We start from the raw sequence: 72,089 nt of genomic DNA, 5'->3' as shown, positions 1-72,089 counted from the left end.
ATATTCATGCCACACAAGTGCCAGGCAGTGATCATCTCCAACAAGATAGAATCCAACCATCTTCCCTTGAAGATGGTTCACTGGCATTACAGTTGCTGAATCCCCTGCTATCAACAGCCTGGGAGTTACCATTGACAGGAACCTGAACTGGACCAGCCATAACAATAGTGGCTACAAGAGCAGGTCAGCGGCTGGGAATTCTGCAGTAATTAACTCCTGACTCCCCAAACCTTGCCCACCATCTACAAGGCACAAGTCAGGAGTGTGATGGAATACTCTTCGTTTTCCTGGATGAATGCAGCTCCAACAACACCTTGAAGCTTGACACTATCCAGAACAAAGCAATCTGTTTGACTGGCACCCTATCCACCACCTTTTAACATTCAATTCCTCCACCACTGATGCATAATGGTAGCAGTGTGTACCATTTACAAGATGCATTGCAACAACTTAACAAGGCTCCTTTGACAGCACCTTCCAAAACTGTGACCTCTACCACCTAGAAGGGCAGCAGATGCATGGGAACACTACCACCTTCAAGTTCCCCTTCAAGTCGCACACCATCCTGACTTGAAACTATATCCCCAATCCTTCGCTTTTGCTCGTCAAAATCCTGGACCTCCCTCCCTAACAGCACTATGGGTGTGCCTACACCACATGGATTGTAGTGGTTCAAGAGTGTGGCTCACCACCTCTTCTCAAGTGCAATTAAGGTGGGCAATCGCCCACATCCCATGAAAGAATAAAACAAAAATACGGATTCACTTGTTTCCCTTAAATAGACACTGACTTAAAATATGGTTGGGTTAGGAGGTGCATGCTTGTAATGTGTGAATGTGGAGAAGAGTGTATAAAGGTTAGCTCCTGTTGTATCCTGTACCAAAACAAAAACAAAATTACCTGGAAAAACTCAGCAGGTCTGGCAGCATCGGCGGAGAAGAAAAGAGTTGACGTTTCGAGTCCTCATGACCCTTCAACAGAACTGGGTGAATCCAAAGAGAGGGGTGAAATATAAGCAGGTTTAAGGTGGGTGGGGGGAGAGAAGTGGAGGGGGTGGTGTGGTTATAGGGACAAGCAAATAGTGATAGGAGCAGATAATCAAAAGATGTCACAGACAAAAGAACACAGGTGTTGAAGTATTCAACACCTCTGTGTTCTTTTGAGTGACATCTTTTGATTATTTGCTCCTATCACTGCTTGCTTGTCCCTATAACCACACCACCCCCCACCCCCACCTTAAACCATCTTATATTTCACCCCTCTCCTTGGATTCACCCAGCTCTGTTGAAGAGTCATGAGGACTCGAAACGTCAACTCTTCACCGCCGATGCTGCCAGACCTGCTGAGTTTTTCCAGGTAATTCTGTTTTTGTTTTGGATTTCCAGCATCCGCAGTTTTTTTGTTTTTTTTGTATCCTGTACCAACTGGCTTTCTGGAAGAGAACAGTCAGTGCCAGATCGGTAATGACCACTGCACATTTCTTATGGAGACGAAGTCCCGTCAACATATTGTGTGACACTACCACCATGCTAAATGAAATGTATTACTAGATCTGTTTGAAATTTAAGACTGGGAAACTATGAGGCTGTGGGCCATCAGCAGCAGCAGCAGCAGAATGTACACAATCTGTAACCTCACTCGAGCTCCGGCATATCCCAACTCTACCATTACACCCAAGCCAGGGGATCAACCCAGCTTGGGCTGGCAAGTGGCAAGTAAAATTCGCGCCTCAAGTGCCAGACAATTACCATCTCCAACAACAGAGAATCTATCGCCCCTTGACATTCAATGGAATTACCATCGCTGGATCCCCCACTATCAATATCCTGGAGTTACCATTGACCAGAAACTGAACTGGACTAGCCATATAAATACTGTGGCTACAACAGCAGTTCAGAGGCTAGGAATCCTGCTACGAGTAACTTACCTCCTGACTCCCCAAAACCTATCCACCATTTACAAGGCACAAGTCAGGAGTGTGATGGAATAATCCCCACTTGCCTGGATGAGTGCAGCTCCAACAACACTCAAGCAGCTTGATGCTGTCCAGGACGAAGTAGCCCATTTGATTGGCACCCCTTCCATAAACATTCACTCCCTCCACCATCGATGAACATTGACAGCAGTGTGTACCATCCACAAGATGCATTGCAGAAACTCTGCAAGGCTCCTGAGGCAGCTCCTTACAAATACATGACTGCTACCATCTAGAAGGACAAGGGCAGCAGATACATGGGATTACCACCACCTGAAAGTTCCCCTCCAAACCACTCACCATCCTGACTTGGAAATATATTGCTGTTCCTTCACTGTCACTGAGTCAAAATCCCTAACAGCATTGTGGGTGTACCTACACCACAGGGACTGCAGCATTTCAAGAAGGCAGCTCACTAATACCTTCTCCAAGGACAATTAGGGATGGGCAATAAATGCTAGCCCAGCCAGTGATGCCCACATTCTGTAAATGAATTTAAAAAAAAAAAAATTTGGAGAAATATCTGCTGATCCTGCTGCCTGGGTCCGAGAATAGAGAGAGTGAGAGTGTGTGAATGAGCCTGAAAAAGAGATTAAGTTGCTTTGCTGCTGAATCCCCATGTTGAGAGGGAGAGAGACAACAGCCAGAATTATCAGTATCTGCTTCAGTGGAGAGAGAGGAAGAAAGAGAGAGGCCAATTCTTTCAGGAAGAGGTGGATGCTTGATGCATTTTTTAATTGAAGACTGTTATTTTTAGGTGAAGGGAGGAAAGAAGATGGTGACTAGAAGATTGTGAGGAATGTTGGTCTGTGCACCTGAAAATTATCTAGGCTTCTAGGCTGTGCACACATAAACCTCTCTCTCTCAGTGCCAAGCCCAGGACAACTGGAGCTGCCTAGTGAAGTTTTCTGTCATGCCATCAATAAGGTCTGTGGAGGAGTATCCAGGCTGAACACTCTCTCTACCAGGAAGATCATTAGCAGAGACTTTGATAATCCCCAGAAGATGCAGCCTGCAGCACACATCCACTGAGCCTGACTTTTAAGTGGCAATCCTATCCTAAAATCTTCCTCCTTTCCTTCTCTTGTCTCTTTCCTTAAGAGGCAATTGACTTGACCTTTTAGTCTCTCTATTGATTATTGTTGTTTCTTTTGGCTTCCTCCATCTGTGCAATTCGATCTGCCATCCCAATTTAAGGCAGGGGTGGTTTGTCTTTTTCTGTGCATATGAAGATTGTTATCAGGCCTGAGACTTGGGAAGGATGTAACTCATGAAGCTTCAGTAGTGACTCCATCTTTGCCGATGGTGGGGTCTGCAAGGAGCTGCGCAGAAGTGGCTGCCTCTGCTGTGCCCACTGCTCCTGCAGCCCTTCACCATTCACTTTAATCACCAAAAGATGCAGGATAAAGAGCTACATGAAATCCAATATGACAGTCAAGGCATGCCTTGAAGCCATGGTTACAGTTGTCGGCCCTTTGGCCATTGTAGCCAACTTGAAAATGTACAGGAAGGCCATGTTCTTTTGAAGATAGAGCATGCGGTGTACCTGCCCCTTGGGGGTGGTGGGGGGTGGGGGGGGGGGGGGGGGGGGGGGCGCGGTTATTGTGTGTGGGACCCTCTTGAGGCCACTGCATAGTGATTAGTAATTTTAAAACATTCCCCCCCCCCCCGAGTTCCTTCTCCCTCATCTTGGTCAACTGGGAGAGGGGAGGTTGGGGATAGTGTTGTTTCTGCTTGGCTTCTGGGAGATTAACCTTGCAGTTTTTCTGAAGTTAGTGTGGGAGGAAGACGTGGAGAGCGTGTTCACTGTTCAGCACCAGGGGGCTGTCTTCTGGACGTTGGACAGTATATAGTTCCTCACCTGTAAGGAGGTGGGGTACATATGAGAAAACTGCTCCCTTCCCAGAGCACCAAAACCTCCCAGGCACATGAGGCTGGGGCTGCTGCCCCTTCCTCTATTTCCACATCTGAACCCTTGGGGGTGCAGTCAGCATTGGCAGCCAATGTCAGTGTGGATGGAGGAGGATGTCCTTGGTGGAAGGAAGGCATGGTAAGTGCCTCGAGAAATGAAGCGACCCTCCTGGATTGTGTGAGCCAGCTGTTAGTAACCCTGCGTGCGTCCCTGTGCCTGCATGCAATCCATTTGCAATTGCGCAGCTATACCCGAGCTTGAAACCATGCCCGCTTTGGTGGAACATATATTTTCTAAGGCTGGGCTTAACTGAGGGAGCGAGGAGAAAGAGTATGGAGCCTGAGGCCTTGACAAACATGGATGTCTTCCCTCCACTTCTCTCCAAGAAAAGGAGGAGTCGTTACTCCTCAAAAGCTGGGGAGAGCCCTGAAAAGGATTGTCTATCCATGAAAAAAGTGTTGCGACTTGGGAGACTGAGGTAGGTGATGAGGCTGAGCCTGCACAAGCACATGGTGATATCACTCAGGATCTGCTTGAGCTTGTAGAGGTTTCAAATAGAAAGGCTCCACATGCTGGGTCATTGTGTGGTAGGTGAGTCAGTTGCTGATGGTGACAACCAGTGGCTCGGTGGAGGATGCCAGGGATGATTTTGAGTCCATCGCCAGTGAGGAGGTAGAAACCCTTGTCCCCCCTACCAAGTCTCCCTTGTGGAAATCTGGGAATTCCTCGCCGACTGCTTGGGTCACCATGACATTGCCTAGCTGACCCTTGACTGATGATCGGAGCTGGCGCTGTTTGCCAGTCCGTTGGCTCTGGTGTCAAGAATGCGGGCATGGGCAAGGACGTGAGCTGACTTGAGCTGTGCCAGGTCAAGATGTTTCTAACCGGACTGAAGGATCATGAGCGACTCCACTCCCTCCCCAAAGTAATCCATCCGTGGTAGTTGCACCACACTCTTGTCATGAAGACAACCATAGCCAGCCTGAACGTAATGGCAGCATAGAGACACACCAACTTGCTCCTTAAGGAAGGGTGTATATGGTGCTTCCCACAGGAAGCCCACATCATTCTGGGACACCAAGCTTTGTGGCTCCTGGAGTGGCAAGGAATGGTCTGCATGAGCCAGTTTGCCTCCAATTCAGGCAGGCTGGCTATCATGCTGGGCCCCCATTTTCAGCTGGAGATCTTGGGGGGGGTCAAGAGCTTTCGCCAGGCTGCTTGTATCATCTCACTGCCCAGCTGGGGGATATGTCGCCGCACTTAGTGAATGTGTGCGCTCCCAGGCTAGCATGCAGCAAGCACGTTTCTTTGAAGAAGTGTCAGCTCACCTCGGCTGTATTGATGCTAGTGCCTACACATACTCAGTTGGGTGGGAGGATTTCAACGGCATCCCCGAGGTGAGGGTGCAGACTGGTGAAATTTCCACCTAGTGTCCAGCTTTTTCACTATTTGTGAGGTCTGGAGGAGGTCAGTCTAGAATTGACTGCCTTTCCATTTCTCAAGCGTACATCTCCAGCATTCTGCTGGTTTTGGTGAAGCCGGTGTTGTTCTCAGATCACTGCCTGATGTGGGCAGAGCTGGTTGAGCACCATGCATGAGCCGGGCCCACATATTGGCAGTTTCAAACCCTGCTGTTGCACGATGACCAGTTTTGGGACTTGTTCTGTTTGTTCTAGGCTGACTGGAGAAAGAAGCTGGGAGGGGCATCCATTTCTTGAGCCAAAGATGGGATGTGAGTATGGCTTATATCTGAATCATCCGTCAGAAATAAGCGAGGGAGTCGACAAGGTGGCTGAAGGCCAGTGGTTGGAGCTAGAGTCCCCTCTTATTCAGGCTGTCAAATACCCAGCCCAAGATACGTTTGTGAGGTCACAGATCTGGTTCCTCCAGGAACTGGATGGTGGCTCCCCCTTCCTCTACTCACTGGAAGAATGGCATGGGGTGTGTTAACAGCTCTTGGGGTTGCGGACCAGTGATGGATCCTTGCCTTCTGGTCCGGAAGCCGTCAGTGCCCAGGTAATTAAAGTGATCTGTTCTCTCTGGATCTGGCCAGCAAGGATATTTAGGGTTTTGTGGGAGGACCTGCTGAAGGTTGGCCCAGAGGACACTGAATAACACGATAGTTTTTACTCAACCTGGCAGAACTGACCAGTGCTCTTGACTGGCTGTGGAGGTGGGGGGTAAGTCCCTGAGGCTGGAGAGGCTGGAAAGGCTGACTGTGGAGTTCCACAGGGTTTTCTGGAATGTCCTGGGGGCAAATATGCACAACTTCTGGGGAAAGTCTGTTGATCGGGGACATGCCCCGCTCGGAGCGCAGGGCTGATATTGTCCTAGTGCCCAAGAGGGGCAATTTCCACCTGCTTAAGAACTAGTGTCCTGTCTCCCTCCTCAGCACAGACTAATAGATCTTTGCCAGGGCCATGTCTGCTTGCCTTGGCACTGTGCTGGCCCACATGGTCCACTCTTGACCAGTCCTACATGGTCCTGGACTGAACAGTCAGGTTTGGAACATGTTTCAGCATCCAGATCGACTTCTGTAGGTCATTGTGATGTCTCATTAAGGTTAACAGGTCCTTTATGGTGCCCCTTTGCTTTGCATAGGAAGTGTGTCAGGGGTCCCTTATGTCATGCCAGTTACATGTTATTTACATGGAGTTTTTCCTGTGCCTCTTATGGAGGAGGTTGACAGGCTCTGTGTGGGCCAGGCTTGGAGGTTGTTCACTTGGCTTGTACCAATGACGTCCTCTCATGGTCATGGATCCCATAGACTTGCAGAGGATGTGTGAATATCAGAAGCTCTACTTCATGGCATTCCTCGCCAAGATCAGTTGGGAGAAATGTTCTGGACTCCTGGTAGGTCATTCATGGCTGGACTTCTTGCTGGAGAAGCTTTGTATTTTTTCCCTGGCACACCATTCACCTCCTCTGCCAGGAACATCATCTTAGCCCTGCTGAGGAAGCCTAGCCAGCAAACGGGCAAGAGGCCAAGGTTACCATTTGCCTAGGGTGCTAAAGAGGCCCACTCTGAGTGCTATCCTACAGGGGTTAAGTGCTGGTCATGAACCAACTGGTGGCTGTTCTGCTGTGGTACTGGTTGGTCACTTTGATCTCTCCTCTGGAGTTTGTTGCCAAGATACTAAAGAAGCTCCTAACTACTTCTGGGACAAAAGGACATACTCCGGTCTCTGCAAAGCAGAAGCTCCTGTTTAGGGAGAGTGGTCAGGTGCTGGTGTGCTTTCATACTAGGTGACTTTCCACCTTCAGACCCTGCCGAGATACCTAATATGTCAGTCCTCCTCCTAAATGGTATAGCTTAGTGACATATTTCTTCTGGCTGTATGGCCTCAATTACGACAAGCAACTCCAGTTTATAAACCTGGGATGTTTCCGTGCCTTCTTATGGGAGCTGCCTGTCCTTTACTAGGAAATAATTAGTGTCTGGAACATGGTGGCCTCCAGCTGGTGCTCTCTCCTATCAGGAGTGGCAGCTATCATCCAGAAGCCACTGCTCAGAAATCCATACCTCCATCAGTACAGATTCATGCCGCTGAAGGAGAAGGTGCTAAGGTGACTAGAGTCAGGGATGTACTGCATGGTAGAGGACCAGGTTTGATGTCGCTCTAAGAGCTGGTACGATGCACTTCCTTAGTTGGCATCAACTTATGATTGACGCCTTTGAAAATCTTTTTAAAAAGTGGTGCTCAGCTCTGACTGCATTTGAGGTGTCAAGGTGGCTCAGGCAAATGGAGCACGCTCATCCAAGCTGATCCCTATTTGGACAGAATTTTTCATTAGTGCCAAGCCCCAAAACCTCTCTCAGGACCTTCGGCCCCACAACCTTTAGCTGTCTCAGCATGGAGGGGTTTCCTCTAGGGACTGCTCGTGCATACCATTCACTTCTTTGCCCCTATCAATCATCTGGACATGCCATAGTATTCCATCCTGGAGGAGACAGGGATCCCTAGTGGGAGGCTATCTATGCAGAAGTCCTCCCTTTGTTCATCAGGGATTTGGTGTGGAGGATGTTGCATTTGGCAGTCCTGCATCAATTATAAAGTTGACTTACAGACTCCCCGGCCACCTGCAATTGTGTCTTGGAACAGTCTGTGTTTCACATCTATGTAAATATGAGTTGCAGATCAGAGAATCTCCTTATGGGACTGCTTTTAGGCCTGGCCAAGATGGCCAACATCAGATCCAGGCTGTGGGCGGTCGAGGGGTTTGTTCTGTCTGACTGCCTGTCTGTCTCTATTCTGGGGCTACATGTGGCCCTGACTGAGTCAAAACAGCAGGTTTTCTTCCCTAAAGGATGTTAGTGACCTAACTGGTAGTTTCACTGTCACCTGTATTGATACTAGCTTTTTATTCTAGATTTATTTAATTAGCAGAATTTAAATTCACCAGCTGCCGTGGTGGAATTTGAACTCATGTCTCTGAATCAGTAGTCTAGGTCTCTAGATTATCAGTCCAGTAACATTAACACTCTACTACTGTAGTGATCGCCACCTCAGTCAGAAACGGGTTGAGTTCTCTCTTGAAGGAATTTATTGTTTACTGCATATTCACTACTGGACCCTGTAGTGATTTTCAGGGCATTTGACTCATGAAGTGTGTGTCAGATTTCAGAAAGTGTAATCCAAAATCTAATCCTACTCTAGCTGCACTCTCCCCTTGCTTCAAATAGTCTCTTTTTAAAACGTTATTGTCTCCTACTTCGACCACTCATTGAACTGATGAAAGGCCATCACATGAAACATTTAGTTCTGTTTCTCTTTCCATAGATGCTGTCTGACTTACCGAGTATTTCCAACATTTTTTGGTTTTATTTCAGATTTTCAACATCTGCTGTATTTTGCTTTTTGTACATAGAGCAGGTTACTGCTTCATGCAGTGAACAATAAATCTTCTGTATTCCTTCAAGAGAGAACTCAACCTGTTTCTGACTGAGGTGGCGATCATTTCCTATAGGATGTAGGTACCCTGTCATATAAATCAGGGTCAAAGAGATCTGAAATGGTTTCAGTTGTCTGTACGAGAGTGTTTTCCAGGTTGCTTCCCTTAATTGAACTTGGTTTCAATCTGATGGTTCACCTTTTCCAAGAGGTTAAATGGCCTGCACGGGTTAGAGGGTGTCTGCATCACACTGTATTGGGCATCGCTTTGTGGGACAGACTAAATGAATCAAATCAAATCTAATTCCTTATTACTAAATCAAAATACTGCAGATGCTGGAAATCTGAAATGGAAACAGAAAATGCTGGAGATACTCCGATCCAGCAGCATCTGTGGAGAAAGAAACAGAGTTAACATTTCAGGTTAATGACCTTTTGTTAGAACAGGAAAAGTTTGGGATGTAACAGGTTTTAAGCAAGTGCAGAGGGAGGGAAAAGGGGAGGGGGGAAAGAACAAAAGGAAAAAGTCTATGATAGAATGGAAGGCATGAGAGATTAAATGCAATTTATCATCATCTCCAATGTGCCGGTTCAGCCTTGGGTCATTTGAGGAAAAGTATATTTGAGGCCCAAGATATCAAAATCAAGAACAAAGTCATGATTTACTGGGCAGCAGTGATCCTCACCCTCCTATATTCTTCGAAGAATTGGATAACATGCAGCAGTCACCTTAAAGCACTGGAGGAGTACCACTAGTGGTGTCTTTGCAAGATTTTCCAAATCCTGTGGTAAGAAAGGAGATGCAAAAGCAGCTCCTTTCCCAAACCAATATGTCCAACATATTGGGGGCTAATCACCCAAAACCGTCTCCGTTGGGCCAGACATGTTGTTTTTACGCTTGACACCAAATTCCTGAAACAACTACTCTACTCCGAACTGGGTCATGGCAGGAGACTCCCAGGATGACAGTCCTCAAAGAATACCTGAAGAAATCAAACATCCCTGCTGATTTCATGGGCTTGTGACTGACCAAAATGGAGAAACTTATTTGGAAAGGCAGCAAACTTGTGGAGAGGCTTAGTCAGGTGCATAGAGAGGTGCAGTCGACACCTCCAGAGAACGCACAACTTGCAAACAATTCATCTACCCAACCCTACAAGCACCACCTGCCAAGCATGTGGCAGAGTTTGCAGATCATGCATTGAACTGATCAGCAATCTCAGAAACCATCAAACTGGAACTGGAAGCAAGTCATCCTTGATCCTGAGCCTAAGAAGGAGCAGTGAACCTTGGTGTAACGTATGTTAATAACAGTACAGTTGAGGTAAACTCTGCTTCTGAGGTATTAAATGCACATGATAGTGTGCCAATGTCTATATTAGTTTTCAGATGGGGCATCTAAAATAGATTCCTGGAAACAATGTAATAATTTGAGATTCCAGATTTTTTTAAACACTCCAGTGATACAGGATGAAACCTGAACCTAGAAGATACTTATGGCAGATCCGAATTTATAACACTCTTTATATAAATTTAGAGTTACTTTTGCACAAGAGTGCTTCTAACTCTCCAATTTTGTTTTGAATGCTTTATGCTTCAACATAGATGCTACTTATTGCTGACTCCTTTGGTTTATTTTTAAAAAATTTTGTATTGAAAGGAAACAGCCAAGAGAGATGCCACTGAGGTATCTGTGATGATACAAAAACTAATGGATGTGATAAGACCATTCAACTTCACCCCTGGCTTGATTCTTTAGGCATCTCAATACATAGACTTTCCCCTCCACTTGCCACCTTTAAGCACGTGAACTCTTGGTAGAGGTGAAAATGCAGGTCACTAGGGGAGAAAATGTGGAAAATACATAAAACAAGAAAGAGCTTGTATTTACATGGCACTTTTCATACAGGATGTCCCAAAGCACTTCATAGCTAATGAAATGATTAATTGTATTCAATATTGAGATGTAGGCAAACACAGAAACAATTTATGCACAACATAGTTCTGCAAACAGGCACATGACCAGATATTCTGTTTCTTTTTAAGTGATATTGGCCAGGGCACCAGGAAGACTTCCCAGTTTCTCTTCAAATAGAACCTTGGAATCTTTTATGTTAGTGCTGCACAATAGAAATCACCTGCAGTCTTTCCGTTAATTAATCTCTTCTTCCTGAATCATCTCCTTTCTGTTGCATTCTTTTTCCTGCCAATTACACACATACAAATCCTCTATATTTTGTTAGTTACTGTCCATCTGTTTCCTGTCAGTTCCCAACTTGCACCTCCGCCTCCATTATGTTGCAATTTTACTCCTGTGTCAGCTGTACTCTGCTTTCTCCTGCTAGTTACATTTCTCATCTATCTGACAGTTGAACACTCCTGATGTTTACACTATGCTTCCTTCTTTGATGATTCTCTTGTTTACTGTCACTTACCCTTCATTCTGAGTTACGTTCTTCTTTCAAGCAGCTACACTCCCCGCTCCAGTCCCCCCACCCCATCAGTCAGACCCTGTGCCCCCCTCTCCCCCATCAGTCAGACTCTGTGCCCCCCCTCCCCCATCAGTCAGACTCTGTGCCCCCCCTCCCTCATCAGTCAGACTCTGTGCCCCCCCTCCCCCATCAGTCAGACTCTGTGCCCCCCCCCCTCCCCCATCAGTCAGACTCTGTGCCCCCCCCCCTCCCTCATCAGTCAGACTCTGTGCCCCCCCCCCTCCCTCATCAGTCAGACTCTGTGCCCCCCCTCCCCCATCAGTCAGACTCTGTGCCCCCCCTCCCCCATCAGTCAGACCCTGTGTGTGTCCCCCACCCATCCCTTGGACTCAAGCTCCTCCCACAGTCTGTTAGGCCCGCCTCCTTCTCAAGCCCCTCCCCCTATCGGTTGGTCAGGCCGCGCCCCTTTCATTTTCCCTCACTTTCTCACATTGCTGTTGACGATGGCGATAGAGTTGCCGGTTGCGGTGGTCACCATAGCGACTGCGGCCTTGGCTTTGGCAACCCGCAATTCGGCGTTTCAGCCCCGCTCTCGGCCCGGAGCTCTGTCCGGCCAGTGGGCCTCTGGACACACGGCACAATTTGATTATGAGACTCGGTATTTCCAGCAGAAGGTGAGTGGGATGTTCAAACCTAGTGTCCCTGAATTATCATAATTGAGCTAATGAATGTGCAGATGGCCAGAGCCGCCCGGGTTAAATTTAACTGGAAACCTCAGCACCGAGTTTGTATCAGAGAAACATTTCAGCAGAGCCGGACCGCAAACATCCTCATTACTGAAGAGTTGCACAAGCTTCTGGTTTCACGTGACAAGTTCCAACTCCGGACTGGAGTTTTAGCACAGAAATTAAGCGTGTTTGTGCCCCGGACTCGGGAAGCTGCCTTCCCATTTCATTGATCTCAAATTAATAATTGTTTCCTCTCGCCTGTGACCGAATCTAATTCTCTTTCTTTTTGTATAATATGCTCCTCCAGTTTATATTTGTACTGTGTAGCAACCTATTTCGTATGTACATATTAATTCGGAGCACGAGTAGGCGATTCGGCACCTCGAGCCTGCTCTGCCGCTTATTAAGATCCTGGCTGATCTGAATAAACCTCAACCCCGCATTAAAGTGTCCCGTTACTTCGTTGTTTAAAATGTAAAAGTGTGAATTTGCTTCAGTTAGGTTGTTTATAAAGGCTGCATGCAATAATCAACAAGTTGTAATTTACTCTAACTTCAGCTATTGTGAAAACTGAACTTCAAAAAGCCAGTATTAGTGTTAAAACGTTTATCAGATCATACACTTCCTGTAGTCACAAGGAAACAGATCACGGCAATGATGACGATTTATTCTTCCTCTTTTCTCCTAAGAGGCTTCTGCTTCTTCCCTCTTTAAAGTATCCAAAATTAGATTTGTGACTTTGGGAAAGATCAACCTGGTTCTCTTTGTCCAGTGGCATTTTATGCTATCGACACAGTGTGCCATGTTGTTATTTAAGCCTATTAATGAATAGACAGGGAAACAGGCATTTCTGAAACCGTAGATGTGACTCCAGGATGGTATGTTGCCTCCCTGGTGCCAGGGTCAAGGATATCACTGAGCAGCTGCAGGACATACTTCTGGGATAGTGTAAACAGCCAGTGGTCGTGGTCCGTGTTAGTACCAATGACTTAGTTAGGAAGGGGGATGTGGTCCTGCAGACAGAATGTAGGGAGCTAGGTAGAAACTTAGCAAGCAGGACCTCAAAAGCAGTAATCTCTGGATTAATCCCAGTGCCATGTGCAAGTGAGTACAAAAATAGGAGGATAGACAGATGAATATGTGGCTGGAAAGATGGCACAGGAGGGAGGGCTTTAGACTCCCGGGACACTGGGACTGACTGTAGGGGAAGATGGCACCTGTACAAGCCTAAACCTATAAACCTAAAAAGTTGTGGCAGCATATTAGACTTTGAATGACATTGCAATAGTAGGGTATGGGTTTGATCCTGTAAATTCTCCATCTAATGAGTTCCAAATTTACGATGTAATCACAGAATGTGACTTCATTTTCCAATTTGTGGTTTTAGAATTTTTTAAAATCATCATGCCGCTGCAGTATTACTCATCAGTATTCCAGAGCTATCGTACTTTAAGGACTCCAGTGTTTTGCTTAAGCTCTGGCTCCTGTTTAATAGAGAATTTCTTATGTGATGCCCTGAAAGAGTCTGTGGGGAAGACGTGGTGAGTTACAGACTAACAACATCATTGGTGTCTTTTCACCTATAGAAGATGATGGTAGTGCAGCAAATCAAATCCACTGGGATGGGCTAATTTTAACTGGTGCACTTTTGCTGATGGTTGAAGAGACCAATCCGTGAGAGGCAGGTAGTTACCAGATGTCCTTGTGGGTTGCTTTCGGTGTTGGTGCCTGTTGCCAAGCTGCTGTAGCCACTGATTGTCATGGTGGCACATACTGGCCCACAGGTGATGTCACCATTTCCCTCTGTTAGTGGCTAGTTTCTCCCAGATGTGATAATCAATGTTTGGAACCTTCATGCAGTGCTTGCAGGCTTCCTTGAGGTGGAACTTTGGTGTCTTACAGTCTACTGGCTCCAGCTACATTGTCTGCCATACAGAAAATCCTTGGGTATATGTCTGTCTTTGATCTTGCGAACATGCCTGAGCCAGCAAAGTCACCTCTGCTTATGAGTGTCAATTATACATGAGAGAATTGCCATATTCATGATTTTGTCCTTCCATGAGATGCCCAGAATGCACTGCAATCAGTGAAGATGGAAATTGTTAGGCTTACTTTTGCAACAGCTGTAAATCATCCATGTTACACAGCAATATAACGAGGTGCTGAGAATACAGTCCTCATAAACTTGCATCTTGGTCCCAGGAGTCAGCTTGATGTAATTCCATGCATATTTGTGAGTTGGCCAAAGGTGGTTGTTTCTTTCCCTATGAGCTGAATTTTTTGTTCCGCAGGTGGACACGCACCTGACCTGAATGGGAGTAAAATAGCATGTGATGATGTCATCACGCACTCTTGCGATCTTTCGGTCAGCAGGTGCAGAAGCCGTGCCCGCCATTAATTAATAGGCCACTTAAGGCCCTTAACAATGTAGTTGCCTGAAATTTTCCATTACCGTGTGAATTTCTGCTCATCGGGCAGGTAGCCAACTGACAATTCCTTAAACCTCATCCAAGGGAAAGATTAAAAAATGTCAGCAGCATTGCTAGTGTGAGTATTTCCCCAGCCGCCACAGCCTCATCAGGTGCCACAGTCACTGGCGGAGGGGCGGAGGAGCTGCTGCCATCATCCGGAGTGCCCTGAGAGGAGCCTGCAGAAACAACAGGCAGCATGTGCACCAACGTGAGTTCACTTGGACCTCCCTGTGCACCATTGATGGACGGGCACCTAGCTGGGATACCGGGTGCCTCATCCATCTCCCACACTGACCTGAGGTCATTGCCTGTGTGAGGGTTTGCAGGCCTGAGCACAACCCCAGGAACCTCTGATTCTGTTCTTGGAGCTGCACCTCCATTAGAGTCACCATTCTCAATGGAGGAGGCAATGTGCTTGCCTATGACGGTCAATGCAGTGGTCATGCTCCGCATGGACCCCTGCATCACAGAGACCATGGCATGCACCCTCTCATGGATCTCTGCCAGATGCATCCGCACATCTCGCCGGACATCCAGCATCTGCCACCTAATGGACGACTCCAGAGGCTCATCATCAACCTTTGACTGAGCATCGCCCTGGGCACACTCTCTGCCTTTGCCTGAACCTCAAGTGAGTGTGAAGTGCCCTCACCACTTTGCACCGAGATACTAGCCATCAATCTAACGGCCACTGAGGTGCTGGTATCTGCACTGGTGCCTCCTTCAGAGAGCGAGTGTGATGCAGGTGACAGTCACACTCGGTGGTCCTCTGGTGTCAGGAGTGGACCTTTTGAGGTCTGCAGAGCGAACGCCTGCTTGCAAACCTAAAAAGGAGAACAAAGGCATGTTGTTAGTTCAAGTCATCACACTGTCACTGTGCATGCCAGGCACTCTGGTGAGACAATGGAGATCTGCATTATGGTGCTGTCATCTTCCAATGATCAATGGGGACGCCAGGTACGAGGCTCACATCAGTGAGGAGACTGCACTAGAATGGTTGCACAATCCGAAAGTCTAACCTCTCTACTGCGCTCTTACCTTTGTCTGGCACCCCTGCCTCTCTTTGCCAGGATGCATGGGGAGTGCGCCGCCTCTCCAGCCCCAGGGTATCTTCCTTGAACAGGGAGAGTGGCAGAAGGCTGGGTGGGCCTTTGCTTGTACATGCTTGGCTATGGCTCCCCTTCTCCTGAAAGGACCGAGGAGCATTGATTAGTCCACTCTGCCTGCAGTGCCATTGCAGCCTGGCAAATCCCGCCTGAGGAACACCTTGCAGGGCACATCTGAGTGTGCACCTGGAGCTGCAAGGCACTCGTCCAAGAAGCCAGGACTCACCCCCTTTGGCCAGCTCCAGTGTGATTGACAGTTGGCACTTAGACTCTAGCACCGCTAAGGTCTACGGGGTGATGGCCACACCTTAACACCACTGCATACTGACCCATGCCAATACAGTACTCGCTCTCCCTGAGCCAGCAGGTCATTGAAGCACTCCCGGTACTGCACCCATGTGCGCTCACCCGGGCTGCCACCTCCTCCCATACCCTCCTTGGTGAGGTGTGATGGCCTCCTCCTCCTAATTCTGGGGACAAGAGTGCCCCTCCTGGCAGCTATCTCCTCCAGGAGGACAGCAAGGCACTCATCCAAAAAGTTGGGGGCCGAATGCCCACCCTGACCTGCCCTCCTGCCTAGCCTTTGCAGCCAGCCTTTGCAGCCGCACTGGAGTGCATCGTCAGATGTCCTTCCCTGGCAGCCTTTCTGGGCCGCCTTTATACTGGCTGGATCGTCATTGGACCCGGCGGCAAACAGGCCTCCTGCCCATGCTCGGCCCTTCCTGGCCAGTGACAAGTTGTGTTTGATGCTGGGTGGGGTTTAATTGACCTGCCAACGTGAAATCATGGTCGGGGCCTGATTGCAGATGGCGGTCAGTTTCGCTGCCACGTCTGCATGCCATGTGTTGGGTATGAGAGCAATATCCAGCCCCATGTGTGCATTGAGTTCTGCATCGAGAGAGACTGTCTGTTATCGTGGACCCGAGGTAGCAGAATTTGCTAAGCACTTACAACAGGGTGTTACTTCGAGTGATCAAGTGCAGAGAAAACCTGTCCCATAATTATAGTTTTCTTGATGCTTACAGGGAGGGCGAACAAGTTCCAGCATGGGAAAGACAATCCATGAGTTTTGTAGTTGAGTTTCTGTGTGAGCTACTAGTGTGGCATTATCATAAATACTAACTAATCAAGCTAATATTTTCCATTTAAAAGGCTGATTCGAGAGGCAACTGAATGTATTTCTTTGTAAATTATGTGGGCTGGGATAAATAAGCAAAACATAGAGACTTGTGCACCTCAGGAGTCCTCTCACACTCCTACAAATCTTAAGGCAGGTGTCTATAGCAGTGTCCAATCCACCTTGATAGTTTACTTTCTGTAGCCTCGTCAATAAACCAGTGTATTATACCCTTCATTTGTTGGATATGAGCAGATGGCAGTGGGTGGTGGTGTGGCTTTCCAGAATGCCCTTCTAATTTGAGTCTTACTCTGACCAGCCACGTCAAATGGTGCAAAGCAGTCACCAGACTGTTGCCCAACACCAAAATGGTGAAGTGGTTCTTCACTCCGGGCAACCTAAGACAGCATGAAACTGGCCAGGACAGGGCCAAGCTCCTGGGCCGAGGGAAAGAAGTTGAAGCTCCCAATCCCAGGTTTTGAATGGAAAGTAAACTTGGCTAGATTTGTTAAGACTTATGCGAGATGACCTGATTTTTGAAGTTAATTTCAGTGAAATTACTGTTAGTTTGCTGTGTAGGTTCTACAATCAGGCAATGGGTGGCATGCAGTATAAAAGTAGATTTGTGCTTCAACTTGAGTCTTTTGGTTCCCATTTCAAAAGAGCAGCCTCCTTGCACTTGTAAGGATCCTCCCACAGTATCGTCACACGTTTGTCTTTGTGTTGATCTGAAGACACAAAGTTCCATCTACAGAGGAACAGGACTTTCGAAAGGCACGTTTTGAATGTCTGTCAAAAATCCTGAGACTTTAGAGTCCTCTTGCGAGATCACGATTGGGGTTTAATTTTACTTGAAATTGTGAATCGCCTGATGAAGTTGAGAGATGTGGCATGTCTAATATAGGTGTGAACTGAAGAACCTAAAGCTGGTAGTGACTTTTCAAATTAGTGTTCCGTGTCTTAGCAGTAATCACTAGGTTGAAATTATATAACTTTGTAGGACAATGAGTGCCCTCATACTTTATTCAATGGATGCAGATGGAGTTTGGTTACAATAGCTTAAGTTTTGCTTTTGAGTTGATGCAGAGTTACTTCGGATGCATGTCTCCTAGAAACAGAACATATAACTTAAGTGGGACAAGTGGTCTGACTTCGGAATTTGGAGTTACTTTTGAAAACATTGTGGACTCGTCGGCCTGCTGGCGTTGGGCGTGCTCGGCTGCGTTTCCCGCTATCGGGCGTCGGGAACCTCATTGTAATACATCTGCATATCATTATAAGGTTAGCATGTCAGACTCATCCCGACCCCCCTGCTGGATTGTTCGCCCACAAATCACGCCGACATGTTTCACAACTGCACAGAAGTGACGTGCACCTGACGAGCTGCACTTCGCTTGGGACTTTGAGCTTTGTTTGCCTATCTTGCTTCGGGCAGCACTCAGTCATCAGTGCCAGGCTTTGCAGACAGCAGCACAGCACGTTTAGTGGGGGGGCTCACGGGCAGGACTCTACCTACCAGACCAGCCATAAGGCAGAGGTGGCTTTGCATGGCTGCAGGGCTAGGGCTTGCTTGGGGAAATGGGAGAAGTGGCCTGAGGCAAGGGAAGAGGCTGCACTGATGAAGTGGGGTATCCTAGAATTTGTTCGGGGACACAAGTTGATCTGTGCAAGTGGCCTCAAGATGGTGAGGGCTGAGGAGATGGTCTCCAGAGCAGATGAGGCCAGATGGAAGTGTGAGGGTGTGTGTGAAAGAGTGAGTGGTGATGCCCCTTGAGCTGGTAGTGAGTGAGATGCCAGTGATTATGTGATGGGCTTGAGAGTGTGAGTTTAGAGTGATGGGATGGTTGCCATACCCTGACTGCACAGATGAGATCATTCATCCTGTATCTGCATTGGATGGCCAACCTCTTCTTTGCAGCATTGACACTGATCACCACTGCCATCACCTGCCAAGCTGGAGTGGTAATGTTGCTGCCCTCAGGCCTCCACGGTGTCCAAAAGGCACTTGAAGGACGTGTCACTAAACCTGGGGGCTGCAGTCATCTTGCCTTCCAGGGCCATGTCTTATTTGCAGCAGTCCTGTATTGGAAGCACTGAGAGGTATGCGCATCGGTGCATTTTAAATGTGGCACCCGGTGTGATGATGCTGAGAGGTGACGGCCTGGTGGGCAAATCAGAGTCCATCCACCACGGAAAGGGCATGTTTCCTGGGAATGCATTATTAATACAGTGGGTTTGGGATGATACGGCATGAGAAGCTACCATTGTGGCCTGTGGGTAAAATGTTGCTTTACCTGCCCACTACAGCACTTGGTGCAAATCTGGGATGATTCCACCTATCGTTTATTTGAAAGCTGGAAGCTTTAAAATTAGTGTGTGTGAGGCAGTCTTGTTAACTCTTTTCTAGCCAGCCCATCCTTCCGAGAGGTTTGTCTGCGGAATGGTCCCAAACTTCTGTCCAAACACCCTGCGTGCTCAAGGCACCCTTTTTTATTCTCTTGCTACACAGCATTGCTATGGAGAACTGTTTAACCCAATCATTTTCTTCTTTATGACTTTAGCTGCCCGATTGGAAGACATATGATACACCAATCTGGCTTCCCAGGCTGGTGTCTCGAGATCCCTAAAGTCATTTGTTTTTCTTATTCTTCGACCCTTATCAGTATGTTGACATTTCAATGCTAGCAACTGCCTGAAGCAATTAAAACACAGCGGCCTTGATACCCAGATATCTTGTCTAGGATACATGGCACTATTGTTTTCTCCTATCTCTATTTAGGTCTCTGAAATTCTACCAAGATGTTATCTTTTGGTTCTCATGCACCCATACTCTGCCTGAATTTCTGCTGAAGTTTGCCTTTTTTTTCCATTGGAGTCTATAAGACAAACCACGGTGTCTCACCATGCCACCTCTCAACCCCTTCAACCAAGGCACATCACAAACAAGGTTACAAATATACTTCAATGTAATATCATATCAATACTAGTGAAAAAATTATCTGATTTATGATCAGACGTAGTGTCTTAAGTTTTATCTTGTTAATTAGCAAGAAAATCTGATGTATGGATTTCATGGGATTCCACAAGAAGTACCAAGTTGTGAATGTGATACCAAGCAATTAAATCCCTCTATTCTTTTCTAAGCCATCAATCATAAATCAGAAAGTACTACAACACAAACAACCAATCAAATCAGTAAGGGTTTCACTTTGTTAATGGGCATTTTCCTTTACTCTGGTGATATATGGAAGTAGAAATGGCATTTACAACATAAAACACACATGTGCACTGATTAAGCAATTCTGAAAAAAACTCACTACAATATCGTTACAAAATTGAACATTTAATGTTTGGAAGGTTTTCAGAAAGTTTCCCCAAAAGACCTGTGTTTTTTGTTTCGACCCTTAGCTTGACATGGTAATTTCGCTTGGGGATTTCCAGCTGCTGTGCACCAATTCTGTGAGAGTGCCAACAACCTGATTTTAAAGCAAAGGAAAATTGAGCAAGGTGTATGTATAATGGGCAGTCAGTTTGGTGCACAATGGATGATTAAGTTAAAGTTACGCCTGACTGGGAGGAGAATGCAATGTGGGAGTTTTTGTTTGGTGAGAATATAACACACATGATAATACCCTGAATAACTGGTAGCTTTTCATGTAATCACGCAATTATACTATTGTGGAGAACTTTGGGGATGTATGTGTGTTTACGCTGCATCATAGGAGTTCACAGGATAATAATTATGATAGCAAAGAGGCCATTTGGCCCACAAAGCTATGCTGATACCAGTTCTTCAACTGGAACAATTTAATCTTTATCTCTACATCTTTTTATACTTATTCTAATGACTTTGCCTTACTTACCTCAACAGTCACTTATAGTAAAGCGTTTCATGTTCTAATAATTATAAGAAAAATTCTGAAATTCTCCCCTTCCTTCTGGTAATAATCTTGAGTTTGTGCTAAAACATATGTGGCATATGCATTTTTTTTAACTTTGTGACATTCTTTTGATATATTCCTTTCATAGATTTGTTGTATTATAATGATGTTGCATTTAGGCTACAAAAGGACCAAATAAACCATCAAACTGCACTCCAGGTTTAAAACACCATGGGGAATCTATTAGTCCAAACAAATATTTAATGCCATTTATATACTGGATTAGTGTCAGAAAAATATAAAAAATATAGCTAGCTAAATTATAGCATTAACTAAATATGAAGATTATATTTTTCACAGGTTGATCACTTTGGTTTTGCTGAAGATGCTACATTCAAGCAAAGGTACTTGATAGCAGACAGATATTGGAATCACAATGGCGGCCCCATTCTTTTCTATACAGGGAATGAGGGCGACATCATATGGTTCTGTAACAATACGGTAAGACCAATTTACTTTGTAAGTTTTCTTTCTTTTTCTCTTTTGTCTCTGTCCTAAAATCATTGACTTTTGTTGCCATAGCTGTGTGTGTTGTTTCCCTTCCACCTCCATCCACGCCCGCCGCCCCCCACCCACTCCACCAAAACATACCCCAATATGGCCATTCTTCAGTTATGAACTTAGAAAGTGCTAACCGTAGAGGGGGAGCCTTGGCTGAGTTCAATTTTGTCCTCACCAGAAAATTATTTGTGTACTTCCCAGGAGAGATAGTGGATAGCAATCAGGAAACATAGCTACTTATTGTCACCCAGGTAATTTTATCTTACTATAGATTTGATACTCTTGTATAATTAAGTTGGAGCTATTAAAACGCTAAAGTGTGGCGGTATTGGCGGTGCTGAGTTTATTATTTAATTTTTCCAATCTAAAATAACTACATAATTTTATACATTGTTTGCTCATTTAATGAGCTGGAAGGGGTGATATGTTGGCAGCCAGCTGTACTGATAACATGAGTGCAGTGAATATGGGAAATTGGATGGGTTCTTTGATAGACATGCACATTGATTTTCTGATATTCACTGAGCTCAGATGATGCAGTTTTTAACTGATCCAGACCAGGGGAAGTTGACCCTATAAATGCTTTCGTGTATACAATGATACTGTGAATTGATTTTACCACTTTGTAAGTCTGCTAAAAAATTTCCATGTCATAGAATGTTAATTATGTGAAAAAAAAGCATACTGGGAAGATATGGCAGCTTCCAATTTCTTTTAATATACTATACAGAGTTACTAATTTACTATCGAGCTGTGTTTTAAAAAGAACATTCCATTTTATACAGTTGACTCTGCTGAACTTTTTTCAAAAAGTTTAAAATTTTTTGAGCAATAGTTTACAGAGACTGAATTTCCTGTGTACATAAATCTTTTTAGAATGTTTATAGCATGTATATTGAGTTTTAAAATTGGCGAACTTAGCTGTGATTTCTCTTTTCATGCTTTCAGTTTATAGCTTCCTGCAATTGTTCTCTTCTGCTTCCTCCTGGGCTTTTACTTCCTCATCTGGATTATGATCTTTTTTGCTATGTTAGTCATCTGATTTTATGATTATTCTGCTTTGTACTTTCACTGTTGTTTTTGTGTTTTATCAGTTTTTCACTTATTTTGCTAATTTTTCAGTGGTCAGGAAGGTTGCAGATCCATATTGGCACACATGAAGGACTGTGCAGATAAAGGATTATGCTTTGCTCAAAAGCTTTCAATATTGTCCCTGGTCCCAGTCATCAACCTATTCCAGCAACAGCAGTAAGACGCTGTGTTGTATTTCTAAATTCCAATTGTTCAACACTAATTAGAAATCCAAAGTAATATAGCCATACTCTTGTTATTTGTCCCACAATGTGTTCCTTTCACTTTTCTGTCTTCTAAATCTAACCTGAGATTCAACACCATTTCTAATACTCATTTTTAGTTACATGTAACCCCTCCCTGACAAGTATTGTCACTTGCCCCCCTCTCTCTTTCTCCATAAAGCACAGACAAGCTTTGTAGGTTCACTCTCCATTCCCCTCACTTCATTAGTCAAGCTTCTGGTTATTCCTATGAAGCTTATTTTCTCCCTACTTCTCAACACTTCTAAGTCGCCCATTCTGTTCATTGTATTGTTATAAACAGAAGTTAGGTTAAATTTTTGACATCCTTATTTTATCTTCATTAACTTTTTTTAGCTGGTGGTGCTGCATCCTCCTTTCCACTGTATTATTTAGTGTCAGCCTGATTTCTGCCTACTTCATTCATCCTCTTTACAATGAAACTCTAGGGCCAGAATTTTACATTGGTTGTGTAGGTGCCCAACCTGACGGTGCGTGAAATCGTGAGAGAAGTCGTCAGGTACACGTCCTGACATCATTGTACAGTCACGCGATATTTTGCTTGATGGGCGCGCATGCCAGTTGGAAGCACGCCCGCCAGCAATTAAGTGGACAATTAAGCCCATTAAGGAGGCACTTGAAATCACTTTTAGGTGGCCCGTCCATTTTTATGGTTGGTGGATGAGCCAATCGGCCTGTTTTTGCTGAAACCTCAATCCAGGGCAAGGTGATATGTCCAGGGTGAAATATAATTTAAAAAAAGATATATAGGGACTGAATTTTTTTGAGTTCTCCTGTCAGGTGCTTGAATGTGCTGCATAGACACAGTTTGGTATTTTTTTTTTTCTTGCCATTTAATCTGTCCAGGTTTGCAACTCTCTGAGGCTGCTCTGCAGCAGCTATCTGCCTTCAGGGAGCTCACTGGAAGCACCCACCTGCACCCTCACTTGTCAACGCCTGCCCCATCCCACCCCCGCTTCTGGCAGCACTGAGGCTTTCTCAGCTAGCGTTTCACACTGGCTGGCCGTTAATTGTCCAGCCAGCGTGAAATTGCATTCGGGGGCTGATAGGCGGAAGCGCATTTCATGTCTGCTTCCAGACCCGCTGATCACATGTGCCTGACGAACATGTGATTCGGGCCTAGGGATACTGTCTCTTCAAAACTTTTGTGATCTTATGCTGCCATTTTGTTGGATGAAATTGGATGATCTATCCCACTTCATTTTATCTAGGTTCTTTTTGAACAGTATTTTTCCTTCTGCTGTTGCCATGTGTCTTAGCTGGTGGAGACTTAAGTTTTTTTTATGGTTTAAGCATATACTTTACACTAAAAATTTCCGTAGTGATAAGCAGCTTTCTTAGAGACTCTTTAAAAATTTTGGTTTTTGAAAGCTGTTTGTCATTTTCAGCTAGGTTAGTTTCAAAAGTTTTCAACACCAATTTTTGGACAATAAGCACACCTTCAGATTTCTGTATTGATCCATTAAGTCTTTTTTTTAGGGGGTGGGGATTAATCATGTGTTTCTGTCCCTCCATGACCTTGCGCCCCCCTCTTTTTAAAGCCTGATTCACCTCCGTAACCACTCCCCCCTTGCTTTCTCTGTTTCTCTGACTCCAGACTTGTACATTTCCACTTGTTCCCCCTGGTCCCTCAGTCAATTGATAGCCATGCCTTGAGTCACCTAGGTCCCACACCTTGGAATTCTTTCCCTAAATCTTTCCACTCCTCCACCTCTCTCTCTCCCTTTAAGTCTCCATAAACACACTTATTTGGCTAAGATTAGCTCCTCCTGCTTTGGCTGGTGTCTGTTTTCCTTGTGCCTTGGTGAACTGCTGTGGGATGTTTTTCTATGTTAACTGTGCCTTATAATGCATGTTGTTGATCTTCCATTGAATGGGAGTATCACTTCGTAGATGTGTGCGGAGCTTTATCCTAGTTGTACAGAACTAATGATATTTATCAAATTAGACAGCTATGGGAACAAAGCCTTGGCAAACCCATTGCTGAATAGAGGCCATGGAAATTGGGTAATAGAATGTGTTGCTTTGGATTTTCCTTGTTGTGAGTGGAAATATCAGCGAAAGCTAGAAATAAAGGTGGATGATGCTGGAAATACACAACTTGTTATTTATTCTTTACAGAAGTTAATATTTCAGTTATATGCCGTCATCAGAACTTAAAAGGAAAAGATTCTTAAAAATTAATAAGGTTAAGACCAAAAGGAGGGGACAAAGGAGGGAGGAGAAACAACTGATACTCCCATCATGGGTTGAAGAATCTGCTAATTGCGTAATAGAAAACTGTTAAATGATATAAAAGTTTAGTAAGACAAGGCATTAAAGGATCAAAAGTGCATTTAATTTCTTAAAATGATAAAAAAATACAGGTCAACTGACCATTGATCACCTTGTGTTTGCAGAACCTTGCTGTGGTAAATTCGTTTCTACATTTTCTTATATAAAACAGTGAAAAGTTTTCAAAATTAATGCTGTATCTTGAATGCTTAGGCAAAGCTTTCCTTTCTTCCTCCTTTCATTTCTTTTCCACATTTTAGTTTTATTGTTGCCCCCACTTGCCTTATTTCTTTCTCTCCTTTATTCACTCCTGCTGTTTGGCTTAATTTTTAATGTATTTCCTTACATTTTTTGCTTTTCCTTTCTTTTTCTAATTTACTTCTCCGTTATTCCTTTGACTAGCTGGTTCAGTTAGATATGTTTTTATTGTCTTTGCTGTCTGCCATGGCTAAAGGACTAATGGTAGCTTACAGCAAATAAAGGGGCATTACCCAGACAAATTCTAGTGCAAGCACATGGCATCCTTAAAAGGATCAGTGCCTTAGATGGTGATCTTTCTTTTCTCCTCTAATCCCTGCCACCCACAACAACCCCCATCCCCACAAACCACCTCAAAAAACAAAGTAGTGCACGATGGCATATCCTAGTTCTATACGAACATTGAAATACTGAAGACCATACCCAAGGTAGGTAATTTCATTTTGTTCCTCCATATTCTCTTTAACTTTACCCTACTTGATCATAACATCTTTTTAAATTTCTTGATTTCTTTTTATATAATCAATGTTAAAAGCGTAGGTTTTAAATGTATGATTTTTTTCAGGGTTTTATGTGGGAGGTATCAAAGGAACTGGAAGCCATGTTAGTGTTTGCTGAACACCGTTATTATGGAGAGTCTATGCCTTTTGGGGAAAAATCATTCAGTGTAAGTTTGGAGAAAAAACATTACAAACTTAACCTTTTATCTGGTCAGTTTCAGAGACAAATGTTTTGCTCTCTGCAATACTCTGCTAGCACTGTCTTTTGTTCTTGCTACAATCCTGACCACAGAAAAATCATGCTATGTCAATGCAATAGAAATTTAGTGTTGACCACAATAGCATTACTGTTGTAATGCTCAATTAATGCCATTAAGTCGAGAATGTAGTATGATCTTCAGATAAGGAAATGTAAGCCGAGATTTTCCAATGGTCTTATTTTGATATGGACTGGGTAATGCATTTAAAATAAATACTATAAATAGTTTTTGAAAAATATTCCGTGGATTAACTATTTAGACAATCGGCTATTTCATAGAGTCGCATCCATACAGTCGGCTTGGCGACGTTCCTGAGCACAACAGGCTGAGGGAGCAGAATAGTCTGTAGTCATCACCTATTTGTGAAGTGCCTTGAGACGTTTCTTTACATTAATGGCACCATATGAGTGCAAGTTGTGATTGGTATTGAGCTCTGTTCTGAAATCTGGAATCACAATTGTTACGATCCCCATAGAGATTATTAAATATTAAAAGACAAATTTAAAATCTCCGTTGTTTACTGATAGTATGAAGCCACAAGATTCCATGATTTAAACAAATTAATTTTGCTATATAAGCATCAAACAGAGTAAACACAACTAAATAAACGTTGTAATAAAACAGAACTTGCTGGTAATCCATCTGTGGCGAGAGAAACAGTTAAAGTTTCGAGTCTGTATGACTTTTCAGAGCTGAAGCGTGATAGAAATATGGTGGGTTTTATTTGTTTTTTGGTCAGGGATAGGTAGGAACTCGGGAGAGATTTGACAAAGATGTCATGGACACAATACAAAGGCAGTGGTAATGCAGTGTTAAAGACTAAGGAAGGTGTTGATAGCCGCATAAAGTTAATTCAGCGGAAAGAGTTAATAGCAGATCAAGGGTAAACACCTTCTTAGGTGATTACATACACTTTACCTCAAAAAGCATATAGAACACAATTTCACAAACTTTAGACTCAAATTCTCAATCAATCTCCTCTTTTTCCTTATGACTTCCTCCAGAAAGTCTTTGGCTACTTATCAGGTTCTTGGGACTAACTCCAAACTTTTCCACAGCTCCCTTGTAAGGTCTGGGACCTTTCAGCTCGAGCCTGAACTTCACTCTTAATTCCTGCACAATGAATTTTAACAGAAAATTAGAAACATTCCTGATTTCTGATAGCTCAATTCGGCTGGTCCACAGCTGTTCCACAACTCTTGGTAATTTATTTTCCTCAGCCTTTAAACTTGGGGCTTATATACAAACTTAGTTGCTTCCAGCTCCAAGTCCAAAGTCTTTTGGCTTCTTCAAGCTGAACTGCTTGGCTCTGTGAGCAAGACACACACACAAACCCTACACAAAAGGGCAGTCTATCAACATAACAATAAGGCATACCATTAGATGTTCCAAATAGAAAGTTACTTTACTCAACTCCTAGCTTCAAAACCAAACCTTTGATTCAGAGACGTACATAAATAATTTATATCTCTAATGGAGTTAATGACCCTCTCTTCCAGATTTGCTGATTCTACCAAGAAACTCCCTTATTTAAAAATTCCTACAGCTTTTCATCTGGGAACGACGTACCTAATTTAAATCTCAGAAATGGAATATCCATCGTTTAAGTTTTCTCCCTTGTTATTCTGAACTTATTAACTAAAAACAGGTCACTTTTTGAACTGCCACTACTTGAGGTGTTCTGGAAATTCCAGCATCTTAATTACCTTACCCATACAAATTTAATCTTCCCGAAACTAAAAATGACCTCTTAAATATTGTTATGAACCATGAAAATTGATGATTATGACACAATTCTCTAGTTATAATTTAGTTTGCCCTCTGCCAGGCACATTAAATCCAAGTTAGTTCTTTGATCAGCACCTGGTTTTTGTTTTAAATTTTAAAAAATCAAAATAACTAATGGACTAAGAATCACAGAATCTCAGTGCAGAAGTGGCCCTTCAGCCCATCAAGTCTGCACTGACACGTGAGAAGCACCTGATCTAACTACCTAATCCCATTTACCAGCGCCTGGCCCATAGCCTTGAATGTTATGATATGCCAAGTGCTCATCCAGGTACTTTTTAAAGGATGTGAGGCAACCCGCCTCCACCACCCTCTCAGGCAGTGCATTCCAGACTGTCACCACCCTCTGAGTAAAAAAAGTTTTTCCTCACATCCCCCCCTAAACCTCCTGCCCCTCACCTTGAACTTATGTCCCCTCGTGGCTGACCCTTCAACTAAGGGGAACAGCTGCTCCCTATCCACCCTGACCATGCCCCTCATAATCTTGTACAACTCAATCAGGTCGCCCTTCAGTCTTCTCTGCTCCAATGAAAACAACCCAAGTCTATCCAACCTCTTGTCATAACTTAACTTACATGTTTCATCCCAGGCAACATCCTGTTGAATCTCCTCTGCACCCCCTCCAGTGCAATCACATCCTTCCTATAATGTGGTGACCAGAACTGCACACAGTACTCCAGCTGTGGCCTCATCAAGGTTCTATACAACTCCAGCATGATCTCCCTACTTTTGTAATCTATGCCTCGATTGATAAAGGCAAGTGTCCCATGTGCCTTTTTCACCACCCCACTAACATGCTCCTCCGCCTTCAGAGATCTATTGACACACACCTCAAGGTCCCTTTGTTCCTCAGAACTTCCTAGTGTCATGCTGTTCATTGAATACTTCCTTGCCAAATTACTCTTTCCAAAGTGTATCATCTCACACTTTTTTCAGGGCTAAATTTCATCTGCCACTTATTTGCCCATTTGACCATCCAGTCTATATCTTCCTGTAGCCCAAAACACTCAACCTCACTGTTAACCACCCGGCCAGTATTCGTGTAATCTGCAAACTTACTAATCCTACCCCCCCACACTGTCATCTGTCATTTATATAAATCACGAATAATAGGGGACCCAGCACAGATCCCTGTGGTACGTCACTGGACACTGGCTTCCAGTCACTAAAGCATTCTTCTGTCATCACCGTCTGCCTCCTACAACTAAGCTAATTTTGAATCCATCTTATCAAATTACCCTGTATCCCATGTACCTTTGCCTTCTTTATAAGTCTCCCATGTGGGACCTTGTCAAAGGCTTTGCTGAAATCCATATAAACTACATCAACTGCACAGTGGAATTAAGTTAAGGAATTAAAAGATGTTTAAAATTAGACAAGGAAAGGGAAAGATGTTGGAATTGATGACTGGTAATATGAAAGACTAAGGTGTATAAAATATAGAAAAATGCTTGTTCAGTTTCTAAATATGATTTATAATGTAAATTTTAGCTGTGCCCTATGCCTTTTACTTGTGGCTTAGCAGTCAGTCTTTGTGTACTGGTGAGGAAGGATGCAGCAATTCCAAAATAGTTTGTCAGGAAGCATTGAAAGCTAAATTAGACAAATGAAAAGGAACAAGGAAGGTAATTCTGTGTGGGTGATGGCTGTTTATGGTGACAAATGTGAGTTGAATGTGCAGAAAATGCAACTCGTACTACAGCTATAAACCTTAATTGACTATGTTTGAATTGATACAATGATATCCACCAGAAGAGGCATGAAGAGCGGGGCAGGTTTCACTGCCAAATTCCCACAGCCTCAAAAAGATTTTCTTACTTCTGCTCCTGCTCTCAAGGCAGTAAATTTTAAAATAACACAAGTGAATTAAATGAGAGGGAAAAGTGAAAGAGAGCGAGCATGTATGGGAGAAGGGAATCCAGGCATGCAGTAGAACAAACGTTTGTGATTTTGGTTTTGATTTTTAAACTTCATATGCAGCGGAAATGTAGTGGACTGAGTGGGGGAAGAACCTGATGCAAGAGCACCATGGATATGGGCTGCTATGGGTGTTTCCTTTCCTTTTTAACTCATCTTGGAGTATTGGATAATTTTATGAAACAGTCGGTGGCAAATTATGACCCTGTCTTAGAGCTCTTGGTCCCTGTATAAGGAAGTGAATCCATAAGTCACAGACCATGAGAACAATTTACAAAGTAGTCTGTAAGAAGCGGAAAATGATTGTCAGGATCTGCATGCAAAAGTATTTTTTCCATCACAGTTTACTTAATCAGACAAATGCTGCTTTTACTACCCTCGTGAACTTTGTGACCTTAAGTAATAAGTACTTGGTTATATTTCTTGCTTTTTCAAAAGTTGAACCTGTGTTCAAAGCCATTTTCAGATGAATACAGTAAAATTGTTTCACTGGAAACAGTTCAAATGCCCAACATAAGAATGTAAAATAATGAACGGACAGTAACAGTGTTTTGACTCTTTGACCACTAAATGCTTAGGCATATTTAGTGTAGATTGTTATGTATATTTTGAAATGGCCATCTGTAACACATTAAAACTACACAGTGATCCTATCCTATTTACGTTATTCGTACTTTGTTTTAATGCTGTACATTTGCTGCTGCTGCTTGTGCTGTCGTGGCCCTGGGACCAATACCTTTGGTATAGCAAAAACAGGATAAAGTCACAATGGTTTTCCAAGCCACTGGCAAAAAATTTCTGCATTTCAGCTGTCTTCCCAAGTTGTTTGATGCTGTATGTGTGGTACTTGTCAGCTCATTTTGTGTTGATTCCCTAATTGTTCTCTTTATACTGTTTAGCTATTTATAAAAATAACTTTCCTCACATGGACATATTTTGAAATGTGCACAGGTTATTAAGAGACGACATATTCACTTTCTCTTGTTATTTGGAATTACATTTTACGAATGTTTCTCTTTTAGAATCTTAAGCACTTGAATTACTTCACCTCTGAGCAAGCTTTGGCTGATTTTGCAGTTCTTATTAGGAGTCTCAAACAGACCATCCCTGGAGCTCAGACTAGTCCTGTTATTGCTATTGGTGGCTCCTATGGAGGAATGCTAGCAGCCTGGTTTAGGATGAAGTATCCAAACATTGTTGTTGGGTGAGTATTAGTTTGGGAGGGAAAGCACCCACAGGAGAAAAATCCTTGTCTTTGCGTTTAACAATTGGGTACTGTTTAAATTACCACAGAATTTTGAACTGTTTTTGAATGTACAACTTTTGAAGTAAAATAAATGACTTCCACTTGGTCTTGGTCTTTAGACAATTTTCTTTTAGTTCAGATGTTCCATTTTGAAAGTAATGAATCTATTTAATAAAGTATGATTCTGTGGCAGATTCAGATGTTTTACACTGGCAAATTTTAAGTCTGGTGCAAATAGTGTGTGTTTGTGGACATTTTTTGTAATTTTGAACTTTTTTTATAATATTGAAATCTGGAAAGGAACAAGTGCTTATTTGTGCAATTAGTTTGGCCTTTAAAATTGTGCTATATGAAGATGATTGAAATGTTGGTAAATATGCTAATATGAAATTCCTTTCCTATCATTTCCTACCAGTATTGAAATAAATTCCCAACAATCATTGTTAAAATAGTGGACAGTTTGCATACAATCATATTAATTATTAATCTCCACTAATATTTGGACATCAGAATTTGAAGCCATTTGTGTTTGTGTTGTAGAGCTCTTGCTGCTTCTGCTCCAATCTGGCAGTTTGAAAATTTAACGCCATGTGGAAGCTTCTGCACTATTGTAACCAATGACTTTTTGAAGAGTGGGCAAGGCTGTGCTGAAAGCATCAAGAATTCTTGGGATGCAATAAATAACCTGTCATCCACAGGTAACAAAGCCCTGTCTGGGATATGACAATTGTTGCAGATTTTATTTCTTATTAGTTTGACCGTTTCCCAATAGATTAAAATCTCAAATAATCTTACTTCAATTTTGCTACCTTTTTCTCTAGGTCTGAGAAAGTAACTTGTGGAGCTGAAGAGTTTCTTGCGTTGTACATGTTAGCCTATATAATGGCTCTGCACATCCACGTAACTCACTGATGTTTAAAAATGTGGAAAAGAAGAATTCTATCTGTGCTGCACAATACATGCCCCTGGAGTTAGGGAAAAATAGGATTATCCTCTATCGTACACTTGTTCCCCTGTGAAAATACACCAGTTAGTAGCTGTAAATTTGAAAGCACAGTTGTTTCTTAGAATGTCATTATGTTTGTGAGTATTCCTTTTAAGAATCTGGATCAGCCTAAGACCTCACCAAAATAACATTACAAATACAGACATTACATTCACCTTTCAGATTATACTTTTTACTAAGTAATTTGCCAATTTGTACTATTTTCATGTATATTTCTGAAAAGAGAGATGTTTCTGAAATTTGTCGTCTTGCACTAATCGGGACAAATGCAAGAATGCCAAATTTCAAACAATCACAACAATTTACACCAGAGGAGAAAAGGGTACTGACTGGTTGGCAAGTGGACTCTGATTGGCCGAGATGTTGTCATGGAGAAAGCAACAGGGAACTATAGGCTCTCCAAGCTTTGGGTTATTCAAAAAAGGCCCAAGACTTAAACATATCCTTTTGTTTAGAGAGAACAGGTGCTTCAGATGGTAAGGTGTTGCAGAAGATGCTAATAGCATTGGGGAATATGTTACCTAGTATTGAGGGTTGGTTAATGGATTGAAAAAGAGATAGGAGTAACTGAGTCATTTTTGTGTTGGCAGTTTGTAACTAAGGAAGTGCTGCAAGGAGTAGTGCTTTAGCCTTAGCTATTTAAAATCAATATCAATGTTTTGTGTGAGGGGACCAAGTGTACGCTCTCCAAATTTTCTGATGATGTAAAGCTAGGTGAGAAAGTAAGCTGGGAGGAGGATGCAAAGAAGCTGCAACGGGATATTGCCAGTTTAAGTGAGTGATTCATAGAAAAATTACAGAACAGAAAGAGGCCATACAGTTCATTGAGCCTGTGCCATTTCTTTGCAAAAACAATTTAGCTAGACCCATCGAACCCTTTCCCTGTAGCCCTGAAAACTTTTTTTCCTTCAAATGCTTAACTAACTCCCTTTTGAAAGCCATGATTGAATCTGCCTCCACCACCTTTACTGGCAGTGCATTCTTGATAGTAGCCACCTGCTGCTGCAGCAAAAAAATTCTTCAGGTCGGCTTTGATTCTTTGCCAATCACTTTAGGTCTGTATCCTCTGGTTTTCATTCCTTCTGCCAGTAGGACTAGTCTCTCATTATCTACTCTGTTTACGCCTCTCATGATTTTCAACATCTTTACCAAATCGCCTCTCAAGCTTCCCTAAGGAAACCACCCCCAGCTTTTCAAACCTGTTCACCTAATTCAAATCCCCCATCCCTGTAACCATTCTCATAAATATTTTTTGCATCCTTTCTAAAACATTTACATCCATAATTGGACACAATACTGCAGTTGAGGCCGAAACAGTGTTTTATAAAGGCTCAACTTCATTGCTTTTTAACTCTGTGCCTCTGTTTATAAAGCCCAGGATCCTGTGGACCTTTTTCCATCACTTTCTAAACCTTGCTTGCCACCTTCAACGATTTGTGCATGTATATCTCTAGGTGTCTCTGTTCCTGCACCTGCTGCAGAATTTTACCCTCTGGCTTGTATTGTCTCTCCTTGTTCTTTCTACCAAATGTATCACTTCACACTTCTTTGCATTAAATTGCACCTGTTACATGTCTCCATATTCTACAAGACCATCTTATGTCCTTTGAAAACCTATCACTAACTCTCGCACAGTTCACTATATTTCCAAGTTTTGTGTTATCTGCAAGGTTTGCAAACCCAAGACTGGGTCATTAGGCTATATGACGAAAAGCAGTGATCCTAGTACTGACTCTTGGGAAACACTACTGCATGCCTCCCTCCAGTCCTGTTACATCTGCATGGGAATCCATAAACCAAAATATCCAAATTTACTGAACAACCTTCCAGATGAAGAGTTCGCTTTTTGTAACTTTTACTTTAACATTGGTCAGGATCAATGTAAATTAAATGTAACATAACAGGCAAATTACTGTCAGTCGATCAATAAATTACAAATGGAATAGCAGATACAACAGACTGTCTCACTGATTTTCTAGGCAGTCCACTCCACTTTATGTTCCCAGTTTCAGCCACACAGTTCTTCCCTGCAGAGTTCCAGTGCCCTTTCTTCAGGGGCTTCTGATTCTTCATAGACAGCAGCTTCCACATAAACAGGGTTTCATCCTTGCAATCTTCCTGTATGGTTTCCTTCTGGAACCTTTTCAACTCTCAGCTCCTGTTGGTCGTGGTAGTGTGAAACTGCTTTTATCTCCACACAGTATAGCCAATTCTGGGCATTCAGTCACTCAGAAATAACAGAAACTGTGGCAGCAGTCCTAAACATGCTTTGCGACTGCTCAAGATTCCATCGCCAACTTGGCCTCTCCTCTCCGACTCTTCTGTATCCTCTTTTGTTCTTTTCTATCTGCCACAAAGTTTCTGTAATTTAACTTCCTCTTTGTTGGTACTGCTTCCAGGTCGAAGATTGCCAGGTCACATGGGCCAGTATTTCTTCTTATCCAAAAATTATAATTGACCCCTTTACCAATGATGCACTCTTAAAAGTGCTTTTTAAACATTTTAAAAATACAATTACAGATTCCGCAAACATTCTAAAATAATTACATATTTCCCTTACTGCTTCCGGATCAAAAGTGATCACACTTCACTGGGTTTCTATTTGAGTTTCTATCCATCGTGGTAACCAATCACATGGGCATGTCTCCGAGCTGAGGCGTTTATTGGAATTCTCTGTTAAATTTTGAGTTAAAGGTACATTCCCAAACATAAACACTGACATTTACAAGACATTTGTGACAGTCTGGAAAACAATCGTTTACAACTTCTCTCTGTTTCCTGGCAATCAGCCCACATCATATCCGTGTGACCACTGTTCCAATTATCCCATGGGCTTCAGCTTTGTTGACAAGCCTATTATGTGGCACTTTATCAATCACGTTTTGGAAGTCTACATAAACCACAACATCCATACTACCCTCTCTGTAACCTTATCAAAAAGCTCAATCAAGCTACTGAAACATGATTTGCCTTTAACAAATGCATGCTAGCTTTCCTTAATTAATCCACACATGTCCAAATGACTCAGAACCTTGTACGTTTCAATAAGGTCACCTCTCATTGTTCTAAACTCCAATGAGTATAGGTGCAACCTGCTCAACCTTTTCTTGGGATTAGGGCTTTGTCTTATGAGAATCAGCCCAGTGAACCTTATCTGAACTGCTTCCAATACAAATACACCCTCCTTAAATAAGGTGGCCAGAATTGTACACAGTGTTTGAGGTGTGGTCTCCCCAATGCAGTTTACAGTTGTAGCATGACTTCTCTACTTTTATTCTCCACCCTTTTGCAATAAAGGCCAACATTCCGTTTGCCTTCCTAATCACTAGCTGTACCTGGATGCTGACTTTTTGTGATTCATGTACAAGGACACCCAGGTCCCTCTGTACCACAACATCCTGTAGTCTGTCTAGAAAAGCAGAATATTATTTAAATGTAATCTTCCTGCCAAAGTGGACAACCTCACATTTTCCTACATTATATTCTATCTGCCAAATTGTCACCCCATCACTTAACCTATCTAGATCCCTTTGTAGACTCTATGGCCCCTTGATAACTTACTGTCCTACCTATCTTTGTGTCATCAGAAAATGTAACCATCTGTGCTAGAAAGGCTAGAAATTTATACAGGAAGTGTACTAGAAAAGCTGGCCATGGATAACGTTGTTAGGTCACCGAGGTTATCATTTCTAAAAAGGTTTCTCACCGCTGAGCTTAAACTGACTAACCTGTAGCTTGGATTTATCTTTTTTTGAATAAGGGTGTAACATTTGCAATTTTCCAGCCCTCTGGAACCACTCTGTATCTGAGGAAGATTGGAAGATCATGGTAAATGCCTCTGCAGTTTCCCTCCTTCTTCCTTCAGCATCCTCTGGCCCCGGTGACCTAACAATGTTGAGCACGGCCAGCTTTTCTAGTACATTTCCTGTATAAATTTTTAGCCTTTCTAGCACAGATAGTTACATTTTCTGATGACACAAAGATAGGTAGGAGAGTAAGTTGTCAAGGGGCCATAGAATCTACAAAGGGATTTAGATAGCTTAAGTGACTGGGTAACAATTTGACAGAGTATAATGTAGGAAAAATGTGAGGTTGTCCACTTTGGCAGGAAGATTAGAAAAGCAGAATATTATTTAAATGTAGAGAGACTGCAGAATGTTGTGGTACAGAGGGACCTGGGTGTACTTGTACATGAATCACAAAGTCAGCATGCAGGTACAGCTAGCTATTAAGAAGGCAAACGGAATGTTGGCCTTTATTGCAAAGGAGTGGAGTATAAAAGTAGAGAAGTTATGCTACAACTGTAAAAGGCATTGGTGAGACCACACTTCAAATGCTGTGTACAATTTTGGCCACCTTATTTAAGGAGGATGTATTTGTATTGGAAGCAGCTCAGAATGTTCACAGAGCTGATTCTTGGGATTAGGACATTGTCTTATGAGGAAAGGTTGGGCCTATACTCATTGAAGTTCAGAAGAATGCGAGGTGACCTTATTGAAATGTACAAAGTTCTGAGAGGGCTTGACAAGGGTAGATGTTGAGATGTTTCCCTCTTTGGGGAATCTAGAACTAGGGGACACAGTTTCAAAATAAAGGGTCTCCCATTTAAGTTAGCAAGAAGAGGAATTTCTTCTCTTGGAGGTGTTGTTGGAATGCTCTTCCCCAGCAAGTAGTTGAGGCAGGGTCATTGAATATATTCAAGGCTGAGTTAGATTTTTGATTGTCAAGGGAGTCCAGGGTTATTGGGGGGCTAGGTAGGAAAGTGGAATTAAGGCCACAGTCAGATCAGTGATGATCTTCTTGAATAGTGGACAGGTTCGAGGGGCAGAATGGCCTACTCCTGCTCCTGTTTATTTTGTTCACCAAAATTACAGGCAGGCCAGGGTTCTGTGAATTGACTTGCACGGAACTGCCACGTGCAACACCTGCCATGCCAAGTCCCCAAATGATAAAGGGAAGTCTCCCGAGTAGAAAGCCTCCCAATGGGGATCCCGCTTCCTCCAACAGCAGGATGGAACACCACAGCCTGTCCAGACTGCCAACAAGGGCAAGGACGTTGCAAGAGCAGGAAGCACCTCCATGCAGAGTAGAATGAAATGTATTGTTTTCTGAGAGGTGGCTCATGTTATGGGTCCAAAGTTACTGAGGGAGATTTTGGGGTCTGCATCAGCTCAAGCAGAAGAACTTCATGTGTCTGAGCTGCCTTGACACCGGGTGCAGTTGGGACCGACCCCACATTTGGTCCCAAGCTTCAGATAATGGGGTATGGTACCTGTAGATGTAATTAAGAACGTAGGAATGTTTCCTTTCCATCTGAAGATAATTTACAAATTGTTTGAATTTGACTATTATTACCTTTTGTTTTTAATTTTGCCAAATTGGGCGTTAAAACTAATTTTGCCTTAAGTGAGGGAACATCGCATTATTTTCTTTGTTTATAATATCCTGGTGTCCTTGTAGTGCTACATATGTCAACTGTTTAATAAGATGATCAGCATCATTTATTGGTCATGGGGTGTAATTTTAGTCCATTTTATCTACTAACGTTGTACACGTGATGTGGCACAGTTACCTTACAACGTGATGGTATTGCAATAGGCAAAATAACACTGTTGAATGGAGTTGCAGGTTCTCTGGGGAATTATATTTGATTTGGAAACCATCTGTGTTGTGACTTAAGCCTGACTTTATTAATAATATCTCTCATCATAATGCAACAGACTGTAATACATGCCACCAATCCTTGCCAGCGCCCAAGAAAGCACATTTACCTAATTGTTGAGCTTTTTTCCTGTCTAATCTTGCTGCCCATTTTCCCTCGCTTCATTTAATGCTACAGTTGTCAGGTTGGCTAAAAACAAGTCTGTTTACTTTAGTTTATGATTTTGAAGCTGTAGCTATTGATATAACAGAGACAATATAGAGTCACCAAGATTTTGAACTGAATATCTGAGGATATTCGACATTTAGGAGGGATGGGCACAAATGAAAATGAGGTGGGGTAGCACTCTTAATAAGGGACAAATTCAATACATCAGTAAGAGAGAATTTTGGATCGAAGGATCAAGATGTAGAATCAGTTTGGGTGGAGATAAGAAAAAGCAAGGGGCAGCTAGCATTGGTGGGAGTTATTTATAAGCCACTAAACTGTAATGCTAATGTTGGGCACGGTATAAATCAGAAATTAGAGATGCATGTAACGAGGGTAATACAATAATAATGGGCAACTTCAATTTACACATAGACTGGGTTAACCAAATCACCACGAATGCTCTGGAGGAGGAATTCCTGCAGGAAATTGAGGTTATGAGGTTACGGTGGATTGGGAAAATACACTAAATGATTTGATGGTAGACAAGCGATAGCTAGTATTTAAAGAAGTACTGCACGGAGTGTGTATGGGATGGGTTTCTGGAGCAGTGTACTGAGGAGCCAACTAGGGATCGGGCTGTTTTGGGTTTAGTGTTGTGTAATGAGAAAGGGCTAATTAATAACTTTGCTGTAAAGGAGTCTTTGGAAAATAGTGATCATAATATGATAGAATTTTGTGTTAAGCTTGGATGTGATATAGTTCATTCTGAAACTAGGGTCTTAATTCTGAAGAAAGGAAATTGAGGTTATGAAGGGCAATTTGGCTGCAGTGGATTGAGGAAATACATTAAAAGATTTGACGGTAGACAAGCAATGGCTATTATTTAAAGAAGTACTGCACGGTCTACAACAGATATAGATTCCTCTCAGGTGCAAAAACCCAAAGGGAAAGGTAAATCAACCATAGTTAATTAAAGAAGTTAAGGATTGCATTAATCAAAGGAACTGGCTTATAAGGATGCCAGAAAAAGTGGAATACCTGAGGATTGGGAGCAGTTTAGAACCCAGCAAAGGAGGACCAAGGAACTGATTAAGAAAGGGGAAAAAAATGAATGCAAATTTGCGAGGAATGTAAAGGTGGACCCTAAAAGCTTCTTTAGGTACATAAAAAGGAAAAGATTAGCTAGGGCAGATGTGGGCCCATTACAGGTGGAGATTCTTCATGGAAGAATTAACAGAAAATCTCCCAGATATACTCGGTGACCAAGGGACTTGTGAAACTGAGGAACTGAAAGAAATTAGTATTAGTAAAGAGATAGTACTTGAAAAGTTAACCGGATTGAAGGTTGATAAATCCCCTGGACCAAATGAGCTTCACCCTAGAGTGTTGGAGGAAATGGCTAGAGAGAAAGTGAATGTACTGGTGGTTTTTCAAAATTCATTAGATTCTGGAAAGGTTCCTGCAGACTGGAAAGTAGCAAATGTAACCTCACTATTTAAGAAGAGAGGGAGAATGGAGAACTACAGACCTGTTAGTTTGATGTCAGTAGTGGGGAAAATGTTAGAATCTATTCTTATGGATGTCATAACTGGACACTTAGAAAAGAATGATAAAATTGGGAAGAGTCAGCATGGATTTATGAAAGGGATATCACGTTTGACAAACTTGTTGGAGTTTTTTGAGGATCTTGTAGCATTGATAAAGGAGAACCAGTGGATGTGGTATATTCGGATTTTCAGAAGGCTTTTGATAAGATCCCATGCAGAAGGTTAGTAAATAAAATTAGAGCGCATGGGATTGGGAGAAATATACTAGCATGGATTGAGAATTGGTTAATAGACAGAAAGCAGAGAGTAGAAATGAACGGACCATTCTCAGGATGGCTGGCTGTTACTAGTTGGGTACCGCAAGGATCAGTGCTAGGTCTACAGCTGTTCACAATCTATATACATGATTTGGGTGTGGGACCAATTGTAATATTTCCAGATTCGCTGATGACACCAAGTTGGGTTATAGAAAGAAAGTTGTGAGGAGGGTGCAAGGAGGCTTCAAGAGGACTTAGTCAAGAGGACAGGTTAAGTGAATGGACTAGAACATGGCAGATGGAATATAATGTGAATAAGTGTGAAGTTATTTACTTTGGTAGAAAAAACAGGCAGAATATTTTTTAAATAGTGAGAGCTTGGGAAGTGTGGATGTCCAAAGGGATCTGGGTGCCCTTGTTCATGAGTCACTATAAGTTAGCATGCAGTTGCAGCAAGCAATTAGGAAGATGAATGGTATGTTGACCTTCAGCGCAAGGAGATTTGAGTACAGGAGTCTTGCTGCAGTTGTAAAAAAGCCTTGGTGAGACCTCATCTGGAGTATTGTGTACAGTTTTGGTCCCTTTATCTAAGGAGGGCAGAGATGAAAGTAAGCAGGTTCAGCTCTTTACAGCATACCAGTAAGAAAGTGGCGAAAGCATTCAGGATATTACGGTTCATCCTGATCCAATCCTCCTTCCATCAGGGGTCACTGGATAGCAATAATAAATGGTAACTGTGGCCAAATTTCACTTGCTTGGTCCAAGGCTGTCAACAGCAAAGATAGTGCAAATCTGGGAAAATTCCACCCACTTAGTGTGGTAGCGGATGGGCAAAATGGCATCCTAGCCGCCGGCGGCGATGGCAGGTTTTCACGTGGTATTGTCTCAAACTTGCCTCATTATTTATGCATTCCCAGGAAACATGCTGTTTCCATGGTGGGCAGGATCTCATTTGCCCTCCTGCCATCAGCCCGCTGTTGATTCACACCGGCAATCATGTTTAAAAGGCAGCCACCAGCACAGCATTCATCACTACCAGCTCACCATCGCTGTCCAGGAGACATGGCCAGCAAAGGAAAGAAGACTGCAGCTGCCCACTTCAACAACGGGTCCCTCGACCAACCGCTGGATGCCGTGGAGGCCCTCCGGGATGTCCTGTACCCGCTCTCTGGGCGGAGGATGGGCAGCAATGGCACCAACCCAACTTGGGAGGCAGTGGTCAGTGCAAACACCCTACAGAAGAGGACAGCCACCTAGTACCGCAAGAGGGTGCGGTTCTGCCAGGGTAAGTCACACTTTTCATCACTCTCAACTCACACTCAAACCCTTCACACAACCACAGGGCCCTCACTGCCAGTTCAAGGGTCATCACCATTCACTCACTCACTCACTCACACACACACACACACACACACACACACACACACACACACACACACACACACACACACACACACACACACACACACACACACCTGCATTGTCCTCAGCCCATCCATGGGACCACTCACCACCTGCACAGGACAGGCACATGTATCATCTGGCCCGGCAGGCGTCCTGATATTCTCTCCCCATCTCTCTCCATGCAGACAAACTGGCGCGTAACAGGAGGGAAAGGCTGCAGACCTGTGGAGGAGTGCTGGAGAATTTGAGAACAGAGCCATCCAGCTGGCCGGCGATGGTTGGGATCGGTCCTGTGCTGACGGTGAGGTCTGCGCTACTCTACCAAGTGAGGATACAGCAGTGCAACATCCAGCAGATAACCATGCTGTGAGTAATGTGTTCCGTACCACAGGCCACTGCCATGAACTAATTATCTCCCCTTGCTTCCGCAGTCTCATCACTCCCAAGAGCCAATGTAATCCATGACCCAGGGCCTCCAAGACAGTTTGGAAGGGACATTGGAAGGGGAACCAGAATGCACCCCCCTACAAGTTCCGTCATGGCGCTCACACCCTCCACCAACGCAGAGAGACACACCTCAGTGGGCTCTAGCTCTAGAATAGGCATGGGATCACATAGTGGTGAGTACAGTGCAAAGTCTGATCCACAGCAGGCGGCGGCAGGGGCTTCCCAGGTTCCCGGCATTCAGAGGGCTGCTGGAGGCCAGGAACCTATTGAGTCCGAGTTAGATGACGAGCTTCTGGAATCGGTCATGTCACAGTTGCTGGAGCTGCAAAGGCAAACTAGGGAACGTAGGGAGAGGATGTCTGCTGCACTTCTCAGATTGCAAGGCATGATGGAGGAGTCCATCCATCTTCAGGCTGAGGTGATAGCGCCGGAATTACAACGCACTGAGGTCAACACTGGCAGGGTGGCAGCCACCATGGAGACCTTGGTCCAGGACGTTGCTCCTGTGCTGTTACATGGGCTTACCCCTTCCCCTCATGGAGTCAGCCAGGGGCCCTTGGGCACCCAAAGGGAGGAGGATCAGCACGTGCATACCCCAGGGTCATCCACCCAGGTGACTCTGCGAGTGTCCAGCCCATTCGAATCCCCTCTTCCTATGACCATTGCAGCTCCAGCTTCACAGGCCGAGGAAAGTGCCACTGCCACACAGCAAGACTCCGAAAGCAGGCCGGGGCCCTCCAAGTCTTGACCCTCCAGAGGACGCCCGCCAAAGTCATCACAGGGCGTCACAGTCAGCAGGCTGCTTCCACCTCTGCTGTGGATGACCGTGCAGCACCAAGACGTAGTGGCAGGGTTAGGAAAGTTAAGGAAAAGTAGTTACACAGCCTGGACACAGGTGTTGGTCACTTGTACATACTGTTCACTGTAGTCAATAAACTCCTAAGAATGACTCCCTGCCTGTAGCTCCTTGTTCTGATGAGCAGTGTTCTTGTCACTCAGTTACGAAACCTTTCTGCACAAGATAAAAGGCAGGTGTCTCAGTCCAAAGTCTCTTCCCTGTGTTCTGTGCAGCCTTCAGACCATAGTGATGGTCAAGCCTCTCACTTCCTAGAAACTTTACTGATGCCTGCTCCTTGGCGGCACTGGTCATTGCTGCTAGAATGTAGTGGGCAGATGCCACAAGTGTTCTCATTCTCTCTGTATGCTTTCAGGACATTTAAGGTGGGGCTGTCTCCCATCACACCAGCGCCTGCAACCATTGATGATGTGCACCAGCTCCTAAAGGATTCAGGTGGTGAAGGCAGACACAGCATCGGATGCGTCTAAAGTTTCAGGGCTGCATCTCCATGAGATGGCCCTGATCGTGGAGCGCAAGCAAGCTGCCCTTGATCAGTCAGGAGTCCGACATTCACAGAGGCTATATGAAGTTTCATGGAGCATCCTCACTGCATGTTGTCCTCATCCTCCTGTGATCGAGCGACTATTTGGGCCTCCACTGCATCTCCATGACAGGAGAATTCTCATAGAGGCTTTTGGTGCTGCCATAAGTCAGACAGGAGTCAAATGTTCACAACTGCAATGCAAGGATTTATGGAGACACCTCACTGCATTTTGTCAGCATCCTTCACAAATCTGGCAGCTATGAGGGCCTCTCGAGCGAGCCTACCTTGTCTAGCCAGTGTGAGAGCCTCATCCCCATCATCGTCATCACTGAGGATCTCTTCACCCTCATCCCTGCTGCCGTCTCCCTCATCCGAGGAGACCTCCATCTCCTCAGCCTGCTCGTCTCTTCGTTGGAGCGCCAGATTGTAAAGGGCAGAGCAGATGACGATGATGCGTGGCACCCTCTGTGAACTATATTGCAGGGCACCGCCAGATATGCCCAGGCACCGGAATCGCATCTTCAGCATCCGATGGTCTGCTCCACCAAGTTGCGAGCTGTAGCATGGGCTTCATTGTACCATCGCGCTGCTGCAGAGGGCCGCACGGTGTCTTCAGCCATGGCCTCTGTGGGTTGCCCTTGTCTCCGAGGAGCCAATCTTGCAGCCTCCGTGGGTCCTGGAAGGCTGCAGGGATCTGCGAGCAACTGAGGATGTAAGCAGCGTGTGCACCTGCAGGATGTGTTTCTGGTGGTTGCATATCAGTCGCACATTCGGTGAGTGGAAGCCCTTGCAGTTGAAGAAGTCACCCTGTCTAGTGACTGAGACCTGAGTACCACATGGGTGCAATCGATCACACTCTGCACCTGTGGGAATCCCAAGATCTGGCCCTTGCATCCTGGCTGTCCTGGTCCTGGGCGAAATGCACAAAGTTGTGTGCCCTCAAGAAGATGGCATTTGTGACCTTGTGGATGCATTTGTGGTTGGTGGCTTATGAGATCCCACAGAGGTCACCTGCGGAGCTCTGAAGGGAGCCGCTGGCATCGAAATTGAGCGCCTCAGTCACTTTCACAGCCACTGGCAATGGATGCCCTTCATGTCTCCTTGGTGCCAAGTCCTGCAGTGAGTGGCAGATATGAGTGACCAGGTCTAAACCTAGACATGCTCAGTCATCTGTGACTCTGGTTCTCGGTCATCTGCAGGAATGACAGGTGGCGCCTATTGGCCCTGGGTGTTGCTAGGCGATGACCAGCCATGGCTCACTGTCGCTTCTGGGCAGTGTGTGCAGGAGCCCCAGCAGCCCCTTCTTCCTAATATTGCTGCTGCTTTTGCGCAACCTGGAGCCTCAGTCGCGCTCTCCTCTGTTTTCTTTGCTCTCTATAGGCCAAGAGGCACACAGCTAGGTCATCAGGATCTATGATCCTGATGTGGTCTTCCTGCAGTATGAAAGAGAAAGAGTGAGTCATGGTTAGCATTGGTGTACTTGGCACCCTTTTCTGACCCTGTGTGACCACTCCTAAATGCTTCCTGGGAAGAACTGGCCACTCCTCGGATGGCCACAGATGAATGTGCTGCATGCCTGCCCTGTCAACCTGCAACTTGAGGAACACTGGTCCAAACTGGGATGCTAAGATTACAAGAGTTTGTGAATGCCTCCAGCAGTGACTTCTATGTGGCCAGCGTTGGCGAGGAGATTGTACAACTTGTGCAGTCCAATTGCTGTGCAGTCCAATAGAGTGGCTACAGACTTGCAGTCTGTGCCGGGGTGGTGGGGGTTAAGGTTGGCTTGGTGGTACATCGGTGTCTTCGCATCGCTTGCGTTAGCAGGTAGGCTAGGACCCCAGTCATGTCACTGTGGCTGCGCCTGAACTGTCTCAGTTGTAGAGGGGTGGTCATTTTATACAGGTGTCCCTACTACCCAGCCATTTCCTTCGCCTACCCTGCCCCCTACCTCCAATTGCTTGTGCATGGGATCCATGCCAGGGTAGCAGTTGCCCCCGGACTTGGCCCCCCCCCCCCACCGAGCCAGGCAGCAGTTGTCCCCAGACACCACCCTGCCCCCTCACCCCGAGTACATTGCCTCTGGGGCCAGGCAGCAGTTGACCCAGGACGCCCCCTGGGCTACAGTCACCTCCAGGCCAGGGCGGCACTTCATCTCGGTGCCCCTGAAGCCTGCAGAGCTCCAGATGACCCTGGCGAGCTGTGGAAAATGATGCTGTTCGCTAACCTCAGTTCCCCCAAAGCGAAGGCCGCCAAGTGCACATCGCCTGTGTGTCGTTATGAAGCACGTCAACTTGCTTTCCCGCCAACATGGACTGGGGGTCCAGAACCTGGCAAGGTGGCCTCTTAATGAGATGCTGATGTATTACAATGAGCTCCCTGCTGACTGTAGGCAGAAAATGCGGCCCACCATCGGCAGGCTGAGCGGACGATTGTGACCTACCTTCCCATACCAGTGGGCATGGAAAATTCTACCCATTGAGTGGTTCAACACAGAATCAATTGGGAATCTAACTTGAGACCTAGCTGTTCTGTGTGGCTGAGTTACTCACTGAAGCATCAGGAAGCTTCCATCCAAGTAGTTTGATCGCAGACCAGCTGTGTGTGGCAAATACGCATTAAAAAAAGTTATTTAATGTCTGGCAATCATTAATTTAGAAAACCCAAGAGAATTACCATAGCTAATGCTGGCTGACAGGGATGAACAAAGAGCAAATTATTTTCAGAATAAGGGAAGCAAATGAAAAATTGACTTGGAATGTGAAGGTAGCTTGTAGATGGATTCATAGTTTAATATGAATGATATACAAAGATTGTATGCAAGACTAAATAGAAGGAAGACAACAATATGGTTTTGTAGTCAGTGCATCATAGACTCAAGCTTTAAATGTCCCTAATCAGCCAAGATTGTTTGCCAAGCTCCTCCTGAAAACATATAATGCATTGCAGCAAAACTTTTAAGTCCCTCCCATTTGTCAAAAAGGTGCTTTCTGATCTATTATAATAACCCCCACACTTACAGTCTTGTGCAAACATTATTCCCTTCTCAACAAAACACACTAATTCTTGACTGAGTAACATGTTGCCTACTGTACAATTTCTTCTCCTTCCCCTGGCACAACAGGAACTCCACAGTGCATATAATGTTTTGTGATATACGCAGCACACTTCAGATGTCACAAGTGCAAATCTGGGTCGCCAACCAGCAAAGAAAAGAAGCAGCTGCCCTTTCCTGCTGATTTCTGAGAAATTTGCTCACAATAGTACTGAATTGACTTTAATTACCAAATGCTTATTTACCATAAGAAGATCCATCCTTAATTAACTCAACCAACTTTCTCTCAGTTCCCATTAGTAACAGGATATTTGTTGTGATGTGGTTTATTGCTTCTGCATTATAAAACAGATTTAACATGGGCAGTGCTACTCTTAGAATATGGGCATTTCTAGCTGTCCTGAGAAAGTGGGGATGGACCTTCTTGAACCACTAAATGTGCTTTAATACGATTGAGTGACTTACGAGGCCATGTCAGAGGGTGGTTAGAACTCAACTACATTGGTGTGGATAGGACTGTACCAGTAAGAAATTTAAATTACTTTCACCCCTGAAGGAGTTTAAGTTACTTTTTAAACTGTAAGGAGGACAGTATAGAACTTCAAAAGGACATAAACAAGTTGGTGGAGTGGGCAGATAGGTGGCAGATGATGTTCAATGCGGAGAAATGTGAGGTGATGCATTTTCGCAGGAAGAACATCGAGAGACAATATAAAATAAGAGGTACAATTCTTAAGGGGCTGCAGGAGCAGAGGGACCTTGATGTATATGTGCATAGATCATTAAAGGAGGCAGGACAGGTGGAGAGAGCAGTTAATAAAACATACAGTATCCTGGGCTTTATTAATAGGGGTAATGAGATGTTTCCCCTGGCTGGTGAGTCTAAAACCAGGGGACATAATCTCAGGATAAGGGGTAGGCCATTTAAGACTGAGATGAGGAATTTCTTCACTCAGAGGGTAGTGAATCTTTGGAATTCTCTATCCCTGAGGGCTGTGGAAGCTCAGTTGAGCATGTTCAAGACAGAAATCAATAGATTTCTAGAGACTAATGACATCAAGGGATATGAGATAGCACAGGAAAATGGCATAGAGGTAGATGATCAGCCATTGTTTAATTGAATGTCAGAGCCAGCTCAGTGGGCTGAATTTTCTACTCCTGTTCCTATGTTCCTACATTTCCAAATTAATGTAACATTTAAATACTTTTTGACATTTGATCTCTTTTTTTGGTCCCCATTTTTAGCGGAAGGTTTAACCTTTCTTTCCCGTACGTTCCATCTCTGCTCACCATTACAAGCATCTGATGTGGGATCCTTCAAATCATGGCTGATTGACACTTGGGTTAATTTGGCTATGGTGGACTACCCATATGAGGCCAACTTTTTACAACCTCTTCCTGCCTGGCCTATTAAGGTAATTAACGTATACAACTATTTTAAATCCATTTATTTTTCAAATGAGCAGGAGGTGGAATGGAAAAAGAAGAAAGATTCCAGTACAATACTTGCTGCGGGAAATCTTAAACGCTGAAATCTGAGTATGTTGTTTATACCTTGCTTTGGCTGAAGTGCTATTACAGTGTCTTGGCCAGAATGATTTCTGCAATCCAAGCGCTAACAAAGCCTGACCTGACTTAACTTCTAAGAACAGATGAGATCAGGAATTTCAAGATGTTCTAATTCTAGTTGACTGGGATGATTTCCAAACTATTTGCCATGCTCAATACCTATGAGTGTGTTAAAAGATTTTTTTGCATAAATGGTTGTTTGAATATGTTTTGCATTTTGACACATTGTTCTGACACATGATACCATGCAGTAAAGGGTAGGACATGTGAATTCTATGCATGTTTAGTTGCCACTTGTTTAACCTCATTCACAGTTAATAAATGACGCCGTTATATGTATTTTTAAAAGAAAATTAAGCTGCCACTCCTGAAGGCATGATTTTGGGATAGGTAATAGACATACGAATCACAAAACTAGAAGGAATATTTTCATGTAGGGGGTTATTAGAATATGATGGGTATTTTTGATGATTGATTATTAAAGCAGAGATAATCAAAACACTTAAGGAAGGATTTGATAACATTTTTGTACACCTTCAAATATTTAAGAGTATTGGTAAAGAGCAGGGAAGTAGGAATAAATAACACTTATGGCAAAATGAATGGAATGAGCAACTTCGGAGCTGAAATATCTTTGATTCTTTAATCATTGACTAACATTCTTTGTTTTTGACTTTATATTTCCGAAGTTTGTGTAACCCACAGTATCATCTTGAAGATTAATAAAGTGTTCCTTAGGTTTGTTGAGGGTATGCTGTAAACTATTTTTTATACTGATAACCTGTATAATAATAGACAGTGAATGCATTTGGTGAAAATATATTCACTAAATCTCAGGTTTAACACTAATATGATTGGCTTAATAAAAAATTATAATTTATAAATATTTATCATTCTAAATTTTAATATCACTAAGTACGTAGTGCTAGCAGTGAATTATATGCACACGTATAAGGCTAGCAGTATCTTATATTCAGGTGTTACACCCAATTTGTGAAACTGCCCATTTCATGAAATGGGCACTGATCAAATTCATTTCATGAACTGGGCAAACGCGTTGCACAGATCGTGAAATTGGCAGTTTGACTGCTCATTTCATGAAATGGCCAATGCTATGTATGAGTTTTAAAATCTTATTCATGGAATTGTTGCTCAAGCCAGCTGCATTGTACAAGCTTAACATAATGTACTAAGTTGCCCAGTGACAGCATGAACATTGTAAATTTGAGAAAGCAAGTTTGTCTACAAAAGCACAAATGGTGGTCGGTGGAAGGTGTAAAATTTAATGCAAGTTTCAAAAGGACCAGTTCACATCTGCCTATTTGACTTCAAAGGCTCACACAGCAGGTGATCGAAGGTGTGGAATTCCATGCTGGAAGTGAAAATAACATGGCATTGACTTCAAAAATTCATATGGCAAGTAACACCTAACAGTTCATTGGTGACAAGTTCATCTCTCCTTTGTTGTACTCAGATGAAAATGTGATGGCATTCACACCTCTTGTAGAACTAGTATATAAGCCTAGAAATGTATAACCTCTTGTAGAACTAGTATATAAGCATAGAAATGTATAGTAACTATCATAACCCATGCAAACACTGAAGATGGATGACTGCATATGGCAGATGGATAAGGCAGGGGAGTGGGACTAGCTGGAATGCTCTTCAGAGAGCCAGTACAACTTGATGGGCCAAATGGCCTCCTTCTGCACTGTTAAGTTTCTGTGATACTGTATTGAGAGCTGTATTGTTTTGTCATCTGCTGAATACAAACAGAAGGTTACTGCTGCCCTCAAGCATGGAAAAACTGGACAAACTCCCAAGAAATGAATATCACATCCTGAAAACTTTCATGCTTACATCCCTAGGTGGTGTGGACTAGGTTACCAAGAAAATAGTAAGTACATGGCTACCAAGGAAGCAGTCCTAGACATTGTGCGGCAAGCCCACATTGGAACTGGCCATGATGGTGAAAATAAGATTCACAAGAAACTTTAGGAAATTTATGCAAACATCCAATGGTCTCTTATAGGACAGTACATCAGTCATTGGGAGAGATGCATAGAACAGCATTGCAGGCAGGAGACAGCAACAGGAGTGGTTGTAAGGCCTGAGTCTGCTAACAACTTGGTTAAATGTGGACAAGTAGCCCTGGTTAACATGCAGACTATGAAGGACAAAAGTCATTGTTTCATACTGCACTACATGGTGTACCTGACCAAGTTCCACACTATTCATCCTCTGAAATCCAAGACAGCAGCTGAAGTTGCCCATGACCTGCTTCTAATATTTCTAGACATGGGAGCTCCACATATTCTTCAGTCACATAATGGAAGGGAGTTCACAGCACAAATCATCCACAAACTGGCAACACTCTTGAGAAGAACTGGTGTTGGTCAACGGGCGTCCCAGACATATCTAGAGTCAAGGCTCTGGAACGCAGCAATGATGAAATTAAGTTGAAGCTAATGGCCTGGATGTGTGACACTAACTCTGCTCAGTGGAGCTATAGTGTCCATTTTGTTCAGTGGGCAATGAACAGCAGTTACCATGAGGCTATAAAGATGGCACCTTACCAAACACTCACTGGAAACAAACCACAATGCGGCCTCAGATCAAAGTTGCCAGATGAGTTCCTCAACAGAATCTCCACAGCTAGTGAAGAAGAAGTGGAAAGACTTATTGAGGAGAACATGGAAAACCCTGATCCTGAACTGGCCCCCTGGACCATCCTCCATGAACAATCCTGAGCTGGCCTGACAACCATCCACCATAGATCACCCTGAGTCAGCTCCTGGACCACCCAAAATGGACAATCCTGAGCCAGCCCTCAGATCATTCAACATGGATGATCTTGAGACATCCCTGGGACGATCCTCCATGAATGACCCTGAGCAGGCCTTTGCATCATTCATTACACGTGACCCTAAATCTGATGAAGAACTTCATCCTGCCAGACATGCAGGGAAGGTGGCACACCAGGGCATTATACAGCAAGCCAAGCAGATGATGGCCCGCAGCGCAAGGTCACTACAGGCTGCTGGTTTTGGAGACAATGTGGCTGTCCTAGAGTCAGCATTTGACTGCAGCAAAGATGACCCACCAAATGCTATAGGTGTGGTGCTGGGAGAAGATGGAACTGGCTACACCATTGGAACGGCTAAGGAGATTGTGAAAGGCAAACTTGCCAGGAAGCAGTTTGAATTTGTGCAGTACAGTTGGTGAGTGCAGAAGACATTCCACCAGAACAACTCAGCCTTGTGAGATTGTATGTGCTCCAAGTGTTTGTCGTGGGCAAGGCCTCCAGAGTTGCCATTTGCAGGAGTAACTGCTTATCAAGATGATGTTCTGCTTGAAAGCAGACCTCAACTGTGACATTGCCTGTCACAGCCACAAGTCCTGTGACAATGTTGACCAATGTTGGCATGTTAAATATGAATTCATTTATGCTAGTTTTGTAAATATTGATGTATAAGCCATCTGAATGGTTTGGGTGTGATCCTGAATGAAATAAAACAGAACATAAACCAATGAATTTGAAAAACTTGGATGTCACAATGAATCTGAAATGTACATTGAATAAAGGCATTTTATGCATTTATGAATTGTTTCAGCTGTATTGTAATCATTGATGAATATAATCTAAATCTGAATGGTTTGGATATAATACTAGATGAAACATAGAACAGTAAACAGAATTAAGCAGATTATACGTTGGTGAATTAAATTTTTTATGTTCATAAAAGTTGTCCGTTTCATGAATTGGGCAAGTTTTCCAATGCCAATTTCGTGAACTGGGTGGTCAAACTGCCAGTTTCATGAACTGTGCAAGTAGGCTGCCCATTTCAAGAAATGAGCAATTTGATTGGCCGTTTCATGAAATAGGCAATTTCACAAATTCGGTGTAACACATACATATAGGGCTTGCAGTGAACAAAATGTTTATTTTATTTATGTGGTTAATAGAATTATGACCACCGTTGTTGTGCCAAGATAGTCCAATAATGGAACAAGCCAAGTGACGCTGTGCATTCTTCGTGCAGTTGGGGTTGCTGTGACCTGTCAAGATCTCTCCAAGCTTTACATGCAAACTACAGAAACGTGCACAAAATCCTATGTATTAGAGAATTAAAATAATTCAGCATCTTACAGCTCAGTGGAGATACACGTGGGGGTGAGGAGGGATTGAAGTAGATACATTTTAAAGTTTATATGTGCATATACCTTTATTTCATTAATTTTATCAATCTAATCAACTTGAAAATTTTACTAAAATCTGACTAATCTATCTTCAAAGACATGTTAATCCATTTTTTAAATTATTTCTTCTCAGGTTGTTTGCACCTTTCTTAAGGATCCTTCACTATCAGCAGAGTTGCTACTGCAAAACATCTTTCAGGCTGTGAATGTATATTATAACTACACAGGCAATGCAGAGTGCCTGAATATATCGCAGACTGCAACTTCCAACCTTGATGATCAAGGCTGGTATTACCAGGTGAATGTTGTTACATGTGGAGCACTATTGTATGAAGTTGTTGTAACATGAACATGCCAATAAGTGTACTCTAATAAGGGCAATTTTCTGTGCAGTGACAGCAGATCATAGTACATGCTGCCTAGGAACTTTGTGTGATATTAGTTTTGGTACTTCCTTACAGTGACCTGACCTTTCTGCTGACTTAAGTTCTGACAAATAGACCTTCCTGAGGTACATAAGGTATCCAGGCAGGATTGAATTAAACATGCCAAATTATTCTTTCAGTTTGATTCTAATGGGAAAATATAGTAATTGAAGAAAATTAACCTAAAAGGACATCTCATAGATTTGTTTATCTTGTTTTCTAGCTGCCTCCTCCTCCTCCTCATCCTGCCAGACCTGACACAAGTAGTTTGTAGTATGCAGACGTGGGCTCAGCACCACATTCTGTGCATCTTCTGATGTCCTTTGAGGTAAATCGGTCTGGCAAAGTTGAAGACGCAATATGCTTCAAGGGGATGAGAAAGAATTTAGAAGGTTAAACACCCTTTGAATGCACTTTGAAGAAAAGTTAACCATAAGGACTCCAGCAGTTCCAGGAGGCAACCACCAATGAGGGCTGGCCGGGAAATGTGTCCTTTTTATTCATTCATGAGATATGGGTGTCGCTGGCTAGGCCTGCATTTATTGCCCATGCCCTTGTTCAGAGGGCATTTAAGAGTCAACCACATTGCTGTGGGTATGGAGTCACACATAGGCCAGACCAGGTAAGGACAGCAGATTTCCTTCCCTAAAGGACATTAGTGAACCAGATGGGTTTTTACAACAATTGACAATGGTTTCACGGTCATCATTAGACTTCTAAATCCAGATTTTTTAATTGAATTTAAATTCCACCATCTGCTATGGTGGGATTCAAACCCAGGTCCCCAGGGCATTACCCTGGGTCTCTGGATCACTAGTCCAGTGACAATACCACTATGTCATTACAAATGTCACCTCCCATCTTGAAAACAAATTTCAAATAAACCCTCTATGTTTAAAATGATCAGGTTCTTCCACAATTTTGAAGTGCTCACTAGAATTGTCTACTTGAAATTGATCTGTTTTAGAAAACACTTATACATTCATTCCATGGGCTAGAGTATAGAGCAGGAGTAGGCCATATAGCCCCTTAAACTTGCTCTGCCATTCAAAAAGATCTTGACTGATCTTCTACATCAATTCCACTTTCCAACCCCTTCCCCGTATTTGTTGATTCCCTTAGCATCCAAAAATCTATTGATCTCAACCTTGAATATGACCAGGCATTCACAGCTCTCTGGGGGTAGAGAATTCCAAAGATACGCAACCCACTGAGTGGAAATATTTCTCCTCACCTCAGTCCTAAATGGTTGACCCCTGGTTTTAGATTCTGCAGCAGGGGCAACAGCATCTAAATTGATCACATCTGTTCTGATGAGAGACCGTCTAACATTTTATATGGTAGGAATAAGAAAGGGAAAGACACAGTTAGGAATTTCTCATCTCAGACTTGCACATCAGTATTATTTCAAACTACTTTCTTATCCATCTACTTGTGTTGGACTGACATTTATAACCAGAGTAAGCATGACTTTCCTGAATGAAATGTGCTGCTGTTTTCTATTTTCAGATCTGTACCTTCTGAGGAGCTATATTAAGTTTAAAAAAAACGTGCATTTCGTAAATCTAACTGCTTCTTTGAACTAATAAATATAATTTATTATAGGTTTGACACAACCTTGAAAAACATTAGTGAGAAATTTTTGCAAGTTTGTGTTGGGTCAGTGATAATGTCTTTTGCTCTGAGTAAGAAGGTTGTGGGTTCAGAGACTTGAGCATGTAATCCAAGCTGATACTCCGTCGTATTACTGAGAGAGTGCTGCATTGTCAAGGCTGTTGCCTTTGGCTAAGGTGTGAATCTTGCCCCCTCAGGTGGATGCATAACATCCTATGACACTGTTTCAAGAATGGTAGTAGCGTTTTCTATGGGAATCTAGCCAATTTTTATCCCTCAACTAACATCACTAGAACAGTTGAAGAGAAGATTATTGAGATGTTGGATAGGCTAAAAAATGATAACGAGGAGGTATTAGACAGTCTGATTGTACTTAAAGTTGAAACTCACTAGGACCAGAATGGAATGTGGCTGCGTATATTGAAGAAAGTAGGGATGGAAATTGCGGAGGCACTGACCGTAATCTTCCAATCTTCCTCAGATGCAAGGGTGGTGCCAAAGACTGGAGAATGGCAAATATTACACACTTGTTCAAAAACAAAGGCATAAGGATAAACCCAGCAACAACAGGACAGTCAGTTTAACCAAGGTGGTGGGAAAGCTTTTAGAAGCAATAGTCCTGGACAAAGTTAACAGTCACTTGGACAAGTGTGGAGCAATTAAGGGAAACCGGTATGGATTTGTTAAAGGGAAATTGTGTTTAACTAACTTGATTGAGTTTTTTGACCAAATAACAGATCAGTGAGGGTAATTTGGTTGTTTTGGTAAAGTCTCACATAGTAGGCTTGCCAGCAAAGCACATGAAATAAAAAGGACTATGGCAGCATGGATACAAAGTTGGGTGAGTGAAAGGAAATAAAGAGTATTGGTGAACTTCTTTTTGGGCTAGAGGAAAGTATGTAGTGGGATCAGTACTAAGACCACTGCTTTTCTTGATATATATTAATGACCAAGACATGGGTGTACAGGGTACAGTTTCAAAATTTTCAGATGACATAAAACTTGGAAGTGTTGTAAACTGTGAGGAGGATAGACTTCAAGAGGACATCGATACATTGGTGCAATGGGCAGATACATGGCAGATTAAATCTAATGTAGAGAAGTTTGAAGTAATGCATTTTTGTAGGAAGAACTAGCAAAGGCAATATAAAATAAAGGAGACAATTCTAAAAGGAGTGCAGCAACAGAGCGACCCGGGGAGCATATGTGCATAAATGTTTGAAGGCAGCAGTGTAGGTTGAGAAATTGGTTAAAAAGGCTTGTGGGATCCTGGGATTTATAAATAGAGGCACACAGTACAAAAGCAACAAAGTTTATAGTGGACCTTTATAAAACAGTAGTTCGGCCTCAAATGGAGTATTGTGTTCAGTTTTGGGCACTGCACTTTCATAAGGATGTGAAAGCTTTCTAGGGGGTGCAAAAAAGATTTAAGAGAATTGTTTCGGGTTTAAGGAACTTCAGTTATGTGGATAGATTGGAGAAGCTGGGGCTGTTCTCCTTAGAGGAGAGAGGATTGAGAGGAGGTTGATAGAGATGTTCAAAATCATGAGTGGATAGAGAGAAACTGTTCTCATTGATGGAAGGATCGAGAACCAGAGTACACTGATTTCAGACAAATGGCAAAAGAACAGTGACATGAGAACTTTTTTTTCCGTTGCAAACAGTTAGGATCTGGAGTGCACTGCTTGAGAGTGTAGTGGAGGCAGATTCAATCATGGCTTTCAAAAGGAAATTGGATAAGTGCCTGAAGAGAGAAATCTTTTAGGGCTGCAGAGAAAGGGCAAGACCAGCTGCGTTGTTCCTGCAGAGAGCTGGCATGGACATGGTGGGGTGAATGGCCTCCTCTGTACTGTAACTAGTCTGAGTCTAGGCATTCATCTCATTGCTGTGTGTGGAACCTCACTATCCACAAATTGACTGTCATATTTCCTTACACTAGAACAGTGATTTTTATTGTGCCTGTTGATGACACAAGCTGAACGAAATAAGTCTTAAATTTCTGTAGTAAGTGATTAAACTTGATTTATTTTGTTAACTACTTGAAGACTAGGTTCATTATAGTAGAAAAATAATCTTTGCTTCTGTAAAATTTTCAAATTTATCTTTAGAAGCAATTTGCTGCATTTTTAAATGTGGCAGTGATGAGCCTGATTAAACTTGTAATGAAATGTTTAACTTTAATAAAATCCTCAATAATTGTAAGGTATTAAGTTCTCTTCTCCTCAAATACACCATGCAAGCCTATATTCATGGCTAAGTGAAAGATCGCTATGAGTCTACCATATTCATAAGTTAATGGCAGCACATGCCACCTACAGGGCTTTGTTTTTCATCTTAACAGGTTAACTTGTTCTTAATAGGGAAAGCTGTTTTTCCCAACTAGATTTCAACATTCTCACTTCCTTCATGACTGAGTTTCTAATGTATGTGCAATTTAAGCCAGGCTGTCTAAAGAAATTAGTCACAGATTTATATTTTTGTCACTTTTTTTTGTTGTCAGACTTGTACAGAAATGGTGATGCCTTTCTGTTCAGATGGAGTCAATGACATGTTTGAACCGGTGCCGTGGGACTTACAGTTATTTTCTGATACTTGCAAGAAAGATTGGGGATTACGTCCTAGACCTGACTGGATCACTACACTCTATGGTGGGAAAAATATCAGTTCACACAGCAATATTGTCTTCAGGTATGTTTTTAAAAACTGGAAGAATTTTCAAGTATCACTTGGGAACCAGAGTGTATTTTTAAATCAGAATAGAGGTGCTGGTTTAGAAAAAAGAAATAAATCTTATTAGAGTCATGTTGGTGCTGCTGATGCATGGAGAAAACCTCTAGATGTAAAGAATGTGCAATGGGGTCATCAGGTACTAACCTTTTTTAATGGTTACTAGAAAGATTTGGATGAATAGGTAGTGAAAAGATCTTTATACTTGCTCTTCTTTCCTGATTACCAAGTAGCTATATCGTGTGATTATTTAGAATCTTTTAATGGGATATTCACAACTGAATTAAAAGCAGATGCCCTGCCAAGTAAGTCATTAGGTAGTATTCATGCTGGAAGCTGTGCAGGAGTATTCGCCTTCCTTGCCCTGTCTCAACAGTAAGCAGCTATAAATGAACAATGTATTTCCAAATAGTTTGGAAGACCAGTTTGTGGATTTGGTGAGCCTAAAGATTAGATTTCCTGTAGACTGCTTGAGCTTTGTGTAACAGTTAAGCTGTTGAGACTTTTATCTCTGCCTTCTACTATAGGCAAAATATTATGATGCCTCACATCAGAAACCAGTTATTACTTTTATTTGTGGGAAGATTAAATCAGCCAAGATGATCATTGCAATGACAACAAGTTGCATTTTTAATAACATAAGTAGCAGCAGGACTAGGCATTCAGCCTCTTTAGTCTGCTCTGTCATTTAATAAGATCATTGTTGATCTGATTGTGGTCTTAACCCCATTTTCCTGCATGCCCCTCATAACCCTTGATTTCCTTGTCAATCAAAAATATAAGTCAACCTTAAATATCTTTAATATCTATAACATGTTCCAAAATTTTGGATCAATAATTTTATACATCACCTGCCATTAGCATTTGAATTTGTATGTATTTCCATGTTTCCCTGTTGATAGCCTCTTCATCCAGTGAATATTGCTTCCATCCTTCAATTTATGAAGTACTTTTGTATGGATAGTTTCTTCCAGTATACAGCAAAAATGATGCATCCAAAGGGCAATTGTTAAGTAAAGGAATTCATTAGCAGTAGTAAATCTCAGTCTGGGTTTTGGTGTCCAAGCTTTAGCATACTAGGAGCTAATATAGTCTGTAACAGATCTCTTGGTATCTGCCTTAATTGCAGCAAATTTATGGCGGTGAGCGGGAGGGTCAGGGAGAGAATTGGCAGAGCAGGAGGGTCAGTGACCAGGAAAGGTGGTGAGTCAGGAGGGTCAGGGAGGGAGATAGCAAGCTGCATTTTGGCTTTGGAAAAAGGCTCAGTAACAGCGCTAAAGCAGAAGTGGCAACATTGCTACTAGGCAATGTCCCTAATTTAATAGTGCTGTTAAGATGGAAACACGTTACTAGAACACACTTTAAGTGGGGGACACCAGTGCTTTATTCTGCATAATTTTGTTTGAGCTTGATGTTAACTGCATGTACTGTTTGCTTTTCATAGCAATGGTGGCTTGGATCCCTGGGCAAGTGGAGGGGTGACTAACTCGGTCTCTGATACACTGATTGCCATAGTTATTCCTGAAGGAGCTCATCATTTAGATCTACGCTCTAGAAATGATAAGGACCCTATCTCTGTCCGGAAAGCACGAGCTCTGGAAGTTGAATATATTAAAAAGTGGATTGAAGAGGCGAAAAATACATCAGTGTCATTGTAAGATGAAACATACCCTTCTCTTAATCATTAAGCTATATTCTAATTGGAATATAGTTCCTGAATGTTACTGATTTTTGACTAGATTGCTGTATATTCCTTTCACAGCACAACTTGCTTTTCCTAATTTACAACTGATGTCTTCATGTTACCTAGAAGAGAAATTTTACATTTTGCCTGTAAGTTTGTACTTGGTGATGGTGTTCAGACTATCTCATCACCAATGGAAAGGGCATTTTTTTAACCTAATGAATTTTGTTTTGTAATTTAAATCATACCCTGTTAATTTGATACCTACATTTGCTAATATGATTCATAACTTTGATTAGATTATTAACTTGTATCTTGTATTAAGATTATATCTCTGAATTATAGTTTGCTGGTCAGACAGTTAGATTCAAATATAAGTTGTGTTTCACTGGATTTGTGAACAGTTCCATAGTTCAGTGACTCCATCTTTTCCCATGTAAGAATGTACTGGACTTGTAACTGAAAACACACTTGTTTCTCATTGCTCCCTTCTTTCATTCTACATATGTGCCTTTTGATGTTACATTTATCCAGCATTTAAAAGGTCTTAAAGATTATATTTCTGTTATTCCTGTTATATTTTCTTTAAATAAATCACATGTCACTTTGTCGTGTAGGAAATTTTATAAAATTTCTTTTAATTCTTTCATACGATGTTGGTGTCTGTCCTTAATTGCCTTTGATGACTAAGTGGCTTACTTTCAGGGGGCAGTTAGGATTCCACCACATTGCTGTGGGTCTGGAGTCACTATGAGGATGGCAGATCAGGGTTTTTATGACAATCATTGATAGTTACGTGGTCACCATCGCTAGTTTTCAGTTTCAGATTTTATGAACCCGTGTCCCCAGGCCATTAGCCTGGGCCTCTGTATTACTAGCCCAGTGATGCCACCACTATGCCACCATCTCCGTCCTCATACCACAACTGAATTTTGGCACCTCCAGTGCTTTAGTTTTTTCCTTCCTGTGCCAGTGGTGCTGATCATACTAGAAGATGGTTTAATGTGTGCCAGGCATTCTTGTTCAAGTGGCCATGCTTCATGTTTTGGCTTAGTTGGTGAATGCTGGCAGACTGTTTAACCGCAACAATCCTTCCTCATTTAAAAAAAAATCCACCTAGACAATCTTTGCCTGTGCACCATCATAATACAATTTCCTTACCTGTGGTTGAAATTGTCTCTTTTAATAAGTATTTTAATGTATTTGTTTCATTTTCTATGTCTCCTAAAATATTGTAACTGATCATGGTTTCATCCTAGTCTTGCCCTGGCTGAAGCCAGTTTTATGTCATACTTACAATATCGTGCCTCTCTATTCTAATTAGTGCCACTAGTCCCCTGTCTTGTAATCACTGCAATCCCAATCCATGTATTTTTCAGCAGCCTTTTCCTATTTATTTTTTATTCTTGCCCTCTCCTATCTTCCCTATGGTATGTCTCCAGATAGAACCAATCAGAGACTGACGGTAGTCCATTCCCTGCAATTTCACTAGGAACGGTGGCTACTGCTGGTAAAACACTTGGGCTTTAACCAGAGCTCACTGGAGTAAGGTAAGTGATGATGGGGTGGGGCTACAATGAGAGGGTCACTGGTGAGAGGTAGGGAGAAGGGGGTTGCATGGCTGTCAGAGGGCAACCCCCTTCCAGATGCCAGGTGGCTTGATCGAGCACTGAGTGACTTTGAAGGAAGGAGCCCCCCCCCCCCCCCGGCTATTCCACAAGCAAACTCAAACATCAGTGGCGGTGGGTTGAGGGGCTTAAGTGGGCATTATTTTCCCATTTAGTGACCTCAATTGGCATCTGGGTGGGAAGGCCACCCTCAAGCACTCCTGCCCTGGACTTAATCAGGGGAAGGTGGCAGGATCTCCACCTCAAATTCTCCTTCCTAATCAACCCTTGGAACTTACCTTGAGGAGTGGGCATTAAATTCCACCCTCTGTTAATTTGCATTTATCTAATTGGTCAGGCTCTGTCACAGGTGTGAGATTATTCATTAAACATCTTACTTAAATTTCTTTTGTAAGATGGCCATCCAATTATTTTCTGTCACTAACACCAAAATGAACCACAACTTAAAAGGTGTTCATTACACTTTCTGGATCTTCTCCTTTTTCATAATATCTCTTAATATACAAGACCTGGGAGAAAACTGACCATTTCAAACTTATAGGACAGAATTTAACGGGGAAGGAGTGGGCCCATGGGCAGAAGTGGGCATAATGTCCATTCTACCCACCATGCCACCGTACCCACTTAACTCACTCATGGCTATTCACTGTATTAGTGAATGAGTGTTTTAATGTCCCAAAGTTCTTCAGTGTGTTAGTGAATGAAGACTTACCAGAATATGGCAGCAGGTGCTATAAAAAGGGAGTGTGGCTTGGCATTCCCCAATGACCATGGAAGGATTCTGAGAACAGGTGCACTCCGCGTTTCTGAATAGCCCTGCTTCGGAAGTTCGGGCCAGAAATGTGGAGCTGTGGTGCTGAGAGAGAAATCCTATTGTTATTGCCATTCCCCAGAAGACTCAGCCCATAATTTCAAGATTGAAACTTATTTTTTGTGAAACAACCTCTTTGGTGCCTTTGATTTGTACAAGAAAATTTGGTCAAAATAAATATGCACTATCACCTTTAACTTAAAATGTAATTGAGTTTTTATATTTTTCCAATTCTGGGTTCACGACCTTACAGGAAAACAGACTCCTGCACACTTCAATACTTTTGTGCAACTTTGAAATACTGGTTCAAAACCAAAACATAAGTTGAGTTTCTCGCAAAAATAAACTAGTATATATGAACTGAAAGCCTGTGTACTGCTAACATTAAACATGACATTACGAAGTGTTAAACTACTTATAGTTCTATATGGAAGATGGGCGGCATTAAAATCAAAACAGTTGATCACATGCACTTTTCAAAGACAGACTTCAGACAGAAGAAACACCGCAACTTCCTTTCACTAAAATTATCATATTTAATTTCTCTCAGCACAGAAGTTGGTTATCAGCTTCAGTGACGGTCTCAATCTAAATTTTTCAGGAGGTTTTTTGTCCTGTGAACGCCTGCTTTCTCTGCCAGGCTGCTATCTGTGTAATGTGCCAAGGCCATTATATATTCCTGGCTTCTCCACACGTGAAATAAAACTGTTTATTCTTGAATCTATGATCTTGACTACTGTGACATCTACTACTGACACTAATTTTCAGTTTTAGGTCTGGGAATTAGACTGGGAATCCAGTCCAGCCCAAAATGGCTGTTGGGCTCATAAGTGGTTTTAAAGCAGTTTGTTAAGAAGCAACAGATTAAAAATGATGCATAAGCTAAACAGAAGATAAAGCATACAACTGTGATAGGTGAGAGTGGTTTTACCGATCCCAAGGAAGAAATGAGCAATGTAGCTTATCTCTCAGCTGGATGTGGCAGCCTCTTGTATGTTTGTTTGCAGCAGTCTTCTTTTGTCCTCTTCTCAAATTAACTGAGGTGCTAGGAAGCTGTTGCCCCAGTCTTCCTCCATCCTCTCTGTCTATCACTTTGGCTGAGGCCACCTTTTAGCTTATGTCATGCTGGGTGCCATTTGTTAACTGCTGCCAGATACTTGTATAAATAAGAGGTGTCACTGGACGCCCTGGTTACCGTATTTTACCTCAGTCCTTGACTGCTAGGGACTGTTTTGAAAACGAGAAATAGCCTTTTGCAAGCTGGCCTCATACAGTGCCTGCTCATTTTATAGGAATGTTGTAATCTGAAAATTATCATTTCTTACATGGGTGTGTGTGGTGCAATGGGTAGAGATCACACCACATTTGGCCCATGAGTCATATTTTCATGTCTGTGTCTAAGATGCATCTGCTTTTACTCAGTACCTTTCCTCATTCTTCAGTATTCACCCATCTTACTGCTTCAGGTCACTCGGCAGCCCAAACATTGACCCTAGGGGTCCGGAGTTAACCTCTGAGGAAGAGGAGGGGAACTCAAAGGGTGCACTGTTCCATCGTTGCTCAGCACCTAGCACCAGCTCAGATACTGGCAAAAGCGCGTCGGCTGAAGTGGTTCCACCTACTGGTTTGAGGACTGCATGACCACCGGTCCAGCTGTTGGTGGCTTTGACAGTCCAGGCCTCTGACTTTCAGAGGAGTGTGGGTGACCAGGAAGAAGCTGAGCCACAGGCAGATGACAAGCCTGTGGAGTCATGCCCAAAAGGAGGTGCATGAAGATCTGGAGCAGATTCCAGAGCTTATGTGCGTCCTCGAATGGATAATGAAGGAATTCACCTCCCCGAACATGTCGCCTCCTCCATTGAGCGATTGGCAACTGTCATGAGAGTTTGACTCAGCAGCATGATTGGGATTCCGGGCATGCATTCAGACCTGTAAGCCCTCATGTTGACAATGACCTTAGGTAGGCACTACCAGTACAAAAGATAGACAAGGCACCTGGAGTCCCTACTAGGTCCTCATTCATCTCTGTTAAGCAGGAAGGGTCATTTGGACCTCTCATTGGCAGATGAGCAGCAGATGTCTGCATCTGGAGGCTCCTCTTAAAGCAGTCCTGATGGTTACAACAGCTGCTCCGCACCTCTGCCAGTGACACCAGCACCTCAGGTTGCTGCAGCGACAGAGCAGGCCTCCAGGCAGGTACCCCTCATAATACCAGGATCTTCACGGCTTCAGACAATCGGAGGACGTCTGCCGAGGTCATGGGGGCCAACAGAACATAAGGGTCAGCAGCCTGCCTCCAGTCCAGCTGGCAGTGATGGGGGAGAACCATGGCGTAGCACCTGTGAAAGAATGAATAAATCACTAGACACAAGGGGCAGCACTGGTGTTTACTCAATGTGTAAGGCTGCGTGTTCTGTTGTTCGCCTGTTTTTTATTAAATTCTTGACAATTTCTATGGTTTTTACATGTTGCAAGGACTGGGGACTCCCTTATATTGACGGGACACAATGCCATGACACCACCTGATGAAAATCAGAGGTCCTTGTAAGAGATGTTTGCAGAGGCGAGACTTTTGGATGTCTTAAGTGTTTGCCTCTTAGACCTGGACAGAACCAGATGTTGCCTCCATATTGCTGTTTTGGAGAGGCCAGCACAGCCTTAGTTAAACTGCCTCATCGTGAGGGCCTCTCTCATCTCCCTTCTCCCTAGCAGCTAGCCTCTGCCATCATGTGCGTCGCCATGGTCATGATCAAAATCTTGTACCTCCTCTGAGTCATTGCTGGATGTATCATCTGAGGATGCAGAATGGTCCTCCATGTCATCATCCACAAGTTCTTCTCATCTCACATTGGCATGTTGTGCAGCACACAGCACATGACAATGATCAAGAGTATACAATATGGGATGTACTACAAAGCTCCAGCACAGCAGCTGGGCCAATAAATTCTCATCTTTAGAAGACCTATGGTTCCCTTTATGGTCGTCTTGGAGGCATGGCTTGCATTGTACCTTTGTTTCACTTGGGTCTATGGATGCCTGATGGGTGTCATAGGCCACGTCCTTAATGGATAGCCCTTGTCTCCTATTAAGCAGCCACCCGCTTGAGCAATGGGTGAGAACAGCCCTGGCACCTGGACGTGCCTGAGGATGTAGCTGTGGCACCTGTAAGATGCGTTTACAGTGATCACAGTCAATTTGACGTTGAAGAAATGAAAACCTTTTTGGCTAACAAAAGACCCTGGCTGGCTCATGGATGCCTTAATGGCCCCATGTCTTCCAGGGAAGCCTGCAATAGCCCTAAAGACTCTCAGTCTCTCAACTTAGTTTCATCATCAATGATGAACCATACGAAAGTTTCTACTTACCTGAACAATGCGACCATCACTAATTTGATACAGTGATGGGCTGAAGATTGCAAAATGCTGCAAAGATCCCTGAAAGGCTCCTGAGGCACAGAAGTTTAGGGAGACCATTACTTTCAGTCTCAAAGGCAGTTGGAACTGATCTCCTGAGCAATTATGTTGCAGATGGATGTCACTGCCTGCCTGGAGAGATGGAGTCTTCTGCAAAACTGGTGCTAACTAATTTGAAGGTAATTGGAGCACTGCCTGTACAGCCTTCCCTCAGGATAGTGTCTTCTTGGACGTACATGCCCACACTCCCTTTGCTGGCCCTCTGGGCCTACACCGTCACCATGACATCCATATTGCTGGCAGGTTGGTTGTGCTGCCCTGGGCAGCAGCCCTCCTTCTTCCTGACTGGAGCAGCTTCCACCGGTGTAGACTATTTTCATGGCAACTTTGACTTCTGTTGCTCCAGACTGTTCTTCAATTGCTTCTCCTTGGTTCAAACTCCTCTTCCCAGTGAGTCCTTCACAGATGACCCCTCAGTAATCCACAAAGTAATCACAGGATAACTTCATTGACTTCTCTTGCAGACTCAGCTGGAGCCTCCTCCTCCTCCTCAGTGTACTTTTCTGGTGCTGGCTCTTATCCTATCCTCAAAACCTTTGGAGCACACTGTTGTGATTCCCTTCTTCCCATGCGGCCACCACATTACATGAGCTGCCTAAAATATTGATGAATTGGTAACTTATTTGCCTCAACTACTGCATAATTGACTTTAAATGGATGGCAGGCAGGTTTTTGACTTTTGGTTTGCGTTCCATAATTAGATGGAATGATGTCAATGACCTGACCCAATGTCATCTTGCCCAACTTTACATCAGATTGGGAGGGACATCCATGCGCCTTCAGATTGTAAAATTCTGCCCATAGTCATAACTGCAGAAAAGGCTATCTATTTATGCAACGATAGAATTCCCTAAAATAATCATTTGCTGTTTTTCACCAACACCTCTCCTCTGGCTGATAATTTGTTTTAATTTACTGTAATGATGCTTGAGGTTTTGCCTTTCAGTTGCCATCTTCAGCTGTGTCATAAGTAATCATCACTAATCCCGTTGGAAAACCCCAAAGCCCATGGAGTTTCCTCCATCCACATCACACGCCCCCTCCTCCCCATCACCGCCCAGTGGATGGTCACTTACTTCCTTTCCCTAGTGTCACTATCTCCACCTCCAAGATGTCCACCTGTCCACTTCCTACAAGATGATGCCTTTCCCCTCTGGTAAAAAGCAGGGTGCCCTCATCAAACTTGAATAAAGCTGAGCTTGAGCAAGCTTCCCAGTGTACATTACTATGTCCGGTCGTTGTTTTGGACATTCATACACTGGAACCTTCAGCTTCATCAGAACAGCATGACAGGCAGTAGCAGATTGGCTGCCAGTAATACATCCCACTTGATTTCTTTCCATCGAAGGTAGTGATTAAGAAAATTGGCTGGAGTGTATCAAAGTGGCCTATTGCTACCATCTGTTTTATGCCTTGACCGCAGTTGAATGTTTGGGCACTGGTTTCCTCTCTCTTGCCATGATTAGGCTTAGACTTAGATTTAGTTCCTCCAGTTCCATGAAGGACATGCGCAGCAAGACTCTGGCACTGGCCCAGTCCATTGCAATCTCTTTTTGCTTCAGCCCAGATGGTGTCCTGCTCTTGGAGGCCCTCCTTAAATGTACTCCTCTAGGTCATGCCATGATTAATGGGCACAGAAGAATTAGAAACTTAAATAACAAAGTATAGTCAACTGCACTATATAGTGTCAAATTCAGTTGTAGCCCAACTGTCCCTTCAGATGCCTTGTCTCTCAGGACTTGAATGCCAAAGGTTCAAACAAATGCAGTTGGTACACTCAAAGAGCATTTTATAAAGCCTTGTACTGACTAATATGTGCTTCTGCTGGAATTGGGAAGATTTGCATTTGGGATTTATAATTATTGCAGCATAGTAGTATAAACCCAGATCTAAAGCAGAGGCTGCCACGTGAGAAGCAGGTTATTTGATGCTTATCTAACTTTTACCTCAGATCATATGCCATTCTCATCTGTGAAGCAAATGAGTTTGCTCCTAGGCTTTTCTTTACCAGTGTCATTCAATAAATGTTCAGGAGAAGTAATAGCAGAGGTTAAGATATCCTCCAATTTCTTTCTATCGAATTTCCTGGATGATGTGAGGAAGCTTAAAAGAAGAAATCAAATATTATTTCATGTCATTCTATCACTGAGTTACTTTTAATGTGTTAATTCACTATGGCTTTAGCCTTTTTTTACATTATTCATTTGTGGGATGTAGATCTTGCTCACAAGACCAGCGTTTATTGTCCATGCCATTGTTCTTGAAGAGATGGTGATGAGCTATTTTCTTCAACTTCTACAGTCTGTGTGGTGTACTACACCTACAGTGCTGTTTGGGAGGGAACTCAGTGAAGGAACGGAGGTATATTTACAAGTCAGGATGGTGTGTGACTTGAAGGAGAATGGTGATGCTCCCATGTGCTTGCTGCCCTTGTTCTTCTAGGCTATTGTTCTTTGTTGCAAGGCTCGTGAGCCAGTGGCAGCTCCCAACCTCGCTAAGTGCAGCTCCCGACTCTCGCTTTCCTGTAATTTCATTGAACGTTGTGAGATTTGTTTTAATGCCATTTCCTGTGTGAATGGCTTGGCGCCACTTTGAAGCAGCCTCTCGCTGCTCCCCAACCTCCTAGTTGTCGCTCCTCGACCTACAAGTTGCAGCCGGTTCCCGACCCATGAGTTGCAGCCTATCCGCCAGCCCGACCTCGAGTTGCAACGGGATTTTGAACAGGAATGCAAGTTCAGGAGAGGGGAGCAGCGAGAGGGTGAGCCAAGGAGTGGGAGGTTTTGCGAGAGGGTGGATCAGAGAGGGGGAAGAGGCCACAGCTCAAAAGGTTGTGGAGGGGGAGAGACCACAATGCTGAGGAGGAGGATGATCTGCACCGACCAGGAGGATCAGGAGGCAGGAGGTTCAGGAAGCAGGTTTGGTGGCAGGCGGAGGTAATTTAGGAGAAAGTTACATTTTTCTTTTAAAATAAGTTTAAAAATATAGAAGTTATTTCAAATTCCTACCAATGTAGAAATTTAGCAATTTAGAATATTGAAACTTAGAGGGTATGATGTTTTAATATTTGTTTTTTCCTGATAAGGAAGCTCCTACAGAATCTAACATTGATTCCTATGGGAACCAATGATTCACTTAAAGTCATGATTTTCGGGAACACAGCCACAACTTTAAATAAATACCTATGTATTTATTTTTAAGTACAATATGTGGTTTTGTTCTAGTTACTCACGTTGCTCTGTAACATTACATCACAAAGGAGTGGTAAGCAATGATAATTTAGTAAAGTAGTCGATGTGGCTCTCACATTGCAGGTTTTTTGCTAAAGTGGCCCTTTTCATGAAAAATAATGAAGATCACTGTTGTAGGCGTTAAAGGTCGCAGGCTTGGAAGGTGCGAGTGAAGAAACCTTGATGAGTTGCTGCAGTGCATGTTGTGCACCTCTGATGGAGGGGAGTGAATGTTTAATGTGGTGAATAGGGTGCCAATCAAGCAGGCTGCTTTGCCCTGGATGATGTTGAGCTCCTTGAGCTTGTTGGACTTGCACTTACCCAGGCAAGTGAGAGTATTTTATCAAATTCCTAACATGTGCCTTGTAAGATGGAGGACAGGCTTTGGGGAATTTGAAGGTGAGTTACTTGCTACAGGATTCCCAGCTTCTCGCCTGCTCTTGTAGTTATCTTTTTAATGTGGCTGGGCAATGGTGACCCAAGGATATTGATGGTGAGGGATTCAGTGATAGTAATCCCATTACATGTCAAGCAGATGTGGTTAGACTCCTGTTGAAGATGATCAGTTTGGAGTCTAAATGTTATTTGTTAGTTATCGGCCCAAGCCTGAATCTTGACCAGGCCTTGCTGCATACAGGCAAGCATTGCTGCATTTTCTGAGGAGGTACTTCTGCAGCAATACCCTGGGGCTGACATGGATTGTCCTCTGATACCAGAACCATCTTCCTTTGTGCTAGGTATGACTCCAGCCAGTGGATAGTTTCCTGCTGATTCTCATTGACTTCAATTTTGCTCGGGCTTCTTGATGCCACACTTGGTCAAAAGCTTTCTTGATGTCAAGGGCAGTCACTCTCACCTCACCTCTAGAATTCAGCTCTTTTGTCCATGCTTGAACCAAGGTTGTAATAAGGTCTGGAGCCAAGTGATTTTGGTGGAACTCATGCTGACCATTGGTGAGCAGGTGGGTAAGTGCTGCTTGATACTACTGTTGATGGTCTTCCATCATTTGCTGATGATTGCATGTATCTGAAAGGAAGATAATTGGCCAGATTGGTTTGTCCAGCCTTTTGGGCACAGGACATAACTGGGTAATTTTTCTTATTGTCAGGTAGATGCCAGTGTTGTATCTGTACTGGAACAGCTTGACTCATGGTGTGACTAATTCTAAACACAAGCCTTCAGCACTTTAGCCTTGATGTTATCAGGACCAATAACCTTTGCTGTATCCATTGCATGCTACCATTTCTTGGTATCACGTGGCATGAACCAAATTAGCTGAAGACTAGCATTGTGATGCTGGGGACCTCAGGAGGAGCGCGAGATGGATCTTGCACTTAGCACTTCTGGCTGAAGAAGGTTGTAAACGCTTCAGCTTTGTCTTTTGTACTTACGTGCTGGCTCCACCATCCTTGTTGATGGAGATGTTTCTGGAGCCACCTCCTGTTCCTCCTCCTCCTGTTAGTTGCTTAAGTCCACCAACCATTCATGACTGGATGTGGCAGGACTGTAGATCTTTGATTTGATCAATTGGTTGTGGGATCACTTTGCTCTGTCAATAGCATACTGCTTCTGCAATTTAGCATGCCTATGTCCTGTGCTGTAGCTTCAGCTGGTTCGCATCTCATTTTCTAGTATTCCTGATTTTGCTCTTGCTATGCTCTCTTACACTCCTCATTGAGTCAGGATTGATTGTCTGGCTTGATGGTCATGGCCGCTTGAGGAATATGCTGGGTCATAAGGTCATAGATCGTGATGGAGTACAATTCTGTTGGTGCTGTTGTCCCAGAGCACCCCATGAATGCCCAGTTTTGAGCTGCTAGATCTGTTCTGAATCTATACCATTTAATTCAGTGATAGTGCCCACAACACGATGGAGGGTGTTCTCATTGTGAAGACAGGATTCTGTCTCCACAAGGACTGTGTGGTCGTCACTCTTACAAATTTGGTCATGGACAGATGCATTTGCAATGAATAAAATGGTAAAAATGAGGGAAAGTAGGTTTTTCCTTTGTGATGGATCTCTCACCACTGCCACAAGCTCAGTCTGGCAGATATATCTTTCAGGGCTCAGCCAGCTTGGTCAATAGTAGTGCTACCGAGCCACTGTTAATGACAGATGTTCAAGTCCCCTAACCAGACTATGTTCTGAGCACTTGTTACCCTCAGTGCTTCTTCCAAGTGGTGTACCAAATATGCAAAGCTGAGTGGCAGATCAGATATTTGGTCAGAATGTAAAGAACGACAGAGAATGACTAAAAGGTTAGATTATGAGAGGAACCTAGCTAGAAATGTAAAATCAGATAGCAAGAGTTTCTACAGGTATTTAAACAGGAAAAGAATAGATAAAATGAGTGTTGGTCCTCTAGAGAGTGAGGATGGGGAATTAAAGTAGATAATAAGGAAATGGCAGGTGAAATGAACAAATATGTTGCTTCTGTCTTTACTGCAGAGGATACAAAAAACATTCTAGTAATAACTGTAAATCAGGAGGTGGAGGGGAAAGACGAACTCAGTGAATTTACAATCACTAGGGAAACAGTACTGAGCAAACTAATGGAGCTGTGGACTGACAAGTCTTCAGGTCCTGATGGACTTCATCCTAGGGCCTTAAAAGAGGTCGCTATTGAGGTAGTAGATGTGTTGGTTCTAATTTTCCAAAATTCCCTAGATTCTGGAAAGGTTCCATCAGACTGGAAAGTAGCAAATATAATCCCTCTATTCAAGAAGGGAGTGAGGCAGAAAACAGGAAACGATAGGCCAGTTAGCTTGACATCTGTTGTGGGCAAGGTGTTAGTGTCGATTATTAAAGAGGTTATAGCTGGGCACTCAGAAAAACACAAGATAATTGAGAAGAGTCAGCAGGGTTTTGTGAAAGGGAAATCATGTTTAACACGTTTATTAGAGTTATTTGAAGGAGTAATGTGTGCTGTGGATAGAAGGGAGCCTGTAGACATACTGCACTTGGACTTCAGAAGGCATTTGATAAGGTTATTGCAGGAAATAAAAGCTCATGATGTAGGGGGTAACATAGTAACCTGGATAGAAGATTGGCTGGTTGGTAGAAAACTGGTCTTTGTCTGATTGGCAGGATGTGTCTACAGGAGTCCCACAGGGGTCTGTGCTGGGGCCTCAACTTTTTACAGTTTACATCAATAACTTAGATGAGGGAAGCAAAGGCATGGTACCTAAATTTGCAAATGACACAAAGATAGGTAGGAAAGTTTGTTGTGAAGAAGACATAAGGAGTTTGCAGATGGATATAGATAAGTTGAGTGAGTGGTCAAAAATCTGGCAAATGGAGTATAATGTTGGAAAATACGAAGTTGTTCACTTTGGCAGGAAGAATAAAGAGCAGAGTATTTCTTAAATGGAGAACGACTGCAGAATTATGAGGTTCAGAGGGATCTAGGTATTCTCGTTCAAGAGTCACAAAAAGTTACTGTTCAGGTACAGCAAGTAATCAAGAAGGCTAATAGAATGCTATCCTTTATTATGAGAGGAATTATACATAAAAATAAGAATGTTATGCTTCAATTATATAGGGCATTGGCTAGACCACATCTCGAATACAATGTGCAGTTTTTTGTCTCCTTATTTATGAAAGGATGTTATTGCTTTGGAGGTGGTTCAGAGGAGGTTTACTAGATTGATACCTGGATAGAGCAGGTTGTCTTATGAGGATAGGCTGAACAGAATGGGCTCGTTTCCACTGAAATTTAGAAGAGTGAGGGGTGACTTGATTGAAATATATAAGGCCCTGAATGGTCTGACAAGGCGGAAGTGGAAAGTTTCCTCTTGTGGGTGAATCCAGAACAAGGGGGCACTCTTTTACAATTAGAGGTCGGCCTTATAGGGCAGAGATGTGGAGAAATTTTTTCTCTGAGTGTTGTGCGACTTTGGAACTCTCTGCTTCAGAAGGCAACGAAAGCAGGGTCACTGAATATTTTTCAGGCAGAGGTAGATAAATTCTTGTTAGGCAAGTGAATCAAAGGTTATTGGGGATAGATGGGAATGTAGAACTCGAAACACAAATAGATTAGCCACGATCTTATTGAATGGCAGAGCATGCTCGAGGGGCCAAATGACCTACTTCTGCTCCTATTTTGTATGTTCGTGTGTTAACAGAATTTAAATTCCTCAGCTGCTGTGATGACACTTGAACTCATGCTTTCAGATAATTTGTACAGGTCTCTGGATTACTAGTCTAGTAACATAATCACTCAACGATCTCGACATAGGAGTACACAATTCAAGACAGGCGTCACCCTCTTCAATCTGCTAAGTTCAAGACTTGCGCAAAGATCACAGAATGGCTGCTAAATGACCTCTTGTTTGTCGAAAATTGTGCTCTCATTGCACACAGGCCGGAGGACATCCATCTCGTTGACTGCTTTGCCCAAGCCTGTGAATGCTTTGGACTTATAATAAGTCAGAAAAAGATAGGAAATTTGTACCAACCAGCTCCTGGCCACAAACTTCAAGACCCATAGTGTTATGGACAGGAGAGAGACAGGCAAATGGTACTTATTACCTCTCACCACCTGTCCGTAAGCAGAAGGTGTTTTGAATTATTTTTAAAGTACGTGGTGGCATGTTTTCCCAAACCTTCAGTTTGCCTGATCCAATTTACCAATAATCTAGAACAAACTTGTGATGCAATTAACTCAGTTAGTTTATTTCACATTCTAAACCTGGGGGAGAAGTGTTTGCAAATTCCCACTCCACTATGTGTGCACACGCGCGCACACACACACACACACAGAGTAAAGGGGAGGATAAATAAAGGAGTTTTACAACTATGGATAGTAACAGTACAAGAACCTCAAATAAATATTAGTTCACATGATTTCCTGAGTCCAGAGTCAACATCCAATGAGGAATTTATTTTTGAGTTCAACTGGCTAAAAACTGAAGCTGTCGGATTTGTTTTACAGTTGGTGCTGATACTGCAAAATGAAGTACATACACAGACACTGGGTCAGTTCTGCAGGTCATGGGAGGAAATCTTCCAGTAGAAATAGGCTTTGAGGATGTTGTTCTGAATTGCAGTTTTACAATCAGTTTCTGTGCTGCTGGACAGAATTCCATGGTTCTTCCTTAGGAGGGAGACAAAGTGGTTATTAGCATCTCTTTCAGTGTAGTGAGTTTCGATCTCTCTCTTTTATGATAGTT

General features: G+C 43.1%; 1 protein-coding gene across 2 annotated transcripts; it reads left to right on the top strand.

Moving 5' to 3' along the window:
* The first annotated feature begins 11,677 nt into the window (after positions 1-11,677).
* LOC121284443 (prolylcarboxypeptidase (angiotensinase C)) lies at positions 11,678-58,425 on the top strand. Of its 2 annotated transcripts, XM_041199910.1 has the most exons (9): positions 11,678-11,885; positions 20,875-21,015; positions 25,507-25,608; positions 30,429-30,610; positions 31,193-31,350; positions 46,805-46,974; positions 51,462-51,626; positions 55,868-56,055; positions 57,539-58,425. In XM_041199910.1, exons 1-9 carry the CDS (start codon positions 11,715-11,717, stop codon positions 57,750-57,752), a joined length of 1,491 nt encoding a protein of 496 aa, XP_041055844.1. In that variant the 5' UTR covers positions 11,678-11,714; the 3' UTR covers positions 57,753-58,425. The 2 variants fall into 2 exon arrangements, with proteins under 2 accessions (XP_041055844.1, XP_041055845.1); XM_041199911.1 differs by lacking the exon at positions 25,507-25,608.
* Positions 58,426-72,089: the final 13,664 nt, after the last annotated feature.

This window comes from Carcharodon carcharias, chromosome 11 (assembly GCF_017639515.1).
Source record: "Carcharodon carcharias isolate sCarCar2 chromosome 11, sCarCar2.pri, whole genome shotgun sequence".
Lineage (NCBI taxonomy): Eukaryota > Metazoa > Chordata > Chondrichthyes > Lamniformes > Lamnidae > Carcharodon > Carcharodon carcharias.
Note: the sequence above shows the minus strand (reverse complement) of the source record. Positions and strands in the feature narration are given on the sequence as shown.

What these genes read in the sequence shown, in the direction of transcription:
- LOC121284443 (XM_041199910.1), top strand. Translation starts at nt 11,715, where the DNA reads ATGGCGATAGAGTTGCCGGTTGCGGTGGTCACCATAGCGACTGCGGCC. An exon ending in AAATAACCTGTCATCCACAG is followed by an intron (nt 31,351 to 46,804) that starts GTAACAAAGCCC and finishes CCCCATTTTTAG; the next exon opens with CGGAAGGTTTAACCTTTCTT. An exon ending in CACAGCAATATTGTCTTCAG is followed by an intron (nt 56,056 to 57,538) that starts GTATGTTTTTAA and finishes TGCTTTTCATAG; the next exon opens with CAATGGTGGCTTGGATCCCT.